This window comes from Microchirus variegatus (genome assembly GCF_963457635.1).
Source record: "Microchirus variegatus genome assembly, chromosome: 18".
Classification (NCBI taxonomy): Eukaryota; Metazoa; Chordata; class Actinopteri; order Pleuronectiformes; family Soleidae; genus Microchirus; species Microchirus variegatus.
This window is the reverse complement of record NC_139819.1, coordinates 15,802,085-15,854,789: the sequence shown is the minus strand read 5'-3', so window position 1 is coordinate 15,854,789 and position 52,705 is coordinate 15,802,085. Positions and strand designations below refer to the sequence as shown.

At 40.6% G+C, this 52,705-nt stretch overlaps 4 protein-coding genes across 4 annotated transcripts in view; 1 reads left to right on the top strand and 3 right to left on the bottom strand.

Annotated features, from left to right (window-relative positions):
* Positions 1-6,056: 6,056 nt before the first annotated feature.
* On the bottom strand, positions 6,057-7,637 carry LOC310939988 (UDP-glucuronosyltransferase 2A2-like; the record flags this gene model as incomplete). The annotated part of the gene is made up of 1 exon (XM_083904883.1): positions 6,057-7,637. The coding sequence occupies one exon, from the start codon at positions 7,635-7,637 to the stop codon at positions 6,057-6,059; it is 1,581 nt and encodes a 526-aa protein (XP_083761009.1).
* Positions 7,638-21,182: 13,545 nt separating this feature from the next.
* cntrl (centriolin) lies at positions 21,183-40,128 on the top strand. The gene is made up of 28 exons (XM_083904611.1): positions 21,183-21,285; positions 23,523-23,676; positions 24,429-24,517; positions 24,772-24,894; positions 24,979-25,134; positions 27,341-27,348; positions 27,837-28,149; positions 28,250-28,321; positions 29,275-29,487; positions 29,891-30,041; positions 30,110-30,342; positions 30,752-30,861; positions 30,982-31,111; positions 31,230-31,318; positions 31,422-31,562; positions 32,192-32,255; positions 32,380-32,490; positions 32,612-32,729; positions 33,311-33,717; positions 33,884-33,978; positions 34,355-34,470; positions 34,879-34,952; positions 35,191-35,250; positions 36,733-36,829; positions 36,990-37,183; positions 37,273-37,359; positions 39,454-39,516; positions 39,871-40,128. Exons 2-28 carry the CDS (start codon positions 23,571-23,573, stop codon positions 40,000-40,002), a joined length of 3,552 nt encoding a protein of 1,183 aa, XP_083760737.1. The 5' UTR covers positions 21,183-21,285; positions 23,523-23,570; the 3' UTR covers positions 40,003-40,128.
* A 764-nt stretch (positions 40,129-40,892) lies between these two features.
* tti2 (TELO2 interacting protein 2) lies at positions 40,893-44,264 on the bottom strand (the record flags this gene model as incomplete). Its single annotated transcript, XM_083904610.1, has 9 exons — positions 44,182-44,264; positions 43,274-43,751; positions 42,835-43,022; positions 42,373-42,430; positions 42,118-42,246; positions 41,921-42,013; positions 41,622-41,809; positions 41,371-41,514; positions 40,893-41,067 (listed from the first exon to the last, which is right to left on the bottom strand). The coding sequence occupies exons 2-9, from the start codon at positions 43,748-43,750 to the stop codon at positions 40,893-40,895; spliced, it is 1,452 nt and encodes a 483-aa protein (XP_083760736.1). The 5' UTR covers position 43,751; positions 44,182-44,264.
* Positions 44,265-48,122: 3,858 nt separating this feature from the next.
* The window catches only part of slc18a1 (solute carrier family 18 member A1), a gene marked incomplete at both ends in the record, with an annotated part of 8,998 nt that continues 4,415 nt past the window's right edge, over positions 48,123-52,705 (bottom strand). The window contains 9 exons of the mRNA XM_083904609.1: positions 48,123-48,245; positions 48,660-48,793; positions 49,575-49,694; positions 50,143-50,206; positions 50,311-50,362; positions 51,269-51,347; positions 51,433-51,528; positions 51,658-51,718; positions 52,114-52,157. Coding sequence (XP_083760735.1) covers positions 48,123-48,245; positions 48,660-48,793; positions 49,575-49,694; positions 50,143-50,206; positions 50,311-50,362; positions 51,269-51,347; positions 51,433-51,528; positions 51,658-51,718; positions 52,114-52,157 — 773 coding nt within the window. The remainder of the gene's footprint in view (positions 48,246-48,659; positions 48,794-49,574; positions 49,695-50,142; positions 50,207-50,310; positions 50,363-51,268; positions 51,348-51,432; positions 51,529-51,657; positions 51,719-52,113; positions 52,158-52,705) is intronic.

Genomic DNA, 52,705 nt, shown 5'->3' with positions numbered 1-52,705 from the left:
CGCAGCTGGTCAAATGTCGACCTCGTTGTCTTTCTCCGTGTCAGCAGATGAGGTTCGTGAGGCGAGGGAGAGGGCGAGCTACCGCGGCCGTAGCAGACGAAGCAGAGAGAGTGGAGGCGGGACTTCCGCTACAAGTAAAGAGACGCTTGTTTTGTTCTCTCGCGTTTGTCCTTACAGGCTCCGGTAGAAACATGGCGTCTCGCTGCTAACAGTGGCTATGCAACCGCGGTCCGCGGTCATGTTATTTTACATGACTTTTTGAAACACTACGAAAATGAAACAAAAACTATTATACAGCGACTAGACAATGCAGGAGTACATAATATGTATAAAAAAGTGGATTTTGGGTTATATAAACCCATAAATACTACATATTGTACCTTTAAATAGTTAAATTAGAAAGTAATCTATGAGATTTTTGTTGGATAAAACTTTTATAATAATAACATCCTTGAATATAATCTCACCGGAACATTCTACAGTATTATAATTCATATCCTGTCATGTATAAGATGTTTTTTATGGAAGACCACAAATATTTGAGATAAAGGATATAATAATTATTATTATTATTTTTAAGTAGCAATTATGACATTAGAAATGTGAAGATTATGGGATAAATATCTGAGACATAAACCCTTGGTTGTGTTTGTCTGTATGGAAGCCACATGGTATGCAAAAGAATGCATACCCAAGTCATAATTATGAGATGCTATAGTCATAAAAATGAGATTAGACGATTTAAAAATGATGACTTCAAATCTCAAAAATATGAGTATGTGACTTAGTATCTCATTATAATGTGATAGTATGTCATTATTATTACTTTGTATGTCATTATGACTTAAAGTCGTTATTATGAGATAGTATGTCATCATCATCATCATTATTATTATTATTATTATTATGACTTTATCTCATTATTATGACTTAATGTCATAAGTGTGTCTTAGAATCTCATTATTATGGCTTAATATGTAAGACTTATTAGTTCATAATTATATATATAATTAAGTCATAATTATGAACTAATAAGTCTTACATATTAAGCCATAATAATGGACATTATGGATAACAATTTCTGCCAATGGCTTGCACATTATGTTTTGATTTTTTTATGAGGAATCTGTGGGAGGAGCTAAACTGCGGGGGGATACGAATTCATACGAGGTTCCCTGAAGGCACCATTCACCTGCTGCAGCTGGTTGAAAACAGAATGTGAAAACTTTCTGGAAACCAAACCTTCGATATTTGTGTTATTTTAGTTTCGCCCCCTCGTCGAACATGTCTGCAACGTTTCCTCTAAGTCTTTGTGATGATAATGTTCGGCGGCTTTCGCTTCGACGGGTTCCCATGACAACGGGAGGATTAACTCACTAACCCGAGCCTGACTAACGTTAGCAGGGGTAAAGTTATGGGCCGTGACCGTGCGGTTTTAATGTTCAAACTAAGCCGTTCTAACTAAGTTCTAACGGAGCCGGACTGAACCAGTTTAAAGTTATCGATGGTTAAAGGTGCTCTGGTTTCTATGGCGACGGTGGCGCTTCCCATGGTAAGTGAAAACAGTCTAGTTCATTGTTCAGCACTGGTTTCATGTCTCATTCTCCGTGTACACGACGTACTGATCTGAATAACTGCGCTCAAATGTTACTTTAACGATTTTCTCTCATAGTTAGTTGCTCTTCGTTTTATGATTATTTTTGAGTCTAATTGGAATTAAAAAAAAATGTTTTGAAAGGAAATAACCTGGGTAATGTATCCAAATTCACATTTATACTGGTATATTTCCTTGAAAGACTTGGTGTAGTATGCCAAAATAATCAAGTTCAAATCACTTGAATATCTATAAATAGATAGATTCTGCTTTTGAATATGCAGAATTAAAATAGTGTTTTGATGATTTGGAGCTAGTTTGAGTTTGTGTGATTGAAGGTAGTCGCTTTTATGTTGTTTAATGAGAGGAGCTGCAGATCACACTCAACAGCTCATAATGAGTTTATAGTATTAGATCTTTATAGATGTTTATATTTTCTTCCTCTCCTCTGTACAGCTGTCTGATCCAGATGATGAGATGGAGGAGCAGAGTGAGGCACCAGGCGCTGATCCTAAAGAAAACAGAGGAGGTAGAGAACAAACCATCAATCAATCAATCAAAGGTTATTTATATAACCCACAGCTTACAAAACACAGTTTGTCTCACAGGACTTCACAGGGTTGGTAACATCCTCTGTCCTTAGACCCTCGATCAGGGTAAGGAAAAACTACCAGGGAAAAAACCCTAATAACAGGGGAATTTTTTTAGAAACCTTAGGGAGAACCACAGGTGAGGGATCCACTCCCTGGACGGAGAGATGTGTAGTAGATGTTACCCAAAACATACAATACACATTTACAAAGAATAAAGAGTAAAAAGTCTTGCCATCCTTGACATGCCAGGATCCATCTGGATCACTGGGTTTGTCACAGCCTGTAGCGAAGGTTGTTGTGGTCTATAAACCGTAAAGTCTTTCCTACCATTTTCACCTGTCCTCTGGCTTGTCGTCACGTGTGCAGCTGGGTGACATCCTGTAACATTTCATCATAAACATTAACGTAACTTTCAGATTTAATTTTCATTTCTCAATCTTTTACTGTTTCTTCAGCACAGTGCAAATGATAAGGAAGTGTTGCACTGAGCTTGTGGAAGATTGCTAACAGGTTGTCCTCCATCTAGTGGTGTGAATAATCATTTTCCTAGGTGTGTCACAAACGTACCTAAGTTGCAGTAAGCAACATGTTTTGTTTGGCTTTTTGTATAAAATAATAAGCATTCATCATAATGTAAATCAAAAGATCAGAGAGAGAACTAGTCTTCATTCTAGACTGCATTTCCTCCAGTGTTGGTAAAATCCGGTCAGTGGCAGGAGACGACCAATCACTGACCAATTTTCTGACGTTTAAAGGTGAAGTAAGTAGTTTATAGTGCCATCTAGAGGAGAGGCTGAAATTTACAACAAAGAACTGCTCCTCTGCTCACCCCCTCCCTTCCCTGAGCGCTACGGTGTCCTCAGCCGGTCAAATGTCGTCCTCGTCTTTCTCCGTGTCAGCTGATGAGGTTCGTGAGGCGAGGGAGAGGGCGAGCTACCGCGGCCGTAGCAGACGAAGCGGAGAGAGTGGAGGCGGGACTTCCGCTACAAGTAAAGAGACGCTTGATTTGTTCTCTCGCGTTTGTCCTTACAGGCTCCCGTAGAAACATGGCGTCGTGGCAATGCAGTAGCTGCCCGCGACCATGTTATTTTAGATGACTTTTTAAAACACTACAAAAATGAAACAAAGAATATTATACAGCGACTAGACAATGCAGGAGCACATAATATGTATACAAAAGTGGATTTTGGGTAATATAAACCCATAAATACTACACAGTGTCCCTTTAAATGACCAAAGAAGTTATTGATTAATCAAAAACATAATCGATAGAAAAGCAATTATTAAACATTTGTAAGCAGCTGAAGAAAACAATGCAAACTTCACATGCACCATCACAGATGATGCATACAAATGGAAATGAATTGAAATAGTATTATGCTGTGAGATAAATAGATGCTCGCATTCTTCAGATAACCTTTAATATTTTGTCTGTATGACAGTTATTATTCTTGAAAGAATTCCTGGTTTTCTCTTTTTGCCATCAAATAAAGATGCTCTCCATCTTCTCTCTCAGGTATCAGGTATATCACAGAGGACTTGCTGTTCAAGCTGACAGGTTGTCCTATATCTTTGGTTCGTTCTCTGAATCTGTCATCATCAGCGGGAGGCAAACGCATCAAGGTCAGGACAAAACTGATTAAATTCACTGTTTAGATTTATGTAATTGACAGATTTATGTAACATACCAACAACTTTCATGTGTCTGTGAGCTAAACACACTAATTATGACATAGCATTTTGGCATGGGAGACTGAGCAGTTTACAAAATGAGACAAATGTCAGACAAAATATATTCCTGCTGTGTTCCTGCAGGTTAAGGGTGCAGCAGGTGTATATTAAGGCAGCATTGTGTGTCTTTGTGTGTGTGTTTTGCAGTTCATCGAAAACCTCCATGGTTGTCAGCATCTGCAGGTTTTAAAACTCAACCACAATGCGATCCAGAGGATGGAAAGACTGAATACTCTGTGTCAGCTAAGAGAGCTTCAACTGGCCCACAACAACATCCAGTGAGACACACACACATTTTCACATCATTTGTAGTGAGGGCACTCATAGACATTATGCATCCCCTAACCTAATCGTAACCATCACTACTAAAGGCCTTAAAGTAGTAATAGTGTACCCTATTTCTCCAAGTTAACCTAGTTCCCTGGTGTCCTAATGAAGATATCTGTGACATGCTTTGGTCATAATACCATAATACCATAACAGCAGTTAGCAGTTAGCATTTGGAAAAGTGATTATTTGCAGGCTCTAGCAGGCACATTGCCGTCATATATAACATGTATCCACTGGACAGATAAATCCTCTGAGGCAGGAAGTTTGTGTAGAACTCTGTGCTGCACTGTGGAGCCAAGAATAGAACTTTTCACAGACTTCTGGTTTTTGGATACTGTTGCCCTCGCCAGCACTCTCTCGTGTTTTACATACAAAGCGGAGCTCCGCGAGACAACAATTCCAGGAATTTAGTGCATTGTGACGTCCCAATGAGTGTGGAAGTCCTGTCCTGTGTGGAAGTCCAGTGTTTCACCTCCTGTACTAGGACCACAAAAACATGAGTGATTCATCTTTTTCACACTTTGCCGACCGATCGGGGCTCCAGAGTCCCAAATATAAGGATTTAAATGATTAAAAAAATTCTTGAATAATATGGGACCTTTAAAACTACCCCTGAAAAAAACGACAGAAGAGCCATAGTGATAACCCTAACCCTAAACAAATAATTCAGAGATCAAATTTGAAATGTGTCATGTTAAGATATATTAATTAATATTAACATTATTAATACTATGAAAACCAAATTATTATTAAAGCATGTATGTGTGTCTGTGTTCATCTGTGTGTAGAAAGATTGAGGGTCTAGAGCACTTGTCCAATCTGCAGCACCTGAACTTGTCGTACAACAGGATCGACCACATCCCCATGTGGCTGGGGAAGAAACTGCAGTCCCTGTGCAGTCTACACCTACGACACAACCTCATCACATCTGTGAGTACAAGCTCACAGATGCCAGTGTGTGTGTGTGTGGGTCAACATGTAGCAGCACACACACACAAACTATATACAAAATACACAAAGTTGCACTCACTTTTAACACTTTTAACAGGTCAAAGGTTAAATTCACTGTGACACCATAATGTTCTGCACAAACACAATGGCCTTTATTCAGATTCAGTTATAGCTCTGTATAGATACAGAATAAAGATTACATTCCTACAACAACATCTTCACGTTTAATGTGAAATAATCAAAATTAATCTGATCACATGCAAAGTTAATAAAAAGGTACTGATGGCTGATGGGAATTTTGTGTAACATTGTTCTCTTCAGAAGAGTGAATAATGTGTGTGAGTTACCAATTTTCCTACATCCCAGTGGAAAATCAGAGATGGAGGTAAATTGCTTTATGCGTGCACACAAGCTAGTAGACAAGCATGCACTATTGTTGCATGTCTGTTTGCGGTTAGTTAGCTCTGGCATTAGCCAGTAGTAGTTGCAAGTTGGGGTACTTAATTACTCACTTTAGTGACGCATATAAACACAAATAAATCATTATGCAAATAATGCAATGTGAAAAAAAAATCATTATGCATTTGATGTGAACACATCTTTACAAATCATATATATCATTACAAAAATTGTACAAAAAGCTAGATCATTACAAAATGAGAAAACCTTCAAATCACCAGAGTGATGCTACTGGCAGATAATCAGACATTAAAGATCAGCGACTGAGCATATACACATCTTACCTATCTATTCTTAAGTAGGTAATGGTAAGACTATTCGGGTTATGACTCTAAATAACAAAACAGAGCATTTTAGTAGTATTATTGTTGTGCTTTATAAATCTTGCAGGACATTTATCATTCCTTTTTGGCTTTGCTTCTAGAAAACACTCTTTGCCAGACAAACTTTATCACCAAAATAAAAACAGTAAATATTAGCAAACTAACTGCCAGTAGACAACCCATCACATCAATTGAGTAATATTGGATCATGGACATCTTATAAGACTCTGTCCTAAGATGTGATGCTCCCTTGTGCCTCATGACAAACTCAATCCAGAAAACGGCGTGGTCCAGTGGTTTTATGGGTTGATCTCTTTGCAGGTTGGACAGCCGTTTCATATTCTCTCTGTAGCTTGGTTCATACAGCACCTCTTTGAGAGCCTCCAGGAAGTTATCTTTGTTCACAGTAGCAATGTCCATGACTTTGGCCACACCTCTTACTTTCATCCTGAAGAAATTATCAGGCTGGTCAAACATGAGGGGCAAACCAATGAGGGGGACACCATGATAAATAGCCTCCTGTATTCCATTGGTGCCTCCATGTGCCACAAATGCTCTTGTCTTGGGGTGACCCAGGAGGTCATTCTGTGGCAGCCAGTGCACGAGTAAGGTGTTGTTGCCAAGTGTGGACGGTCTTTTTCCTGTGTGCCTCCAGATCACCTTCTGTGGAAGTTGGGCAAAAGCGGCTGCAAGGTCCTCAGTGATGTCCTCAGGAAGTTTTGACACCAGGGTTCCCAATGACATCATAATGACGCCATGTTCACCAGAGCTCTGCACAAAGTCCTCTAGATCTTTGGACAAGGGCTTGGCAGGTTTACACTGAAATCCTGACATGTAAATGACATTTGGCATTGTGGGACGTGGGAACTCTAAAGTAAAATCATTTCTCATCAGCCATATATCGGCTGCTTGGAACAACTCCATGTAATGTACGTCACTCCCAAAATAATGATGGACAAAAGAGTTATAGCTCGAATCTGTGACATACCAAACTTGAAAGCATGTAAATAAATGGTAGAGGATGTTCTTCACCCGCTGGGGAAAAGTCATCTTGTCAGTCAGCTCTGACCCTGGTAATGGAACATAGGAGCGTGGAGATGGTGCAATTGCTTCATGTCCCTCACCCTGAATAGTCCACCTCACATTAAAGACAAGTGGGAGGCCTAAACGGCGACCCAGAAGCGTCCCTCCTCCAATTGCAGGATCTGTCAGAAGCAAATCATAATTGGCATCACGGAGGCTCTGCATCAGTTTGGCATTCTCAAAAATCTCCCCCATCATCACAAGCAACGTCTTATGCATTTGATGGAAAGACTTTAGTAGTTCATACTCCACAGACAAACGAGTCCAAAGAGAAGCCCCTTCCCGCCGCATGTCAACCATTTTTGTTACAAACAAGCCAAACTTCTCCTTGTCAAAACCAGCAGAGTCTTTTATCCTAATGACCTTGTGGTAAGGTGACTCTTCCTTTATATACCAGCTGTCTTCTGGACGAAGTACTGTGATTTCATGCCCTCTGGAGTGAAGTTCCTCAATGATGACATTCATGTTCACCCAATGACTTCCATCTACAGGGAACACCAGGACTTTCCCTCCATTTACCAAGGGTGAAGAACAGAATAGGACCACAAGTGTCACAAAGGCTTTTTGGAACATATCTGAAAAAGACCCTGAAAGAAATGTGAGTTTTTTAGAGCAGTCCTTTTTTTATGATGAAGGTTTTACAATATAGTAAGTGTGACAATATAGACAAGTGTTTATACAACTGCTTCACACTTTAAGACTTGCAAGTGCTGAAAAGATTTAGACTTAAAATGAATAACAGAATAATGGAACAGAATAACAGCCCTGCCACTTCAAGATCACCTAATTTACAAAATAAGCCTGATATTGATATTTCCTGGCTTTTTAATCATATAAACAATAAAATTATGTCAACACAATTCAGCCATCAAGGCCTTCATAAGGGCAGACAATTAAAATGGCCTGTTTAATACCTCATGGTGATGTGAAAACTCATAAATTAACATGTCTAGACATCAGAATATCTATATCTACAATATTTTTAAAAAATTACTAAATTTTTACAATTGTGGTTACAATTGTCACACTTATGGTTACCTGCTTTTACACTACAGGTTTTTTTGTGCAAAAAAAAAAAAACTACCTCTTTCACTACAGCTACTACTGTTGCTGCTACTAGTACTGTGCTCACCAATTTAACCACCAAACCCCACCCAACCCCACCCCCAAGCGCGCCCCACACACAATACTTGTACAACTCCCATTGCGTAACTACACATGTGAGCAAGGTACCCAAATTCCATTGCTCCCCGGGCGCCACTCAGTGTGGCTGTCCACTAGTATGAGGATGGGTCAAATGCGTATGATGAAATCATTAATAATGACCATAATAAGGGATTAATGAAGGATAAAATAAATAATAAAATAATTTAAAAAAATAACTTCATAGTGTGGAAAATCCCAGGAGGTTTAAATGAGCTCTCAGGTTTTACAGCAGTGTGTTCTTGTGCCTCTCAGTAATGACAGGTATCAAGTATCTATTAAGGAGTTTACTGGCGTGTTCATTTTGTATGTACTTGGTAATTGGAGCTGTCTCACATTGTGTTGTAATAATAATGTGGTCTAAAGTTCCCTACAAATAATTACATACTACCCCATTGACAGTAATGATATTTGTGATATTTTAATGGTCAAAAACATCTTTAAATATTTGTTAATTTTTGCTCATGTGAAACAAACATTATGTATGTGTATGTCAGTTGTAGTAAAGACTACTTAAATAATAATTGTTTGGAGCAGCAAAGCGTTTTGAAGTACAGATTCATGAAAGGAACTATCTCTTTAACTGTGAGTTAGTTTTCTGTCTTAAATATTTATGACTGATTGTGAAACAGCACATAATGATCACATTATTGTTGCATGCTGTTGTTTGGCTAGTCTCCAAAGAAAAACCCATGAAGTTCTGGCTCATATGTTTACATCTGGAATCACACAAACGTCACATGGCAAACATCAGCTCTAAACAAACACGCTGCCAGCCTCATCAACACTTTAGCTTTGGTTCATGATTGTTGGATTGAACACTTACCAAGACGTTCTTGTTAGGTTCTTGTTTGATCTGTTAGTTCTTCTTTGTGTGCGCAGGCTCCTTCACAGCACAGGCTTAGACGGAAAGTGCAAATGCTGTTTTTATACAGCAGTGGCTGTGGCTTTGGATTACATAAGGTCAGTGACGTAGAGGCTCTCATGTTGAACTGCTTAGATATGGCTCTGAGATAATACAATATAATACTGAGCAGTTTTTACAGGTTTAGATAGAAAAACAAGTCAATCTGTAAAGAAACAGGTATCCAGACAAACTAAATCAAGAAAACAACTGTCAAGGTGGAGTAATTCCAGTTCGATTTATGTAAAACTTAACATTGCACCTACATTGATAACAACAGTAAGTCATGGTAAAGGTCATAGTGACTGTGTCAGTGTCCTTAAGGGTTGTCAAAGTGACTGATCTATGTACTCTTAAAAAGGAGAAATAAGTAACCGATTCAAATTTGTAATAATGCATCATTGTATCATTAGCTCTTTGTCAGAGTTCATGGTCAGTTGTAGTATTATCATCTGTCCTGAGTCATCTGATCAAAATATCATTCAGAAGGTGTGAATGCATCCAAATGGGCCATGAATTAGGCCTGGGCGATAAACAGAATATTTACTGATACCGTAATTTACGACAATAACCAACGTCATTTTGCCCATGTCGGTATATTCGGTAAGTAAATAAAAGTGTTTGTTTTTTTTGGCTGTGTGTGTAGGTAGGCAGGCTACCGGTATGTTCATGTCCATTTAATACACTCGGCTATGTGACTCACACCCCTTCAGTCTGTAACAAGAAGGGAAAGAGACAGGCTTTTAGCCAGCAGGGCTAAAAGAAGAAATTAGACGCCCTACTTTTAGGCAGGACGCCCTATCTTTTCCTCCCCCATTTCCTCCGCTAACTCGCTGAAAAATTAGCCAAAGGGTTTTTTCTAAAACAAAGGTACAAACTTGGCTGCATACGGCACAGATTAGGAACTCCCGTGAACTTTCTCTCTCTTCTCGTACCATTTGAGCAGTTAACTAAAGCGATCAGCTGATCTGATGCATCAGTTATTCCCTTTATTGCAGCACTAAAGTGTCTTTTACACAAAGGTTGAGACCTAACTTATCGGTCATTTATTGTTATAAAGGTGAGCAGACTCCTCAGGGACTGTGCAGACCAGCTCTGCCAGGTGGTTTGTTATATCTTCAACCTGAGTCTGAGCTTGGAGAGAGTACCCACCCTGTGGAAGACTTCTTGTGTGGTCCCTGTCCCCAAGACATCATGCCCCAAGGAACCCAACCACTTCAGACCCATGGCCCTAACATCACATCTCATGAAGACTCTGGAGAGGATAATCCTCAAACACCTCCGCCCCCTGGTGAGCCCAAACATGGACCCTCTGCAGTTCGCGTACCAGCCTGGCATCGGAGTGGATGATGCCATCATCTACCTGCTGCAGAGGTCCCTGTCTCATCTGGAGGGGCACTGGAAACAGCGTGAGGATTACTTTTTTTGACTTCTCCAGTGCCTTTAACACCATACAACCATCGCTGCTCAGGGCGAAGCTGGAGAGAGCAGGTGTCAGCGACCGGCTGGCTGCATGGACTACCAACTACCTCACAGACAGACCCCAGTTTGTGAGGCTGCAGGACTGTGTGTCGGGCACATTAGTCTGCAGCACGGGAGCCCCCCAAGGCACTGTGCTCTCACCCTTCCTCTTCACCCTATATACATGGGACTTCAGTTATTCCACAGACAGCTGCCACCTCCAAAAGTTCTCTGATGACACTGCCATTGTGGGGTGTGTGTCAGGAGATGCAACCAGGAATACAGGAGGACTATCATGGACTTTGTCAGCTGGTGTGAGAAGAATCACTTTCTTGTCAACGCCAGCAAGACGAGGGAAATGGTGGTAACCTTCAGTAAAAAAAAGCAAAACACTGCACCGGTGAACATCCAGGGACTGGACATCGAGAGGGTGACAACATACAAGTACCTGGGTGTTCACCTAAATAATAAACTGGACTGGACTGACAACACTGACTCGCTCTACAAGAAGGGTCAGAGTCGCCTTTATCTTTTGCTGGGGAGGGGGCTGTTCTGTGCGAACAAAAAAAGACTAGATCGGATAACTAAAAAAGCCGGCTCGGTCTGTGGCTGTCCCCTGGACTCCATCGAGGTCATCCAAGAGAGGAGGGTACTGGCCAAACTATCCGCCATCATGGACAACACCTCTCACCCACTGCACAAGACTGTTGGGGCCTTAAGAAGCTCCTTCAGTCAGAGACTGATGCACCCTAAGTGCAGGAGGGAGTGGCTCCGCAGGTCGTTCATTCCTACTGCTGTCCGTCTGTACAACAGTGTCCAAACCAAATAACTATGTTTGTGTCACTGCTGTATTAGTCTGTTATTGTGTACAGTTTTTGTTCCTCGTTTTTAGCTGGTCTGTTAAGTTATTGTTTACAGTTTTGTTGTTTTGTTTTTAACTGGTCTGTTAAGTTATTGTTTACAGTTTTGTTTTTTTGTTTTTAACTGGTCTGTTGAGTTATTGTTACAGTTTTGTTTTTTTGTTTTTAACTGGTCTGTTATGTTTATTGTTTACAGTTCAGTTTCTTGTTTTTAACTGGTCTGTTAAGTTATTGTTTACAGTTTTTGCTTTTTTACTGGTCTGTTAAGTTATTGTTTACGGTTTTGTTCCTTGTCTTTAGCTGGTCTGTTTAGTTATTGTTTACAGTTGTTGTCCTGTTTGTCTTGTTTGCCTAGATTTGTCTTATTTTTACCTTAACCTAAAACGCACCTTATTTACATTCACTCTTATCTTATTTCTTTCCATGTACAGTTTTTATAATATTGTGTAATTGTTTATCTGTATACGGAGCTGCTGAAACCCTGTTCTCTACCCACTGTGGGATAAATAAAGCTATCTTATCTTATCTTATCTTTCATTTTATTTATTTTTTACTACTAAACAGAGGTTCTGAGCAGGGCTGTTTTGGCAGGGTGATTAAACTGCTGTGGTGCTTCATTCTTATGGTATTTTGACGACGCATGTCACAGACGTGTTCATTAGGACACCAGGGAACTAGATTAACCTGGAGAAATGGGATATAATATGAGACCTTTAAAACTGAGTGATTCACTTCGAACAAGAGTGCATCATTCTTTGTTTGCATTGCTGAAGTCCCTCACTTGTGTTTTGCGCTACCTCACTTGTTCTTTGCGCTCCCTCACTTATTCTTTGCGCTCCCTCACTTATTCTTTGCGCTCCCTCACTTATTCTTTGCGCTCCCTCACTTGTTCTTTGCGCTTCCTCACTTATCTGTTGCTCTAAAACTCAGTACCCAATCAGAAGGCAGCTTCCTAAGGCCCACCCGCAAACAAAAACTGACTGCGTAACCACGGAGACCCCTCGAGCATTCATAGTTCTCCATCGTGGTTCCGGAGACGCACTGCAATTTCCCGCCCGATCAGTAGGTCGCTACGCAAGGCTGTTGTGCTTTTGGCTACAGTGAGCAATGGTGTCCGAGAGAGAAAGACTGTTGTTGTTGTTGCATCTGAATAACATTGAAACAGTGGCAATTTCTCACTTTTCTGTATCACGGGACGAAGTTTTAAGATAATTTGAGGCGAGAATTTAGCCATTTAGAGTCTAAACATGTGATGCGTGTGTTTTAAGATATGATGTATTTATAGTTTGGCAGCAACATTGTCGGCGGTGATCAGCTCCGCCTCTGTGGACGTTCAGTTCAGTGCGCACTGTGGTCGGCACAGAGCAGCGTTAGCTCGGCCTGTCCTGAGGACCAATTGCAGCCCTTGCCATCTCCGTTGTCCCTTGATGGAGTGACGGACACTTAAAAAATATTTTGTGCAGCTGGAGATGACGCAGAGGCTCTCCGACAGGCTCTCCAGCGACATAGAGGGGTCTCCGTAACCGACGTAGAGCACTTTACGCAGGAGTATAAATTGGGCTTAAGACTTGATGTTTGTTTTTGTGTGTGTGTGTGTGTGTGTGTGTGTTTGCAGCTATACGAGGTGTCCAGACTGTGTTCTTTGAAGAGCCTGTCAGAGTTATCTGTTATAGGAAACCCCGCCTCCTCACTTGCACACTCCCGCTTCTTCCTGCTCTACCACCTCAGAACTCTCGACAGGCTAGATGATCTGTCAGTCTCCCAGGAGGAGAGAGGACACGCCTACCAGCGCTTCAACACTGGTGAGTTAATTCGTATCATGAAGGTAGCTGATTGGTCACAACATTGTGTACTTTTGTTGTTACTGTTTTTGTGCTTAGAGGAGCTGGAGCGTCTTCAGTGGGAGGTGGACAGCAGCCAGTCCCAGCTGAGCAGGCTGCAGCTGGAGCAGCAGGCCGCCGTCACTCAACTCCACCAGCAGGAGGAAACAAACCAAACACTCACAGCTCAGACACAAAAGCAACAACATGCACACACACTGTTGGAGCAAGAACTGCACACCAAGAGTCAACTGGTAGGACATTAACACACATAGCTTTGCACAGCTATTCTTCTAAGAACAGAACACTGACTTCCATTCATTTGGACAGCCTAAATAACTACATAAATAACTATAACCAGTTAATGCCTAATTCTAACCCTAACCAGATGAATTGAAATCTAAGGCCCAGACTTAACCAGTTCTCTCTCTCTCTCCCTTCACACTCTGGCTCAGTTTACAGTGATGTTTTCATTTTAAAACAAAAGTTTTAGCTGTACACATTTGTCTCATATGACCAAACACTTCACATGAACATTCAGGTGTAAACAGGATTGGCTACTCTGCACTCAGTTGCTCAGATGTAGAAAATACTCAGCAATCGGGTGGAATGAGGTGCTACTGTTACTGAGAGGTCAGTAAGTGTCAGCCATGTTTTTGATTCATCACTAATAGTCGAGTCATGACTGATGAGAACCAATCAGGAAGAGAATGTGGGCATCTTTCTACTAACATCTCAGTTTCCATTCATCTGCACTACAACACAAAAGTCTCAGTTTCTGGTCATTGATTCCAGATTAATTTTCACGCTGAATGTAAAGCAATCTTTTGTTAAGTTTATATTCTGCACAAAGTCAAAGCAAAAGGTGAGTAGTGCATATTCCATGTCAGTTGTGCTGTGTGATGTAAAAAGTGCAATTTGTGTGAAAACCCATTCAGCTGTGATCACAACAGTTGTTTGAGTTTAAACATTTGAACTTGATGTGATGTCATGAAAACCAATTGGACAGAGCCACAGAGGGAAATGATTAGACTCATGTTTGTCTCTCAGCCTGAGCTACATCACACGCAGGCATCTGCATTGATGCATCTCCATTAACTTCAGTGTGACATAAAATCATATCCATCAGAAATAATTTTTAAAAAAATAGTCAAGGGTGCAGCCTTTTGGATTCAGCAACAGTTGTATACAGTGCTCTCAGGTGTTCCTTCTTTAGAAAACATTGTAAACAGATACACATGATCCATTTGGTGTTGTTTCCCCAATGAAGACCTCATCAGTTTCTGTTCCATATGTGGTTGATTTGTTTACTCTGTTAACTCAAGACTTCCTGTTGCAGTCTCACCCTTCTCAAAAGCCTTTCTGTGTCTTCAGCTGGAGAAGACCACGGCTGAGTTGACTAGAGCCTTTCACAGACTGTATGAGCTGGAACAGGAGTTGACTTTTTACAAGCTTGACACCAAACTCAGCCCTCTGCCATACTGCAGCTCACAGGTGACTGATTAACGCATAACAACATACTGAACATCCACATTGCTGTATCTTGTCGTTAGACAGCCTTCTCTGACTGAAAACCTAGCTTTGTAAACCACTCGCCCTTTAGCACCAAGTTGAAGACCCTGGAGAAAATACTGGAACTCCTGGACTACTGGCGCCTTATTTGGAAAGTTTGCCCAACTTACACAAATCTGAACTTAGGACTGTAAACATCATAGTCACACAATAACACATTTTGACGTATAGATGGGGGCTGTGTAGCATGAGAAAATTATTGATTTTCTCAATGGATTGTGATGCAGGGACTGAGCAGTCCACAAAGCACTACACATTATAGTTTGTGCTAAGAAAACCTGGAGTAGTTTGTGTATGTGTTGTCAGAACCTTATACAATAACGTTTCAGAACATTTGGTTCTTAAAACAACACCATATCATATCTGCTCACGGTAAACTTTGGTCCCCCGGAGGGTCAAAGGTATAATTTATGTTATTCCTGTCTACTGGGAAGTTAGTCACATTTACACAAATACATTTACTCTAACATGATTGCAAACATTTATTGGCTTTAACATCAAATATTAACATCTATCCTCAGTGATCTAATAATGGCCAGATTGCGCACAGATCTCCACCGTCCTAATGTGTCCACCTGCATTTGTCCACATTCCTGAGTTGCATGAACTCAAGCCATCCTCAAGATTGATAAGAGACTCAGCCGATGTTGTCTGATCAGCGATAGTTTTCACCTTAGTGCTCACGTGGCACAGATCAAGGTGAAACCTTGGTAAATTGCTGCGGGAATAATACACAACTCCTTGTGGAGTGTCATCCTGGGGTGTGTTTATAGGTTATATCTTCAGGCTTTATAAAAATGCATTTTTCGTCCTCTCATGTTTTGTTGAGTCAAACATGATTAATTTTATATTGCATATTTATAAACAAAAAACTGGAATAGCGATAATTGTGTCAGAAGTCATAAAATAGACATTGAACTTTTTAAATTAGCGAATTTTCACAAATTCAATCAGATTTTTTTTTTTTTTTTTTATTAGTACTTTTTGCTCAGGTGTGTTTATATAGTTGGTGAAAATGAAATGTTTTTTTTTTTTCATCAAATTTCCTATATGTTGTACTGAAAAAAGGATATAAGTATGGTGGCCGACGGGCAAACACACTGCAACGACCAAAAGCACATGCAGGAGGAGAAACAAACTGCATATTCACAAACACAAAGGAAAATAAAAACACAAGCAGAACTGAAAACACACAAATCCCAAAACACAAGCAGAAACATTCAGAGCATTCAGGCACTGCAGGGTTTTTACCGTACATATCTTTGTAATTCAGGCATTAAAATTCAGCATCAGACATTTGACTACAGAGAAATGAGTATTGGATAGCTTGACCGCAGTCGGATAACCTTTTAATAAAGGACTTTTATTAAATTAAGAATTAAGTAAGTCCCTGAATATGGTAATGGCTGGTTGTAGAGCCACACGAAAACAAGCACACCCACAGACCCACTTTCATTTTAGAATATCATGGTGTTTGTTTTCGTTTCTGCGTGTGTTTTGGGACTTGTGTGTGTTTCGGCTTCTGCATGTATTTTTGTTTTCGCTTGTAAATATGCAGCTCGTTTCTCCTCCTGCATGTGTACCTATCAAAAATTCAGACATTAAACATGTTAACAGGTGTCTGTCTCACCAGGGAGTTGATGCTGTGGCTGAAAGTCCATACATCGGCAAGGCTCGACACATCAGGAACACTATCACCTCTACTCCCAGAAGCTCCTCCCCCTCCCCCTCTCCCTCTCCCTCCCCCTCCCCCTCTCCCTCTCCCTCTCCCTCTCCCTCCCTGCAGACCCAGGAGGGTTCAGATGTTTACACTGACTTGGAAATGAGGCATCCTATGCTGAACGACTGCAGAACACAGCAGAACGCAGGTCAGAAACACTGGTGATCAGCAATGAGAGACAATATATTTTTAAAATTATAGTGTATTCAAAATTCAACAAAATTACTTTCAATCCAATCTTAAGGGATAATCCGAGGAACTTTGGTGTTCTATTTAAATTCTACACCTGCTTACGTCCATTAAATATATAGTATATACAGTATGTGTGCTATTAAACAACCTTTTCTGACTAACACTCAGGAGTTGTGGATCCACTGTTGCCTCCATCACTAATTCAAATGTGTTACATTCAGTGTTTGGAATTTGTTGTTCTGATTAACAAACACTAAGTGACACACATTCACCAAATGAGGCAGCAGAGCAGCAGTCCAGTGCTGTCCTTGCAAGTTAAAAACACAGATTGTCTCTATGGCCTTGTGTGGTGTGGGAGCATGGTTGGTGAATTACTTTAAATTTCCAAATACAAAAGGCTGTCTAATTGCGAGATAAAGTGAAGAGTATATTCTGAAGATATCTTAGACTTAAACAGGCATAGATTTTATTTGGTGAGCCTTTTCTTAATTGGCTAAATTAACTTTCCCTGTGTCTCTGCTTGCAGCAATTTTTTAACGAGGACAAACATGGTTCATACCCCACGGGGGCCACTAGGGATGGTAACACTGACTATAGGACTGTTGCCACTATATGTGCTTTTCTACATAGGTACTAATTAGAAGTACAGAGTAAATTATCTGACCCCAGAAAAGTCCCTGCCCAGAAGGTTGCAGTATTTTGTGTAAGTACAGGAAACTTCAAGGATTAACAAGAGCTGTGGTTCCACCACATAGTTCCAGGAATTTTAAGCACCAGAAATTGTTTTCTTTTCATGCAGACCATTGTTGTCTGCATTTCTGCGACAGTGATGCTCCACAAGTTCTCTGTGTGTAAAAGACTACAGCATGATGCCACTGTTTTTACGCACACACACACACCCACACACTCACAAACCATGTCCATGTGTGTCTGCCTGCTGAGGTATTGCAGCTCTATCACAGTGAAAGCAATAAATATGTCAAGTTTATGTCAAGTTCCATCTGTTTGTGGGGGTTGAAATAGTTATAGATGTTTTGAAGAGTCACTGACTCAGTGAAAAAGTAAATACAGAGCAAACAAGATAGAGAGAGAGAGAGAGAGAGAGAGAGAGAGAGAGAGAGAGAGAGAGAGAGAGAGAGAGAGATGCATATTTGGTTTCATCCTCATGGCCTCAGGTCTGGTCCACTGTGTCCAAAATGTGTCCTCAGATCCAATCATAGAAAAACTTTGTCCACATTCCTGCGCTGCATGAACCCAATTTCCTTAGCACCGATTAGAGACTCCAGCTCCCCATGTGCTGTTCTCTGAACTGGTGGTAGTTGTACAGTTTTTTTACTCGAATCGGTGCTCATAAGTTAAGTTAATTGCAACCATCACCACCGCAGCAACTCTGATTTAAAAATATTTTCGGCATGAGGAGAGTTTGAGTCACTAGAGCTCCTCTTGTCTTTCATTTCTGTCTCCCTCTCTGTCACTTCCATAAGCGTGCATAAACACAGTAGTAGCATGAACAGTCAGACTTTATACTGTAAATTTGTGTTGAAATATCTTAGGGCAGCTGTTAATACCAGGCCTCAACAACTGGGCTGTAGCCTTTTTGTGGAAAGTTAGCTTGTTGTTTTCTCTGGGTTCCACCCACAGTCTACAGAGTTCAGCAGAGTTTCACTGCTCCTAAATGAGCACCCTCCTTCAGAAACAGTATACCTCTAGTAGGGACAAGCACAGCTGCTACAAGTTGCATCACACAGTGGGGAATTAGCTCAAATGGTAGAGCGATCGCTGCGCGTGCATGTGAGAGGTAGCGGGATCAATGCCCGCATTCTCCAGAGGCACTGTTTTTCACTGACAGGTTAACTATTACCTGCTCCCTTGTGTCCAATATCATATTAGTTTATGTTGCATTGTCCCCTGTGCTGAATTACTAATTACTTATTTGTGATTGTGTGTACCTGAGGCAGAACTTCCACAGATTACTCATCAAACAGAGAAGCAGTTACAAGTAGAATTCAAAGTGGTCAATGAATCAACAGCACAAGTACAGGTAATACACACACTAAATATAAATATTTACCCTTTATTATTATTATTATGTTTTACTGTGTCTGCTCAATTCATACATGATTGTTTTTCTATGTGTGTCCAGCAAGAGGCACTATTGTGTCATGTCATAAGTCGGGTGTTGGTCCTGCAGCAGCTGAGAGACAAAGCAGAGGACACACAAAGACACCTGGATGAAGAGAAAGAGGAGAGATGGATGACAGAGATACAGAGAGATGAGCTGAAGACGCAGGATAACTCAGACCCACAACATTTGAGCTTAGTAAGTGGATGGTGTGGTTGTGTAGTAGTAAGACACAGAGTCAAACAGTCATATAAGAAATAACTTTATTAACTGAGTGAATTTAAAAAAAATTTCGCCTTATTTTTTGGGCTGAGGAAGTTGATCCATTAAAGAATAAAATGAAATTATGCGGGACCTCGCATATGCCAGCACCACCGCCAAGCCGGATAAGCCACCAGCAAGCCGGGTTCTGGCCGGGTCATTTGTCTCACGTGAAGTGTTTCGAGTCAATTGGTCAATGTACGGCAGAGTTACAGGGCACTTCCGGTTTCGTGTGACCGACTTCCTGTGTGCAGGTCTTTGTTTGCATACATGTTCAGGGAGGGGCCTTGGTCTCACATATTAAGTTTGGAGTCGATCGGTCAGTGTATGGCAAAGTTACAGGACACTTCAGGTTTCGGGTGACCTACTTTCTGTATGCAGGTAATGTCTTGCAGACATGTTTAGCGCAAGCCCTTTATCTCACATATCAAGTTTCGAAGCGATCGGTCAATGTATTGGTGAGTTAAAGGGCACTTTCGTTTTCCGACAATCTACTTCCTGTGTGCAGATACATTTTCATCAGACGTGTTCAGGGCAGACCCTTGGTCTCACAAGGTGTCGAGCCAATCAGTCAATATACGTCCGAGTTACAGGGCACTTCCTGTTTAGCGGCAAAACGGCATAATCAAAATGGCCGACATGGCGTTTGTGTCAAATTCACATTTGCAGACATGTTCAGGACGGGTCCCTGGTGTCACCCAGTGGAAATGAATTGCAGTTTTTTGTGATTTTTGTCGCCCTGGTTACTCGAAACGCTTAGAAAAGTCATAGCCGGCTATTCCTGATCAAACCGCATGTTTTGATATGGGATGTGTGGGGTTTTTCTCAAAACTGTGGGAGAGAGGAGAGGAGATACATGGCAAAGTTTTGGGTGGAAGAAGAACACATCCAAGATGGCCGACATTGCGTTCTTAGACCTGTTCGGGGTGTGGGGTCTCGTGTCACCTATGAAGTTTCATGCCGATTGGTCTATGTATGGCAAAGTTATAGCACATTTTGTGTTTCGCGGCGAGTTAATTGAAATTCGCCAAAATTCCGATGGCTGCCGTGGCTACGCCATTTTGAATCTGCGAAAGTGTCTGATAACATTTGATCTTGGATTGGTCTAGTACCATTTGAGGTGTTTTTCATCTTCATAGGATAAAACGCCCTCAGACTAGCAAGCTCAGTAATGAAACTTGTGAAACACCAAGATATAGGCCAAATCCATGAAGCACGCTGTGGGGAGGACGTGGATTTATGTGTACATTTACGGCTCACACATAAAAAAAACGTTGGTTTTAAATCAGGCTGGGGCTCGTAATTACAGTTAATGTGTCGGGCCGGGCTGGGCCGGGCTCGGACACAACATGCACAGGCTCAGGTAGTAATATACTACTTACGTAAGTAATACTACTTACAGTATATATCAGTTATATTTTGTTATGAAGATAGTGATATCATCATGTAGTCTGAGCACTCGGCCTCTCAGACTGCATTGCTGAATATCACCTTCATGATTCTGTATGTTGACTACCAGGAAAGCTTTATACTCAGAAAAGCGTTATATAGCAGAAAGCAGGTTTTGTTTTTATCCACAGCAAATCTTTTTTTTTTTTCTCCAGGAGTCAAATATTTCTTCTGCCAGAGTCTAAACTTAGATGCTTCTTTTGTCTAACGGGAATTGAACTCTTTGTATAAAGTGATGTTGTGAAACTTCAGAGGCAGTAACATGTCATATAGATATAGAGCATACTGTATATTTAAAAACCCTATGGTAAATCTGTGTCCATGTTTAGAACAGCCACATTAACAGCAACAAGTTGTTGTCTCTTTAAGAAGCTCTGACCCCTCCCCCAGGGCAACCCCCTCTGTAGGTTGGGCCTTTCACAGATTTATTCCTCTCTGTCCAATGGGAGTGGACTGTCCATTGTTTTTGCTCTGCAGCAGACAGTCTGATTGGCTGGGAGGCAGATTTCCTGTGTTGATTCAAAGTCATAGAGGAGGAAGAGAGGAAGAGTAAGACAAGGTTTTTATCAGAGGAGAAAGACAAAACAGAGACTGGAGGCATGTAGAGGACAAAAAGATGAAGAAGCGAAGAAGAGGGAGAGCCAAGAGGAGGAGGAGGTGAGCTGACATGAGCGAGGAGGAGGAGGAGAACATGCAGGATGGCAGCAGCAGTGGTCTCTGGGGTCGAGGGCAGAGTCAGACATACTCAGACGGCTGTGAGGACAATGAACACTGAATGAGACCAACAGGGAATTCATTGTTATGTAGAAAGACCATTTATAGCCCAAAAGAAAGTCAGAAGAAACATGACATTAAATTCATGTTTAAAACTTAGAAGATAAGAATAAGTTGAATTGAAATAAAACATTAGAATTAATCAGTTACAGTATGAGATATGAAAAACTGTCCCAAGTGTAATTTAATCAAACCCAGAAGTTACAGAGACATTACAGCCCTGATTTATAGCAACAGAGTTCATCAACACTGAAAATTGCATCTCGAGTGCCATTTTCAGTGTTGATGACATGAATTGCAATAAAAACACATTTTTAAAGAATTTAGTCCACAGATTGTCAGAAGACTAGTAGTCCATGGTGCCCATACGGGAGGCAGTAAACTCAAGCACTGGGAATTATCCAGAGCTTCCCTTGCTGTGTTCTGACATGAACTCACTGAGACACTATTTAGAGATTTCACTCAAGGCCTGGTGGAGAGAGGATGTCCAGACTGACTTGCGAGATCATTTACTTTTTCAATACAGCCACCCCCCCCCCAGACAACCTCTAGAACATGTCTGGACTTCAATGCAGGTCTGGTTCGAGTCCCCACCAGGTCAAAAGGGCAGGGGTACTCCTGAGTACACTCTTAGAAAAAAAAGAGCTAAGTCTTTGGCTTGTCCTCATAGGAGAACCCTTTTTGGTTCTACCCGGAATCCTTAGTGTTACCAAGAACCCTTTTAAAACCCTTTATTCAGGAAAGGGGTTTTAAAGGGTTCTCTGGATCAAAATGGTTCTTACTGGAACCATTAGTGTTAGCCGATCAAAATCACTTCTCACTGAAGCTCTCTTCAGCTGCGCTGTTTCAGACTGTAATCTCACCCCCAGAAGACAGACTGTGTTGTGATTGGTCAGCCAAACGAGAGCTTTCTCAACTGTCTTGTGATTGGCCAATACCTGGAAGTGACGTAATTGGCACGTCAGCTCTCAGAAGCGCAGCTCCCCCTCTGAAACAGTGGATGCACTGCTACTCATTATCAAAACATTGTTTTAACAATTTTTAAAAATGGCTTCGTCACAACTCCCCACCGCAGTCCCTTTTATTCCTTTGACCCGGAGTCGGACACAAAGACGCTGTGACGCTGTGAAACACCACCAGACGTTCCTCTTCTGCTGCGGTTCAATGTACGTAACCGGATGTGCCCGGACTAGTGCCCGGAGCAGGACGATCTGCTGTTCAGGAGACGCGATCCTTAAGTCACAATTCCAGGCTTTTTCAGACCGCTTGCAGAGTCCGAGAATACAATAAAACCCAACTGTTTGTTTCGAAACTTTAGGGTTTCATAAACGAGGTAATGGGGCAGATACACACCAAAAAACAGCGGTAATTGGAACTTGCGGTCTATTGGCGCTTTAAAAAGTCTTAAATTCCTGTATCTAAAACATTGGTTCTCAAAGTGAGGCCGGGGGCCAATGGCGCAATGAATTACAGTTGATAGTTTTAATCCAGGAGGGACTAAGCTTGTTAAATGTTTATTGGACATTACTGGGTACAGATCTATGTGTAAACAAAACTACTGGGAATTTAAGTGTATTATTGGGTTATAAGCTGGTAATAAACAGGTAGCTACAGCCCCCAATTACTATCTATTTACCCAGTAAATATATGGTAACCGAAATGTGTTACTTGGTATTACCTGTAATTAGAAGGTAAGAACAATGGCCAAAATACTGGGTAATTACCCAGTAAATTATAAAGCGTTATTATATTAATGCTTAAATTACATTATATTTACACTTATATTACTTAACGCTAAACTGTAGAACTGCAATCTGGTCATTAAAATTATTACAAATGGGATTTCTTTCTGTTTTTTTTCCTTTGACGGCCCTCAGACCAATGTTGGGTTCCTAAATTGGCCCTCAGGTATCAAAACTCTGAGAACCCCTGATCTAAAAGGAATGGGTAGTGTTCAGTATTTTTGGTACTATCCATCTATCCATCCATCCAGCAGTATTAAGGACAACTAATATAACATGTAAAATCAACCTGTTGACCCTTCAGAGACTCTTAGTTTTGACCAACAAGAAAACTGTGTTTGCTGTGCCTCTTCTGATTGGCTGTTGTTTTCTTCCCAGACCCATGTGACTGCTGTACAGTCCAGTGCCCAACACCTGTTATACAGGATGAGCAGGAGTCAGGGTGAGCTGGAGGGACGCCTCGACGACATGTTGTCGCGTATTGCTTTGGAGGCACAGGAGATCAAAGAGCTGGAGCAACAACTGACAGATGGTGAGGAGACTGCTGACCAATCATAGAGCCTCAGTCAGGTTGCAGAACCATGATTTGAAATCCAATTCTTTCAGTTTGAGCAAATTTCACGGTCAGCCATCTAAACTCGGCCTGACTTGATACAGGTTTTAGAATCAGGTCCTGCAGGGAATACAGAGAAACATCTGACCTTCAGCTGGGTTTGCAAATCTGTGCATTTTCCTTTTCTGAGAGGTGAACATATAATAATCAATAGTTGGTTATTAACAATAAATATTAAAATGCATGTTTCTAGTTTCTCTGTTTGAATTGTAAACATTGTACATTAATTAGTAGCTTAAAACATGACCTCCTTGGTGGAGGTGCATGCTTTCTACCAGTCTCTTAATTTGACAGCATGTGACATTAAGAAAATCAAACAAAACACACAAACAAAATGAAACAGACCTTGTTGGATAATTTATTAATATCTATCTGCTGAATTCCTAACAGTATACCAGTGGTTAACCATTAACATCCCTGCCCTCAGATGATCTCAGAGTTGATGGTTTTTTATTGTTTATTCTGAACTTAATCAGTCAAAGGCTGAAAACATTCAGATATTTATCATCATCGTCATCTGGTCCTGTGGTGACTATGTGATCCCTTAGCGTATTGATTATTGTTGTTTATCATGTGGGCAGCTGAAAACTGTGGTTATCAAAGCTCAGCTATGTTTGATAACAATACACTTCTTCTTCCCCCTCTTTTGCCTCTTCCTGCACTTCTTCCAGGCCAGATTTTGGCAAATGAAGCTCTGCAGAAGGATTTGAAGGGAATCATCTGTGGGCTCCAGGAGTATATGAGAGGACTCAGAGAGCAGGTGGCCATTGGTCTTCTGTCATCTATTTTGATTATGTGATTTTGAAAAAAAAATAAAAAAATGTAATTCAGTATAATAATCAGTATAAATCAGTCATCACACCACACCACCACATATGTTGTACTTTATCTTAGTGTCTAGTTATTGTTGGCTCAGCCTGTGTTCTCCATTTTGATTAACTAATTCATTAATTGATTAATTAATGTATTTATTTATTGACTAATTAATTGATTGACTGATCAATCAATTGACAGGCTCACCATGCTCAGCAGCAGGTTCACAGTCTGCAAGATGAGAACCAAGGTCTGCAGCTCCACCTGGACAACACTCAGAGACACTGCAGGCAGCTGGAGAATGCTGCCAGGACACACACTCAGGTCAGTGTCTTCAGGATTATTCCATGTGATTCTCTACCAATGCATCATTAAGTCTTGAATTAGTCTGCATTTGTCTGTCTTTAGGAAATGTCTGTTCAGCAGCAGGAACTGTCCATGCTGCAGATGGAGAAACAGTCTCTGAGAGACAAACAGTTGGAGAGCAGCAGACAGCAGGCTCAGCTGGAGGAGGAGCTTGAGCAGCTGAAGGAGGAGCTAAATCGACAGGTCACATTAGGACAGGTAAAACTTTTTGACTTTCATGATATGAACTGTTAACTTGGCCGTATTTCACAGAGAGTACAAACGGGTGTGTGTGTGTGTGTGTGTGTATGCACATGCAGATGGAGCATGAGGCTATGTATGCAGCTGTGGAGAAGGACAAACAGATGGTGGAGGTCAGAGAGTCTCACCTACAGTCAATCATTGACACACTGCAGGTCAGTACACACACACACACACACAGGAAACTGGTCAAAGTCTAAACTATACTGGGCTCAGATCAAATCAAACTATAACTTATCGATACATTGTTTAAATTGTTTGTTTTCATGAGTAAAGTCTTCACCTCATAAAATCATAAGGGAAGAAGAAGACACGCCACAGCAGCACCTCATGACAAGTGTGTGTGTGTGTGTTTGTGTGTCTGTCTGTCTGCAGGAAGACAAATCATCTGTCCAGTACATCACCCACAGACTCCAGGTTCAACTGGACCACACCACGGCCGAGTTACACCAGACCAGGACCCAGTTCACAGAAGCCAGGGCTCACCTAGACCGGACCAGAATTCAACTGGACCAATTCACAGAGGCCCTGCTAGATAATCAGGGGGTTCAGATTGGAACAGAGGAGCTGAGTGAGGACAACCGCAGGTACCAGTACTACCTCACTCATTCGCAGTCCCAGTGTTCAAACCCTTAAGCCCTGAAGGCTGCTTCCCATCGAAGGTTCAACAAACTGCGGGTCTAATCCTGAAACCCAAGTTGATTTACCCTTAGATGACAAACCCTGAGTTTCTGATTCCAGTATAGCAGATTTAAGTGAGTTCAATGAACTCAGAGTATGTTTACTTTGAGTTAAGCACGTGCACCACCACTCTTGCAAGCCAGCATTAATGGAGCCTCGATACTACCATTCACCATGGTAACAGCAAAAATAAACTTTACTGTAGGCAAAAACAATTGCAATTCAATTCAAAGTTCAATTGCACAACAGCACACAAGTTTGACATCGTTTGGATAAGTAATGCGAAAGATATCGTTAAATATATTGCTAAAAGAAATCGGTGAGGGATCAAATACTGTAATTGTATTGGATGACTCCACTGTAATTGTACTCGGCACAATGACAACAAAGTTGAAACTAATGTAAATTTCATCTAATCTAATCTGAACTCCTGCTACCTGTACACAGATACCCAAATACATGTCACCTAATAACACCATGATAAATTGTTATGCAACCATGTAGTTCAATTTTCCATATTTATTGTATTATTTTGCTGTGTAATAGTAACAATGAGCACTCAAACACACCAAACCAACAATTACTAAAAACAGATTTTGAATGGGCACTGCACTAGTTTACAACAACCTCACAACTATGGGAGTATCCGTGGTTAGTGTGTATTCAACTTAAACTATAAACTGTGAAAAAGCCAATTCTGCATGTTGATTTATAGAGAAAGTGATCATAAAGTGTTTATAATGCCCTTGAAATACAGTCAGATCAGAGTACAGATTCCACAGTAGGACAGCCCTAAACTCTCACTGACTTATCATGAGTGAGTCAATTGGGAGTGGGTCATAGTGTAACAGTGAAGCAATCACATTTTTGTGGCTACTCATGTGACACACGTGGTTGTGTAACAATTTTCTGTTTTAGTACAAATTCATGGGTAATTTCCAAAAGTCACCAATGAGATGGGATTCAAGATTAGCAGTCCATCACCTTAACCACGAGGGGCATACTGGACTGTCTGGAGCGGGGAAAGAGGGAAAAAAGGAAGGGGGAAGGGGGAGAAAGAAGAGAAAAGGGATAAGGGTTTTTTTTGTAGAAAAGAACAAAATATTCAAATCCAATCTGCAATAACAAAAAACATATACATAAAACATAATTAAAACATAAATTACAAATCAAACCACAGAACTGTTAACCTCAAAATAAAAGAATGTTTACTATATACACACACACTCTCTCTCTCTCATACTCACACACACTAAACAGACACCCTCGACAAAGTCTAAGGACATTACCCCACTATCCACCTTATATGCATTTTATATCTATATATAAAGACATAATACATCATATACAGACATTGTTTTCACAATTTAACTGCACTTTATACACCATGCTGTGGGTGGTAATCTGTTTTTATAGTATGATTTTCATCTTTTTACACTGCAGCTTTAATCTTCTCGTCTCTTGTCTCGTGTAATGCACACAGTCAATCTGGTAGACCTGCCTCTTTCTGTCTATAGCCTATGCCAGATGTGCCCTTTTTTTTGTCTGGTGGTTACACAAATTTTGTTGTTGATGTCACCTGTATACTCAGTTTTTCCTTAATCACCTGCTCCTTAATGACACAGTACTGCCCACAAGTTGCTAATCTCAATGCAGTCCATGACTTTCTTGTGTCTGCTTTACAGAACTACCTCTCACATTGAGCTAATTCCCCAGTGATGCATAATATATGTATTAGTCAAAATGTTTTGCAACCAGAACTAGTTTGAGTCCAGTTGCTGAGGAGGAAATATATCAGCTACATTAACAGTACAGTACAAACAACCAGCAGACTGCCTAACATTTGAGGGAAACACTATGCTAAGTGTCTAATATCCTTTACTCTTATAGTTTTACATTGGATTCCCTGCCCAAAACATGTCATGAATACCAACCAATCAATTGAAACGATTAAATAACACAATCCTGTCCCCCTACAGTCCTGTTGGCCCTGAGGACATGCTGTCCAGAAGTTTGGAGCAGCTGTTCAGGACACTGAAGCAGACCAGGATTAACAGGGACAAGATGAAACATGACCACAACTGCAGCCAGCAGTTGATAGCCACACTGCAGACACAACTAGCTCAGGACCAGAACCACATAACCCAGCTAGAAGCCCAGTTAGAGACTCAGGGTAAGGACCAGGTGTCCCACTCTGTTCAACAGGATCAGGAAACAGACTGGAAGCTTAAGGAGGACCTGCAGAGACTCAGGGAACAACTGCAGAAGTCTTACAAAAGAAACAGGCACCTGGTCAGTATCATATGAACAGTGTGTAACCCTAACACCCTAAATCTTACAAATTATATATTCAAATTATTGATTGGGATTAATGAGCTTTTATCTCCTGCAGGAGTTAGAGTTGGGGCAGAATCGACTGTATCTTGAGGACATCCAACAACAGAAAGACACACTGCTGCTGAAGGTCAGTAGATGCCTCATGTTTAAGAAAAATAGAACATATTTTAGTGGTGGAGGACAGCTTTATTTTTTTAATGATTTTGAGGAAGTTTACTGAAAATGTTAAGCTGATGGCTTTCAGTTAGACCATACATATCAAATAAAAATGGCTGGGATTATAATTAAATGAATAAACAAATTTATTTGTGTTTGCTGCAATTTAACACAGGAGAATTGACGTAATTCTATAGGAGTAAGAGTAATATGATCTAGCAAATAAATAAGGTGATATGGTACAGTTTGATTTGAGAATTAACGTGTTTTGTAAACAGTTCCAACTTCCAATGTCGCCTGGCAGCTGCCAGCATTTTACGGACACTATCTGTGCCTAGAGTGGTTAGTTTGCCACTTACTTTCCACTTGATGGCGATGGCGAGGAATTCCTCTGCGCAGGTCTCAGCAATTAGGTGCACATCTGTTTTTTTGACAGTCAATGCGAAAGACTTCCAGTCATTGTCAATAAATTGTGTAGTTGTTGTGATATTGCATAAAACCTTTGTTTATAGATGGTTAGCTTCTTAAAATGAAACCTCTCTCTATCTTCAGCTACCTTCTCAGTCTCTCCTATCTGACTGACTTTGCGTGGATAATTCCTGGCTTTCGTGTCAGAGGTCAGCGCACACCAGAAGTAAACAAACTTGAGTTAACTGCATTCAATTATTTTATTGCATTAATCTCGTCTGTATTAATCGCAGCGATTAACTTGTTAACTTTGACAGGCCTACTCTTAACGATCTGTATTTTAACATTAACAGCGTTACTTTTGATACATTTTGAGATGCGTGGTGCAGGAACAGCAGCAGCTGTGACTGTACATGCAGGCATGTGGTCAGTCGATGTAGATAGATAGTGTGAACTCATCTAATATTGATTTGAATTTATTTTAACTCATACCTGTAATGTATGTGTGTTTGTCAGAGAACTGATGAGGAGGTCGATGGCAACTCTCACCAGGACAAACATATGCACACAGTGGAAGAGCTGAAAGCGGATCTGGCTGAAGCCCAGAGACACACACACAGACTGAGGCAGCAGCTGGACCAGGCCAGAAACAAAACCAGGACCAGGAACAGATCTGGGATGAGGCCCAGGGAGGAAGGAAAGTGGTGCTACATACCTCCAGGACACAGTGTGAGACTTCTCTACTTTTTATTTCAAACACAGATATACACACAGTCTGTACATGCTGTTATCATGTATGCACACATCAGTAGTCAAAACATATCTTACGCCACATGATTGTCTATGAACAAAGGTTTGTATGTTGTATAGTGTGAAACAGTGAATATAAACAAAACGAGTTCAGGCCCCTGGTGCAACTCATGTGCTGGGAATCTGAACGCAGTCAGTGCTTCATTCAGCCAAAACCAGAACTATCACTTTAAATGACATTTTAAAATCAATATTTTTGTGAGGGGGGAAACAGAATTCAGATCATGCCGACAAATTTACAAAAATTCAGAGGTGTGTGCCCTAGCACCCTGCACACTACGGCAACCATAAACCTACCTTAAGCTCTGTCTGTCCCTCTAAGGTTCACAGCATGGGTTCGCAGGGAACTCAGGACTCTGGTTTGGGGCTGCAGAACCTCACTTCTCCTGAAGAGGGGCAACATCAGGGCAGACCACCTTCAGGAGGAGGCTACTGGGTCTACATCCCCACAACAAACATCGACTATGACAGAGGTACACACAGCCTGAGTTTGAAAATGGTTCCTAGGTGACTGTGTTTGACCTGAGCTTCTCTCCAGCAGCTGCATCAGAGTGCAGGGACAGCAGAGGAGGCAGTGACATGGACAGGCACAGCACTGGAGGGGCTCCTCCTCATTCTCCTCCTGACCCAGCTGTTTCTGTTGACTTCTCTCTCCGTCACCCTACCCTGGTTGGACCTGCCTGGCTGCTCTGTGGTTCACCGGCAGCCGTTGTCTCCACTCCCACAGCCGGGGTCTCAGCTCACCACTGTAATGTCCCCAAACAAAAATACACGGTCAGTGACTGCAGCTTAAATCAGGACTTACTACCATGCACTGTCATAGTGTCAAATTACAAATATAAAAAAGAACATAACCACTAACGAAACAGTTGAGGCAGCAGTTGACCAGCAGTTCCTGCATTCCATTGCCAGTTGCAGAAGCATTATGTTTTCATGTCATCCCTACGTTCCTCACCTAATTTTAAACTCAGTACAATTAAAACCTTCAAATAATGTCTCCAAGATTATTTTGATGGTACCTCAATTTACAAACTTAGAGGGTGAATGTCACCTCTGTCAAAGCACCTGCATTAGCACTATGTAACTTCTCGTTTCAGGTTCATTCTATTTTAAAGCATACATCACACCCATCAAGGGGTTAGTTTTCATTTCTAATACCATCCATATGTGTATGTGTCGTTAGGAGGAAACGCTTGTGTGTGAGTGTTTGCACACAGATGCAGAGAGGCTGAACGAAGAGAAGAAACTACGACTAGAAACCAGTAAGATTCGACACACGCTGAGACGACACAGGTAACGCACATACAGTTGTACAGAGTCTGTGTGTTCACACATCAACAAGCTGGTCTCTAAGACCTCATCATAACAATGAGACTGGTTTCTGTGTGTGCGTGCGTGTGTGTGTGGGAGCAGGAGTGTGTTGCAGTTGTGTGATGAGGTGGAGTGTGTGGAGAAGACTCTTCTGAAGAGACGAGCTGAACTCCGTCAGGCTGACAGGCTGCTGCTGGAGGCTCAGGGCTGCATACACAACACCAGAGACCAGGTACACACGTTTTTACCACATTGTGGCGACCACGTTTGGGACTAGGGGTGGTCCACACAAGCATAGAAAGTCAAGAGCACACACAAACTGCAGCTCTACAGGCCTCTCTCTTTTCCAGGCCAGTTCTGCCCAGTGGGAGGCCAACGAGTGGCAGCGCAGAGCTCAGGACAGTGCGACCTCTCTGCAGGAGGCCACACAGCAAGTCGGGTAAACTATCCCATGCTGACCTTTGACCTCCAGTCACTGATATCAGTAACAGAGTATTTCTTTATCAAGTGTTTTATATATAATTTATAAACTGATTTCTCAGAGAGCTGCAGGAAGAGGTGGAGGACCTGAGGAGGAGGAAGCAGAAGGTGGAGCAGACTTTGAGTGAAGTGGACGAGGTGCTGAAGAACAGAGAGAAGGAGTTTCAACAACTGGGCACAAAAATACAGTCAGCAACTGAAAGGTACAGGCACACTGAGTTCTTTTCCATCACAAAAACATGATTTCTACTAAATGACTGAACTGAACTAATACATTATGGCTCTAGCTGCTTCACAACAAAAGCCCTCAAGGTGCCAGTATGTAATAAAAAAAATTAAGCATGAGTCAGGGAACAAACATCTGAAGAAACTTAACTGTGAGAAGCTCAGAATTACATTGAGAAGAAATTGTGAGGTTTCACAATGAAGACGTAATTTTCCTTGTAATGTGGTGGTTAGTGTTTATTGGATCGTTCAGGGATAGTTTTTTGTGTGTGGTTGTATAAAAGTGACACATAGGAAGTCATTGTTGCCGTCTCCTGTGACATGAAGTTCTCGCACATGTAAAAAACTGATTTTAGCCAACAAAAGACTCACCTAAATAAAATGTAGAGATATAATAGAGTGAGGATGGTGTGGATTTTATTAGGTGAGCCTTTAGTCAAATGTCTAAAATCCTTTTTTTATTTATGTCCTTGCTGGCAGTCATGTTTTCTGTGTGTGTGTGTGTGTGTGTGTGTGTGTGTGTGTGTGTGTGTGTGTGTGTGTGTGTGTGTGTGTGTGTGTGTGTGTGTGTGTGTGTGTGTGTGTGTGTGTGTGTGTGTGTGTGCAGACTATCTAATTTGCTGTCAGACTGTCAAGAGGCTCAGAAGCGCCTGGACTCAATCCGAACTCAGGTAGCAACAGATGTTATAATCTCACAAAAATGTCGATGTGGTCACAGCTGTTAAAGAAAACAAAGGAGATCGATCATCTGGACATTTCAGGGAAGATGGCAAACAGACTTTGTCCTCTCTGCAGGTGGAGCAGCAGGAGCAGAGGTTGGTTCAGAGGAGGGAGGAGCATCAGACAGCTCTTAATAGAGTAAAGGAGGTCAGAGAGGAGGAGCAACAACTGCAGAGGACAGTCAAGGTGAGGATGAGGAAGAGACCTCAGTGTCCTGTGCTTTTGTTGCTAGTGGTAAAGAAGGGATTTTGTAATATTCTGGATGTATGGTGGGACCATGAAAACACATTTTCTGATCTGTGTGCAGGAGCTGTTGGAGCAGCATGAGGTGCTACTGAGAGAGAAGAGGTCAACAGTCACAGCTGTGAAAGAGGACGAGCAAAAACTCCTCATACTCCAGTTGGAAATCCATAAACACAGAGCAGGTAACATGTTTTACATTTTTAAATGAACATTTTTGAGTCTGTAATTTTCCTATTGTATCTATGGCCCATGGCACTTTTGGGAACAATCTGAAAACTATAAGGTTTAAGTATTTACACAGCAATATAATCGGTCATGTTTTGTTAAAAAGACGTGAGACAAAATCTTATTTATTTAAAGGCATACAAAGAGAGAGCCTTTCTGTCGTGCATCACCAAGCCCGGGTTTTAGTTTCAACCTCGGTGATTTACAAACTGCAGGATGATCATGTATTGCAGAACCAGTGCATTTCTGAATCCATGCAGCTTCCATCTTCTTTTACCACTGGAAAGAACTTGATTACTGCTGCTTCCACTCATTATCATTTCTTCAGTAGCACCTTCAAGAATAAGGTGTACTTTCTTTTGGCTTCAATTGTAATTTATTCACTTCAAATTGAGACAAATTATTTTATCCTGTCCCAGTAGCCAAGAGTATACTGTACATGTAACTGTGAAAGCAAGGCTTAAAGGGGTTCAATACAAACATATAGTTTTTCTATCATTAGTGAAATCTTTAATTTGACATATTTTTATGGATCTAGAGCTGAAAGAGGTTCTACAGGAGCTGTTGGTAGAGCAGCAGGCACTGGAGAAAGTGAAAACCAAACACACGAAAGGTTCCCAGCGACTCTACGTGAAGAAGGACGAACTGGACAGAATGAGGGAGGAATTGGATGTGATGGTGGAGAAACTGGACAGGAAGCAGGGTGAGGTGGACAGGACACAGAATGAGTTGGATGGGATAAAGGAAGAACTAGAGAATGGGAAGCATGAGCTGGGAAGGACTCCGCAGGACGTGGACAGGAAGCTGAAGGAATTGTACAAAGTCCAAGAGGAAGTGGACAGGAAGAAGATGGAGCTGGCTGGGCTGCAACAGGAACTGGATTCGCACATAAAAGAGGCAGAGTCATTTCTTAAACATATGAAGCAGCAACAAACAGAACTTCAGGTTTGTCACAGAAACAGACCTTCATTTTATTTTGACATAATTTTTGTCAAAAAAAATTCTACATTGTATTTAAAATAACTATATGCACAGATAAGCAGCACTACTTTTCCATGATGAAAAGTTAAAAACATGAGTGAAGATGATGTTTGTCATCTTTCATGTGCAGGAACTACAGGAAAAGCTGAGCAGGACGCAGGAAGAGAAGAAGAGTCTGCAGGAGCAGTGTAAACACCTGGAGGCCAGACGAAGGCATGCTGACAGGTGCAGACATATACACAGACAAATCCAGTGAATTACCAGTTGTAAGCAGAGTGTCATTACTGCAGTGGTTTCTGCCTGCAAGCTCCTTGGAGAATATGCAGTTTTCTTTTCTCCATCTGTGTTTATTGTGGTTGAGGCTTACTTTTAACAATAATGTCCAGGATTCAATCTTAAAAAAGTCAGTGAAATACATTAATTTACTTCATTCAAGAGTGTCTCTGTATACAGTACATTTAACAAACAATCCCCATTTGTAATCTATGGCTATCAGTATCAAGGGGTCAAGTAGAATTTATATATTAACAATACTATTCAGGTTAATGACATTGTATACTAACATTCACTTTGATAATAAATATTTATGTGTGTGAGTCAGGTGTCTCTCTGCAGTGGAGGCGGAGCTTGCAAAACAGAGGGAGGAGCACAGCAATTCCCAGCTCCTCAGACAGGAGGTGGTCAGAGATACAGCAGACATTCAGGAGCAGCTTAATGGTATGACATCTCTATGAAATGTGGTATTCACATCTGACATCTGGGATCTGTGTACAGTACAATAATTATAAAATAATACTAATTATATAAACAATAAAACATTGAATATATAAGTATTTTGTTGTTCTCATAGTTCATTGATCTTTTTATTTTATTTTTTTTAAATCTTCCTATCTATCTTAGGTTGTTATGCTATTTTTTTTATTTTAAAATGCATTGACCAGGAGGAGAAGTCCTTATGTTGCATTTTATACAGTGTTTATTACAGTGTTGGAGCTATTTATTAGCAATAGTAGTCGTTTGATTGTTAAGTTTTTAATGAATTTTGTTTTTTCTCGCCAAATGGCCACTACATACACTGACAATTAAGCTTTCTGTTCTATTTTATACTAATATCCAACATTATAGAGAACTCTGAGCTGCTGTCTATGCTCAGTGAACGGGTGGAGGAGAGGAAGAAACAACTACTGGCTCTAGAACAGGTAAACACAAACACACAGGTTATCACTTTTTCCTAACCTTAATCATAACCAGGTAATACATAATCCTAACCTTAACCTCACCACATTTCAAACCTTAGTCCTAAACTTGACCAGTTCCTCAGAACTTACTTCCTCATTAGGACCAGATTTTGGTCTCTATGAGGACTACTGGTCCTAAAGCGGCAACACATACACACGTATATACACACACTGCCATGTGTTTTATGTGTTTCTGCAGGAGGAGCAGCACAGAGTCGTAAAACTGAAGGAGTTAGAGGAGGAGGTTGAGCACAAACAGGTACAACAGACACCATAATCAGGTTTTTTGTCAGTGGTGCACATTGTAGGATAAGAAGAGACAGACCGAGAAAAAATATGAGGAAAATACAATAGAAAATTGACAGAGTGAATATCATTTAAAACAAACAATATGAAAGTTAGTTGAAAGAAAATAGAAGAAATAACGTTTCTGGAACCAGCTGTGACTGAAGGGATAATGTCTAATAGCATGTTACAGAATATAGCATTAAGATTTAGGTCAATGAATCATAAAAATGTCATATATAGTGAAATATATAGTATAGTAAATCATAAGCATAACATCAACATAAAATACATGTGATTAAAATATCATAGGAAGGCATTAAAACCTAATAAAATACCATACCATTCAATTAAATGTATTTATATCTCACAAACACTACTATAGTCACACACACTTACTATAATACTCTCTCACAAACACTATTATAGTCACACACACTTACTACTATAGTCACACACACTTACTACCATTCTCTCACAAACACTATTATAGTCACACACTTACTACTATAGTCACATACACTTACTATCATACTCTCTCCCAAACACTACTATAGTCACACACTTACTACCATTCTCTCACAAACACTATTATAGTCACACACACTTACTACTATAGTCACACACACTTACTATAATACTCTCTCACAAACACTACTAGAGCCACACACACTTACTATCATACTCCATCACAAACACTATTATAGTCACACACACTTACTATAATACTTTCTCACAAACACTACTAGAGCCACACACACGTACTATCATACTCTCTCACAAACACTACTATAGTCACACACTTACTACCATTCTCTCACAAACACTATTATAGTCACACACACTTACTACTATAGTCACACACACTTACTATAATACTCTCTCACAAACACTATTATAGTCACACGCACTTACTACTATAGTCACACACACTTACTATAATACTCTCTCACAAACACTTCTAGAGCCACACACTTACTATCATACTCCATCACAAACACTATTATAGTCACACACACTTACTATAATACTTTCTCACAAACACTTCTAGAGCCACACACGTACTATCATACTCTCTCACAAACACTACTATAGTCACACACTTACTACCATTCTCTCACAAACACTTTTATAGTCACACACACTTACTATAATACTCTCTCACAAACACTATTATAGTCACACACACTTACTATAATACTCTCTCACAAACACTACTAGAGCCACACACACGTACTATCATACGCTTCCCAAACACTACTATAGTCACACACTTACTACCATTCTCTCACAAACACTATTATAGTCACACACACTTACTACTATAGTCACACACACTTACTATAATACTCTCTCACAAACACTATTATAGTCTCACACACTTACTATAATACTCTCTCACAAACACTACTATAGTCATGCACACTTCTCATAGCCTTCTGGTCCCCTCGCACAGGCAGTGTGCCAAAACTTGGAGGAAGTTCAAACTGCAGTGTGTCGGTTGGAGGAAAGGGGGCGCCATCTGCAGCAGCAGCAGCAGTTTCACCAGCTCAGTTAGTCAAGGCTTGCTTTTTCTTGTCTGATACTGTTACTGATATCAGTCTGACTCTGAAACAGTCATTCCACAAACATTTCATGATTTATGTTTTTCATTTCACAACAATGTATTCCTAAAAGTTGAAATCCTGTGTTTTGTTTGTCACACATCATCAGGTGTGGAGGTGCAAGAGAGAGAGCGGAAACTGCTCCAAAAGGATCAGGAGCTAAATCAGCAAAGACGGGAGCTACAGGTGAGAGAGGAGGAGCTAAATCTGAGAGAGGTGGAGCTACAGGACAAACACAAGGAGTTTTGTTTGAAAGGGAAGGAAAGGCGTAAGAAACGGGAGGAGCTGCATGAAAAAGAGCAGGTGAAGCTACAGAAACTCAATTAATTATGAGACATGACAAGTTAAATCAATCAATCAATCAATCAATGCGTTTATTCGTGTGTGTGTAGGAGCCGGACCACAGCAGAGACATGTTGGAGGACGACGAATCCTTCTATCTGTTGACAGCTGATCCAACGTCAACCCTTAGTCCTGAGGTGAGTCTTGTCTTAGATGGCACACAGGTTTATCAAGCTATTCATATGGCAGGTATTTACAGATTATAGCAGTTTGAAGGGAAAGTTCAGGTTTTTTTTAAGTGGGGTTATATATTAGGTTGTGACAGAATTGCGTTGACTTGGCTGTGTATTCCCCCCCTGCGCTGAGGCTGTATCCTATTCCAGGGTCTTGATACTCTCAAGTGTACAGTACATTCTGGCTCTCTGACTGCTGATTTAAGCCCTAATCAGCCAAAACATCCTAAAAATGTGGTAGATTGACACATATTTGATGTTAAATGAGACAATATATATTTGTACCAGTTTATTAGTTTTGATGGACCCTCCAGTTAAAGGTCACATAGAGTGGTCCTGTTGCACATATATGTTAGTTATGGAGGTCTACTTACATACATTAACTTGTTTTTATGGTCAAAAACCCCTTAGTTGCTATAAACGAGCCGCGATATTTCAGAGATAAATCTCACCCCCAGAAGACAGAGTGTGTTGTGATTGGCCAGCCAGCATAGAACCTTCCCAATTGTCTTGTGATTGGCCAATACCCGGAAGTGACATATTCTATATTCTGTTTTAGTATATTCATATACTGTTTTTAAATATGTAAAGCACTTTGTGCTACATATTTTAATAGTATGAAAAGTGCTTTACAAATAAAGTTATCATTATTATTATTATTATGTAATACTGGAGTGAATGTAGAGATGTATCTCAGACTGACAAACAACTCCCTTAAATGTGACTAACCTGGAAGGATATACAAATATAACATATCTCCTCACAGATTTGAGAAACAGAATTTGAACAGAATTAAAACATTTCTACAAAAATAGTTTAACAACAACAATATACTGTATATGTAAGTCAGGCGTTCTCAAAGTTTTGATACCCGAGGGCCAATTTAGGAACCCAACATTGGACTGAGGGCCGCCAACGGAAAAATGACCAGATTGCAGTTCTACAGTTTAGCGTTAATATAATGTAATTTAAGCATTAATATAATGACGCTTTATAATTTACTGGGTAATTACCCAGTGTTTTGACCATTGTTCTTACCTTCTAATTACAGGTTAATACCAAGTAACACATTTCTGTTACCATATATTTAATGGGTAAATAGCTAGTAATTGGGGGCTGTAGCTACCCGCTTATTACCAGCTTATAACCCAATAATACACTAAAATTCACCATATAGAAACCAGGTAAATACTCAGTATTTTTGTTTACACTTATTGGTCTGTATCCAGTAATGTCCAATAAACATTTATCAAGCTTAGTAGCTCCTGGATTAAAACTATCAACTGTAATTCACTGCGGGCCGCCAGAAATGTTTCTGGAAAGTGAAGTTTGTTTCTCTCGCTCTCCACACCAAAATCCACAGATAAACCCTGTTGTGGAAATTCTCTCTGCTGCTGGTGAAGAATTAAATAGAGACTTCTGCCAGCCGAAGAAGGTTTTATTTTCTTTGCAAAGAAAAGGTCAATCAACACACGAGTGGTCGAAGATGAAGAAAGAGCATGGGGAGACCTAATCATTTATACCTGACAAACAGCCCTCTCACATCCCTTTGGCTGTTGCAGGGGTCTGCCCCTCCAGGCCGTGCTTTCTCACCCTTTTGTTTATTGCAGGTATCAGCGCTGACCCCCTAGAGTTATTCTGCAGGATGTTGTATTTAGGTGCAAAGTTCAGTCCAGACATCATAATTTGAATACACAAAAGGACCTGGTATCTTGTGTTCAGGTAGCTGAATCAAAGAAATTGAATTTTCCATCACAACCCACAGCCTTCTTACATCACTGCACAGGAGTGTTCATCCACTGCTGCCATCATCATTTAAGGCTATTTACAGACAATTTGTTAAACGGATGAATCATACAATATATAATACAGTAATAAACACAAGAACACAAAATAAATGAAAAGATTTTTAAGATCACCACTTAAAAAAATAAGTGGTGTAATAAATGCTTGGTAATCAATCTACAGTATTTGATTGTGTATTACTGGTCTTTGTTCTATGAAATATTAATGTTGAAAAAGGAAACTAGTAGATTTAAACACCAGTGTTGTTTTCAGGAGGAGAGGTGGGAGGCGGAGCTACAGAGAGAAAAACTGAAACAAGAAGAAGATCGACTGAAAGTAAATATATATTGTTTTTATTTATTTATTCTATTTATATCTACAGTAGATGATACATCTCATCAGATTTAGGTCCATAATTTCCATATGTATTGTTATACGACTACAGCTCCAGAGTCCGCGCAGAAATACAAAGTGCATGTTTGAGTATCTGTTCTTACCGTGTTCCATATTTCATAGTCGGTGGATGTAGATCACATGATCAATGAGTTACACTATCACTGTGCTGAGATTGACCCAACTGAAATGTCCCTTGTGGGTCACTGTAGTGCAAGTCATCTTCAGCAGTGTGTCAGTGGAGAAACAAACAAAAACACTTTGTATAAATCAAGAAAATGACATGTTCAATTTCAGGCTCGTCTGCGCTGCAGTTTGTGGAAACAGCAGGAGACTCTGAAGGTGAGACGACTGGAGACAGAGGACAGTTTACTGGGACTCAGAGACAAAGTGGACAAGCTGGACTCACTCCTGTCGCACTCTCACTGACGACACTGATGTCTCGTTTCTACTTCATATGACACAGCCAATCAAAATGTTTATTGTGGGATCATGTGACACTGTGGTGAAGACTTAAAGGGCGTGTGTTTGTTATACATTTGTACAAGATAAAAGAGCATAAATATAAAATTAAATATACCAATATTATTACATTCTCTCAATCTCAACTTCACATGACGGACAATCAAAATGTTTCTATCTGAAGTGATATTGTATGCAGCAGCTAATAGTGAACAAAGCATTTATTTTTGTTTTTACAAAGTATTTATATACACATTACATGACGAGTGATTAGCTCACCTTATTCACTGCATTATTTTACAATTTGTCATTATGTGAAAACATGAATGTAAACAGATTTTTTTTTTTTAATCTGAATGCAGTTTCATTTAAATTACATTTTTCATAAAAAGTTTCTTAAATGAAATAAACAATATCTCTGAAATGTATTTAATGTTCCACTCAAGTTAAATCTTGCACATGAACACACACTGTCCTACTGCCTCTGCGTGCAGTTCCACCTTCTGCTCATGTGTCCACTGTGGCCAAGCCTTTTAATGTCTGAAATGCCGACATCTGCAGGCCGTGACCATCTACTTGTGTCCTGCTCCCCATCTGTCTTCCAGAGACAACAGCTTCGCTCTACATCACCTCTCTGTCGGTGTAGTTATAGTCATTAGGCAGCTGAACACGTCAGGACTGCAACAGCTGCTGTTGACCTGCTGGAGAAGAGGCTGACAGACACACAGGCAGATCAGTGTTTGCTGGTGACATTAACGGAAGAGTTCAGGTTATTACTCATACACAAAGCAGAATTCTAATTCGGACAGCACATCATACAACAACACTTCTAAATACTATTCCTTTAAACACTTGCTTCAGGTGACAATCACCTGTAGTTTCCCGAGGGAACAGTCGTCGAGCAATTTGATGCAAAGCACCGTCTGACTCATCAACTCCTGTCTCACTGAATCTTTGAGCTCAGAGTCTGAAGAAACATCGACCAGCAACCTCAGCAAACAACGCAGCAGCACATTAATGCGAGCCTCCATCCTGAGGACACAGATGAGAACACCGGCTGTCAGTCTAAGTGGCCACTAGAGGACAGCAAAACAACTGTAGGCCTGTTTAAAAGAAATACTTTTTGTCAATGACTGGACTCAACTGTTGTGTGTGTATGCCATAGAAATACAATCCTGGTCCTAATGAGGCAGAACCTCATTTCTGAAGAACTGGTTAAGTTTAGAGCTAAGATTTGAATTGTGGTTAAGTTCAGGTTAGATTAGGCATTAGCTGGTTATGTTTACATAATTATGGTTAGTGAAAATGCTTTGTTTATGAGATGCACACTCAGACCGTGGCCAGGCTGCTCTCGTCGTTTTCTGCAGAACTTCCAGGGTTTTCAGCCGGCTTATCTCCTCAGGTGGATCTCCGATCTCCAGGTATCCCAGCACCACACGCTCCAGCTGCCGCAGGTGTCTGCACACTGCTACCCCCATCCTGGAGACACCCTTTATTTTATTATTCATTCACTTTATCGAGGTGCACTTTATATTCATAGATAGGCAGGAGCGACCAAGATCCCATCCCATGTGCACCTGTCCTACCTGTCTATATACAGAGGCAGGATGGAGGCGTAGATGCGTCTCAGTGGCACCTTGTTCTCTGCTTCCATGTGAGTCAAGACCAGGCGTAACACATCGCCATGGCGACTGGGCTTCCTGCAGGAGGAGGCGACTGATGAGGGGGGCTTCTCAAAAACCAACAACAGGTCCAGTAGACAGGGCAGCACCAGCTACAGACAGAGAGGTATCTCAGTAATGTTGCTTTTCCATATTAAAACTATGCATTTAAATTTGTTTGTTTTGTAATTTGTACTTTTACAGATGTAATCTGTGCGTGTTACCTGTATGACGGATGCCTCTGAAGTGTACAGGTGCTTGAACAATGCTTGATACACAACTTCTGCTCTGTTGAACTGACAGAGCTCAGAAGCAGACTGACAACACACACATACACACACAATCACAATCACTAATATCAAAACACATTGAAAGATGCAGATACTTCCTGGTAATATAATTGTTATAAACCTCTTCTCACCGTGTTGACTACAATGTGATGCAGACAGCGAACTCCCAGCATGCAGTTCTCTGGTCTGAAGTGGTCATTGAAGAGGAGAGGGGGAGGGAGGAGACGAGGCAAGTAAGGGGAGAGAAAAGGGCGATTGACCTAAAGAAAACAGGAAAACTCACGATCACTAATGGCTGCACACTGAGTCAGCACTTCATAAGGCACACCACACTGACTCTGCATGTTAATCGGAACACATCAGTGACATCATCAACTCAAACCGACTTGCAGGAGGGTCCAACCAAAAACGAGCTTCACTGCCTCAGACTGCTGCCACAAATCCCTGCAAAACACACACAGACTTTCTGTCAGGACACAACAACAACTCCTTATCAACTCATCTTGAAAGGAATGACGTATGCTTACATTGCAATAAAAAACACTCACAATATAGTGATACAATAGGGAGCCTGCATCTTTTACAGTCATTCCAGTACCTCATATTTATGATGCTATTATTCAAGTTTTTTTTTTTTAAAGTTCACAAAAAAAGTTTTCTTCTTCTTGATCAAAATGTAAGATAACATGATTTCAGTGGTTTTAGAAACACCTTAAGTTTAAAGCAGGTTTTTACAAATATTGCAATAATATTGTGAATTATAGTAACATTGGTCAGGATAATCATGACACTAAATTGACATTTTATTGTCCCATGCCTAAACTCGACTTTCAGAAACGGATTCTCACTTGGTAAGATGAGGCTGCAGGATGTCCAGGACTCCTTCCAGAATTCCACTGCTCTTCCCTCCTCCTTCTCGCGGACTCGTGTCTCCCATCAGGAGGTGGACAGAGTCTCTCCAGCCACCTGCTCGAAGTAGCGCCTCTTGCAGTCTCTGTGCGGCCACTCTGGAGGAGGGGGTGGTCCATGCCTGATCCTAAATACACAGAGGGACACACTGACCTTAAGATGCTATGTGTCTCTTTGTAATGGCTCCGTGTCTCTTTGAGATTGTTCTTTGTCTCTGAGGCCATTTAGTCTCTTTGCAGTAGTTGTTTTTTGTCTTTTTGGTGTCATTCTGTCTCTCTTTCCTGACATTAGTTAGTCCATGTCACTTTGTGGTTGTTCTGTGTCATTCAACACTTCTTTGTCATAAACAAACACTTTGTTTTTTCGGTCCATACTCACCTGGAAATGTGTCACAGCAAACACAGATACAGGCGGTGCCACAGTCAGAAGTAGTCCTGACCTCTCCCAGTGTCCCAGAGCTTCCACCAGAGCTCTGAGCACAGAGCAGACTAGAATGGCTCGACTCGGGACGTTCTGATAGGCTGCCGCCGCCAGGGAGCTGCAGTCGTCCTCACAGAGTGGCAAAGCAGCACAACAAATCACAGTGCTGACCAGAGACCTGTACGCCTTCTGAAGCTCCACCTGACCAACATCCTCATTGGCCAACACCGGAGAGAACAGCCAATCAGAATCTGCGGTTTTAAAGAGCTGCTCCACACGACCAAACAGAGAGCTTTTCTCAGAGTCTGAGGACGCTCCAAGAAGCTTCTCCTGCAGCCGAGAAAGCAGTTCTGTGATTGGAGGGAAAGGAGGAGAGGACAGGGGCTTCTGTGAGGAGGAAAGATGGAGCTCATCAAATAGAGATGAGAGTTCCATCCTGTTCCATGTGAAGAGAGGAGGACAGAAGGAAATGAACAAATAAGGAAGATAAGATAATGACAGTGGAAAAGGTAAAAGAAGAGAGAAAAGGGGGAAAAAATGTATTCCATTTTCCTCGTTAAAACGTACAATTGTCACATCATATTGGTAACTAAATGATGATACAACAGCTGAAATGATTTACAAAAAGCACAACCCACATTTAATTTTAGTTGTTGAATGTGATCACATTAGTGATGCTTCACAGTGATCGATCAACAATCTGTTTATAACACTCTTTAACGAACCTGTCTGTCCAACGTCTCTACCCATTCTGAATCATTGATTAAAACGTGAATGTATCAGACTGTCTTTTCAAACAATCTGAATTCAAACTTTCAAATCATTTCAAATACATTTTGTCCATAAAATATGAAGTAAACACTAACCTTGAAACAGCGGCTTGTTCTTTAAAAGACTTAAATCTACATAGAGATTATTTTCTGAGTGGCGCCACAAGATTAGAACCTGCGGACATTTTAACAGGAGGGACGGTGCGTTTGAAAAATACGTCCGGGTGGGTACGGTTCCTACACTCTGAAAGGTTCCTATTCAGAGCCAACGGTAAAAATTCTCAAACTTTATTATGTATTAGCAGTTAATTTACATCCTTATTGTTTGTCAGGATTACACGGAAAATATAGTCTTATAGTTACTCATTTGAATAATTTAATCAAAGTGATCTGTCATTAGTATTTTGAAATTGATTTATCTAATTCTTTAGAGCTTTATTGACTTTCAGAGTGATATCACTCTGAAAAAAACAATACAGTTCATCATTGACCGTCCACTAACCTTTATATTTATAGAAATATCTCACAATGTTGTTTATTATTATTAATAATAACCTCTTCAAACCCATCAGAGAATGTACAGAATGTACCGTTACTTCTAAAGACACACCTGTTTTAAACGGATTTGATTTCATGTGTAATGTTAACCGTTCCTGTTCGACTCTCAGACCGTAGTCTCTCTTTTTCAAGTGCGCCTTTATTACCAATTTATCACCTTTTGAGAGATTATTGCAACGTGTGGAAGCTTCCGGTTTTCAAAACAAAAGTGGGTATTAAATGTGTAAAAAGTTTATTTTTAAAAATATGAGTGTCAAGATGTGTTTTGTATTTTTAAAATAAATAAATAAAGTGGCGTGTCTCATTAAACAAGTGTGATCCTGCACTGATTTTTAGCCAGCAGGTGAAATAACCTGGAACCTATTGAGCTATAATGCTCATATTTTACTGTATGAAATGTATTAAAAAAATCATTAAAAATATGAAAAGGAAAGAAAAGGTGTGTCTCATACGTCAAGCGTAGCTCTACTGTCCTACTCTGATTTTGACCCACTAGGTCACATGACCTGGAACCTATCATATTTTACTGTATGAAATGTATTAAAAAAATGATTAAAAATAAGAAAAGTGTTCAAATGTGGAAAGAAAAGTTGTGTCTCATACAGTAAGTGTAGCTCTACTGTCCTACATTTTCTTTTAGCCAATAGGACGCTTTTAACACATTTTAATGCTTTTAAATTGGAATTTTTAATACACAAAATACAGTAAATATTAGTATTTTAGCTCAATAGCTTCCAGGTCATGTGACCTAAAGGTTCCAAATCAGTGCAGAAACTACTACTACTAGACTGCCTAGACAAGAAGCACCTCTTTAAATTCCATTTTAGTACTTCTCATATTTTTTATGTAAATATTAGCATTTTAGCTCAATAGTAAGGGTGCACTTGAAATGCTGGCTTGACTACGCAAATCGAGAGAAGGCTGGCTCGACCGCAGTTCGGGAAGCACAGGGGAGAGTTCGTCCAGGCACTTGGACCAACCCCCTTCACTTTATCTCCAGCAGTGGCAAACATATCACACAGAGGCTTCACTTTGTGCTTGAGAAAGCGACTGCTTTATTTCACCCAAAAACAGCTGTGACATCCACTGTGACTGTGTTCTAAACCATTCACCGTCTCTCTCGTACCCACAACAACAACTTCTTCTTCTTCTTGTTTTACGGCGTCCATCTATAGGTGCATTACTGGCCCCTTCTGCTCTGGAGTGTGAATCAGAAATAGGCCCACAACAACAACTCTCTCACTCTCTCTACTCTCTAAATGATGAGGTCACCTCTACAGAGGCTTTAGTTCTGTGCTCATTCATAACAGAAGACATGTTCATACATGTTGGAGAGATCAGAAAATCTGTGTGATATGTGTGACCAACAAACATCAGAGAGAGCGAGAAAGAGAGAGAGCAGAGGTGTTTGTGGTGACATTAGCAGCAGATTAAAGGCCAATATAGGCATTTAAATGTGATTTCCCCTTGTTTACCATAAATCATCCTTGGAGATTCAGGGTTGGAGACTGTTTCCTCCCTGTTTACACAGACACGACCACATCAGAGCTGCAACACAAAGAGTTCACCACTTTGATGGCTGCACACATTCAGACTAAGCTGCTATCCACACACACGTTTATTCAGATTTCAAAGGAGGAGGAAATGTGTGCTGAAGCCACACACACACACAGACACAAACAAACACACACACACACACACACACACACACACACACACACACACACACACACACACACACACACACACACACAAACACAAACATTCTTGTACTTGCTGCATACTGAGAACCAGGATGCTGACAAAGTGAGGACCAGCATTTCCACTTTATAAATCAACACAATTACAAATATCTACTTGAATGACATCTATAAAGAACTACTGGGTGCAGTACCATTAAATCTCTGCAGGTGGAGCCCCAGAGCAAAACGTGTGTGAAACACCAGGGCTGGAAAACAGGGTTTTTGTACCAAATTGAGGACCTCTGTTAAAAACATATAACATATAGCATGTTTACAACCTAAGGAAGTGATTTGAATGAAAACAAAATGAGGACCGGCCAAAATGTCCTCACTTCGTAAAAATGACCTCACTTTGTTGGTTAAAAACCCTCACAGGTCCTCAGTATGCTGCAAGTACAAGAACGAACACACACACACACACACACACACACACAGTGCAAAAACACTGATAAATGATCAAATTCAGGTAATTTCTGTTGTTTGAACATGCAAACTCAGCTATCTCTTTTACAGAAACAGAAATGGTGAAAGGTTTCCAATGACATCGGTCAGTATGGTGATCAGCAGTGGTGTTGTCTACATGACATGCAGGTATACACTGTATATCTACTACGAAATAGCCAGGATTGCTATATAACCACTAAACACGTGCAATATGTTCTTGCAAATAAAAGGTGGGGATGTTGGTCTCTTCTATTGGTAAACCCATACATGAACATGAACGAGGACACAACACGGCTCACGCACTCAGAAAGAAAATGTCTGTGAGCTTTTCACCCAATTTCCTGTTGACTTTTCCATCTGAAGGAGCTTCTATCCATCCTGTCATTGTGCTTGATAAAGACAGGAGGCTTTGCAGGAAATTAAAGAGCAGATAAGAAGCATGTTAGCCCACACATGTAAATAAACACAAGCTGGTTTCCATCAGCCTGAGGCTCGTCAGGTGAACAGCGTGAGAACGGGCGCAAACAATACACAGGCGAACAGGTGAAGTCCAGGAAACAACAGGTTTTAATGGTGAGACAGGTCAAAGGTCAAATACAGAGTCAGGTTTCACACATCAACACTTTGTTTCAAACTAATGAGTTAAAGAAGATGAAGGAACACGTTCCTTAAAATGGCTTCAATTTACACAGAACTGTTTAATGACAGACCAAAACATTCTTTATATTTCACACCACAGAGAACCTCCGTATCTTACATGTTATCTTTCCAATATTATGATAAATACAGTCATTTTTAGTGTTGTAGTAGAAGAATGAATGTTTATCAATGAAAAAAAATGGAACAGTTAAGCTGATTTATCAGAAGTAAGTTGGAAAAACCTGCTTAACTACACAATTCCCCAAACTCTATCTATATCTATCTCTCACGCTCTCCAGCAGTCCAAGTGGTTCAGTTTAATACCATTACGGACCAAAAAGCTAAATTTGAAATCGTACATTTCAGTTGGATTAATATGTTTAAAATGACTTAAAAAGGTCTAATTAATTAAAACAATAATTACTTTTTTTTTGCAAGGTTATGTAAACACACTGACTAACACTGTGAGTGAGAGGAACATGTGAGACCCAATCGAACAGTTCATTACTTTACTGAATGTAGGAATGAGGATTTAATGTCGACTCTTTCCATCGAAGAAATATCTGATAGGTGATCTGTTCTGACTGTTTGACTGTAGGAAGGTAAAACCTGTAAACAATAACAACAATATGAATGCATGTGCCTGTGTGTGTGTTACTCCATATCTTCTTCTTCTCCTTCTTCTTCTTCACTGTAGTCACTCAGAGGAAACTCGCGACTCTCCTTCTGTGTGTTGTAGCTTTTCCGATGCATCACACACTCCTGGTCGATGATCGCCTGCAGCATAGTGAGAGAGAGTGATGATCAATAATCTGTACATTTGTGTGTGCGTGTGTGTGTAGTTTATAGATGTTTCCTCTTCAGCTTCTAATCTCTCTAATCACAGAAACATTTGAACATCACAGACACACACACACTTCCTGCTGATCTGTCCAGACCTGCCACAGTGTGTGTGTGTGTGTGTGTGTGTGTGTGTGTGTGTGTGTGTGTGTGTGTGTGTGTGTGTGTGTGTGTGTGTGTGTGTGTGTGTGTGTGTGTGTGTGTAGTTCCCACAGTGTTTTTCACTCCCACAAAAGATTAAAGGGATCATATGGATCAAATGCTACACATGAAATCAGTAGTGCGCAAACTCTTTGTCCTGTTGTGTGTTAATGCTCAGGACACAACAAGCCAAGCTCTGTGACCAGTTACCATTTTCTCCTCTCGGACTGCAGGGTTACGTAACAGGAAGCAGAGCGGAGCATATAGGATGTTGATCACTCCGATAAACACCATAAGAGAGGGAAACCCCACCGCCTGGACCAGAGCTCCCCCTGTGGATGGTCCTGGAACAACAGGCAAAGATGTTAATGTATTTTTTCTCTAACATGAAGCAATTCATGACAGTCAGATATTAACTTCTGTCCAGTGGTTCCTTGATCTTTCTTTAAACGGGACATATTATGCAAAATCAACTTTTTAATCATTTAAATCCTTATATTTGTTACTCTGGAGGCCCTATCATTCGGCTAAATGAAAAAAAGATGATGTTTTTGTGTTCCTCCTCAGTCAAGACAGTGTAAGACAGTCTTGTCTTCCACACTTTACACGGACGTTACAATTATCCGAAAACCGTTAGTCCGTGAAAAGTTCTATTCTTGGCTCCACAGTGCAGCACAGAGTTCTACACAAACTTTCAGCCTCAGAGGATTTATCTGTCCAGTGGAAACATGTTATATATGACAGCAATGTGCCTGCTAGAGCCTGCAAATGATCACTTTTCCAAATGCTAACTGCTGTTAGCTCCCAGTAGCTTCTGTGGCTGATGTCATTTCCTGTCCTTTAAGTTTCGTTTTACTTTTTTTTAAGGTGAACCTAAAGAGATACTACTAAACAGATTGTTCTGAACAGGGCTGTTTTGGCAGGGTGACTGAACTGCTGTGGTGCTTCATCCTTATGGTATTTTGACCAAAGCATGTCACAGACATGTTCATTAGGACACCAGGGAACTAGGTTCACTTGGAGAAATAGGGTATAATATGACTCCTTTAAAACACAGACCCAATTATCCATTAGCTACATGTTCCCTCCCTCTGAACAAGACACACATGCACTCATGCAAATTACCTATAGCGAAGCCCATGCACAGTGCCACATCAGCTATGGCGTAGACACTGCCGTAGACAGAGGCATGACGAATATCCACGAGGTAGCCCATAATGGCCATCATGGAGGAGTCCACCATACCTACACATCAAACATCATACAGTTCAACAACTAAACGGATAGTTCAGGTTTTTTTGAAATGTGGTTGTATGAGGTACTCATACAGAAAACTGTTATGTGTGTATAGCATCATGTATGTACGTATGTGTCTGCTCATTGTGTCAATTGTTGGGTTTCTCTGCTCTGCATGATGTTGTCTATGTACAGTGCCTTGATATGATGTATGTTGTGATTTGGCGCTATACAAATAAAATTGAATTGAACTGAATTTAAAAATGTAATTTACTGACACATAGTCAGTGCTGACTGCACAGTTCCAGGGGCAGAGGGTGGAGTCAGCTCTGACAATGTGTCAGGATCTCATAAAACTTAAAATATCCAGGTAAGCATCAATCAACTGTACAGTTATTTGTGATATTACCAAAGTTAATTCAATCAAACATTGATTGTAACTGTGTGATAAAGTCACCTATAGCAAAGCCGAGACCTCCGTTTGGTCCAATCAGACCGTAGATGCTGGTCGCAAAAGGAACCTGCAACACATGCACAAACAAACTATGTGACAGTTCAGTGGCAGGTGAATAGGTTATGAAGAAATGCTGTGGAAATTGAATGGACGGGTGAATGTTGTACTTACACATAGGAGACTAATGCCAACAATCAACATCCCTAACATGGAGCAGAGCCACCTGGAGAAACAAAAATACCCATCAACCATCTGTCTCTTTCTCTTATTCTCCATCTCCTACTACAGGTTTACCACAATCAACCAGGATCAAGTCTTAACCGGATTCAGAGCTTCTAGAAACATTTATTTGTTAATTATTTAACATCTTCCTCTGTGATTTACACTACCGCTCAAAAGTTTGGGGTCACCTATACACATTTTTTGTGTTTTCCATTAAAGGTCACACTTTTATTCATCAAAAGAGTTGCAAAATGAATAGAAAATATAGTCAAGACATTTACAAGATTAGAAATAATGATTTTTATTCAAAATAATAATTTTGTCGTTCAAACTTTGCTTTCTTCGAAGAACCAGCAATACTGTTTTCAGCTGTGCTAACATCATTGAACAAGGGTTTTCAAGTGTTTTCTAATCATCCAATAGCCTTCTAACACCATTAGCAAACACAATGTACCATTAGAACACTAGAAATGGGCCTCTTTACACCTATGTACATATTCCATTAAAAACCAGACGTTTACAGCTAGAATAGCCGTTTACCGCATTAACAATGTATAGAGTGTATTTCTGATTCATTTAATGTTATATTCATTGAAAAAAGTGTTTTTCCTTCAAAAATGAGGACATTTCTAAGTGACTTTTGAACGCTAGTGTACTGTCTCACAGTTACATTGTGCAACATTCTTAGTGGGCACACTCGCTATACATATACATAATGTATTCCAGAGTCCTTTACCCTAACTTTAAACTAAACCCTAACCCTAAAACCAAGTCTTAACTCTCAAAAAGGCCCTTTAAAGGGTTACAGAATGTGAGGACCAGCCAAAATGTCTTCACTTTCTATGGTTTATAAGTTTGTTGGTCATCACAAAGACACCCAAACAAGAACACACACACACATACTGACCGTCCCATCTTATTGGCCAGGATGCCAAACAGATTTGTACCTATCAGGTAGGAGATACTGGCAGGGAGAAAGGCCATACCTGCAACACAACAGACACCTGTCAGAAGGGGAGGAGTCACTTCCGAGCACTGACATGTGAGACTCATATTTCAGTCGGATCATACCAAGTTGCCATTTAGGAGAGCACATGGTCTGCAACATCCAGATGGGCAGTGTTGGCTCCAGAATGGCAACGCCCATGTTGGCGAAACACAGAGAACCTGCAAACAAAAGGATTCCACTGCATCACTCTGTGATCTGTAGGCTTCCCTTTAACTTGTGACACATCTGCACGTCTGCAGAAGAGCTGCTCAGCACGTCTCTGAGGGAAGACACGGGTCGTCTCTTACCTGCACTGATAAGGATGTATGGATCTTTTAATAGCGTCAGTAAGGGAGTTCCCTCCACACTCTGTAACACAGGAAGTTAGTCTGGTCACTGTGGTCAACAACTGCAACCATTGAAATGTTCAGCATGTGTCACGTCTAGCCTCTCATCCAAGCATTGTACTAAAAAGCTGCTGCATATAACACCGCCTCACTTAAACCTGTAGTGTATGATTTTTAATTAATGTATCTTGTGTCACTCACACAGGCCTTTGTCTCAACACAGACCAAGGCAACAGCAACATTGTGCTGTTGACTGAAAACACAAAGGAGCAACCACAAAATGTTTCAGAAGGGAATTTTGTTGCTCAGAAAAATTCTTCCTGTCCCTGCCCAACCCTGTGCTGCCACTGTATACGCAAACATGCTCCCACAGTAGTAGTAGTTCCATTTAGTATCAGTGTTATTCAGTGAACTCACCCCAGGAGAGATTTTTGAAGGCTGCAGGATGCACAACTGTAATGCTGCAACACACAAACATACACAACATGACCAAGCTGCTTTGTTACACTGATTATAGAAACAGAGTTCAGATACAGACATAGTCTGTCATATAATGATGTTAGGTACCTATATATACTGTAATATTCACAAATAATCAAATAAAAGTTGTCCATCAGCCCAGATAATTGATATTATCGGGGTAACGGCTGCCCTTTTTAAACTCAGAGGGAGAGGGCTAGTAGATGGAGGTGACTTTGGTCTGAAAGAAGTCCAGGAAGTCAGAGCATAGCTTGGCAGAGACACCGAGGGGAAATTGCTGGGCTGGTTGAAGTAGCTTACTGACTGAGTGCAATGATAGTGAAGAGGTAAGTGTTCTTTGCTTTGTTCAAAGCTTCTTTGTAGTAATTGATGTGGTCCTTGAAGGCTAATACATGTTAAGCTGGTCTTCCTGTTTTGACGCTCCAGTTGGCAGCTCTCATTTTGTGTAGTTCTGAACTGAGCCGTGGAGCAGAATGGTGAAAATAATTCAGTGGGTTAAAGAAGAGTACATTATATAAGCATACAAGAT

Excerpts from the sequence above, each read along its gene's own strand:
- cntrl (XM_083904611.1), top strand. The coding sequence starts at position 23,571 with ATGAGCAGGAGTCAGGGTGAGCTGGAGGGACGCCTCGACGACATGTTG. Across the intron at positions 24,518-24,771 it reads TGAGAGGACTCAGAGAGCAG|GCTCACCATGCTCAGCAGCA; the intron begins GTGGCCATTGGT and ends ATCAATTGACAG. Across the intron at positions 33,718-33,883 it reads AGCAACAAACAGAACTTCAG|GAACTACAGGAAAAGCTGAG; the intron begins GTTTGTCACAGA and ends TTTCATGTGCAG.